This window comes from Rhinolophus ferrumequinum, chromosome 24 (genome assembly GCF_004115265.2).
Source record: "Rhinolophus ferrumequinum isolate MPI-CBG mRhiFer1 chromosome 24, mRhiFer1_v1.p, whole genome shotgun sequence".
In the NCBI taxonomy this organism is placed as follows: domain Eukaryota; kingdom Metazoa; phylum Chordata; class Mammalia; order Chiroptera; family Rhinolophidae; genus Rhinolophus; species Rhinolophus ferrumequinum.
Genome location: NC_046307.1, coordinates 16,123,947 through 16,194,653, shown reverse-complemented (window position 1 = coordinate 16,194,653; position 70,707 = coordinate 16,123,947). Strand labels below are relative to the sequence as shown.

Here is a 70,707-nt window from a genome sequence, read left to right as displayed (position 1 = left end):
CACATGTATGGATGTAAAGTATCAAGAGCTCTCTTGAGAAACGGGGCTATAAATATCTAAATAATTCAGTCAACTATCAGTGATCTAAATGTCAAATAGCCTTGATATTCCTGAGCAAATAATCCACTATCTTGAATGTACTGCCTCTGGCAGAGCTATTAGAATGTAACGTAATAATCCTTTTTATTCTACATGTATTATCTTTTTAAGTTTCATTTTGTTTTTAAACCTCAATTTTAAACTCATTTTATAAAAGCACTCTCATCTAAAAGATAAGACTGTTGGGGCAGCAGGGGGAGGAAGGGGATTGAAAATTACACGATCAAAAAGAAAAAACTGACAAGCTGTTCTTTAGTCAATAACTCTGACAGCTTTTGTCTTAATAAACATCAGCCTATCAATCTTCATCATGACTTCTAGAAAAGTAGCTACTATTGATCCGTTATCTAACCCAGAACACTTTATATTAGCTTCAAGTCATATTTATGTCTCAATCAAGAGTTGAGGTTGTTACTAGAAAAGGATATATAACCCATAGGAAATAACGGTTCATAATATAAGGTCTCAAGCCTTCATGAGATTTCTACAGGAATCATACACGTTTCTATTTGTGTGTAATTACATCTATGTGTGACCAGTCAGCAGTTATATGTTATTAATATACAGATCTTTAAGAATAAAAGCACTTATTTTTACTTAGGACATTTGTTTATTCTAACTACCTTACTTCTATTTTAGTCCTCCAATTAGAATTAAATCTTTCATTTAAGGACTGGATAAGAAACTAAGGAAAAAAAAGAGTAATACCAACATCTAAGGAAAATGAGGAGGACCTTCCAGTCTCCATCACAACACAGATTAAATGGGAAAATATCAAGATAAGAAACAATATACTTGATTAAAAATTATTCCCACTGCAATTCATTATGATTCATCATTTTCATTACTGCTATTCCTTTCTCAAACACCAAACATTTTCAATTCATTAACATTAGGATTCATGAAGGCAAGGGAAAAAAATTTACAAAATCAAAGCCATTTGTTCTTCATGCACTGAATTCAAGATCAAGGTAGTCTTCCATTAAAGATGATTTTTTTAAGTTTCTAAAAATGGATAGGAGAAATTAAGTTTCGGGTCTAACCTGAGTTGGTGACAGCCATTTGCCACTAAGTGTGAATGAAGGTGGGGAGGAGGATGGATAATCTGGTGGCAGTTCAAAGTTCAGCACAAGTGGAGGCAGAAAGCAAATGGTGTATTCAAAGCCACTATTCTGGAGACACTCATTTGAATTGCCTGAACCAAAAACAAAGATTAGAAAGGATCAGTTGGTCAACACTTGAGTGAGTGTCCATTACTGTTGAGCAGTGCTCAAGCAAGACTTAATGCTTTAGCTGAGGGGATAAAAACCCTCCCCCAAAGCACTTCCTATTCCCTAATTTTAACTTCATAACCGCCACCTTAAAAAAAAAATCTTGTAAGCCCTTGAAAAAAATCTAAGCACCATGAAATTTATAATGAAGATACACAACTTATTCTTGTATACACTTTTGAGTACAATTCCTAACACGAATGAGCAAGTAATACACAATGTTTGGTTGTTGTTTTACAGTAGATGATTAAAGACACAATCTAGAGAAAAGGACATTTATTTCTATCAAAGACCTACTTAGACCAGCATGTACCAACTACCCATGCATCATAGTTGGGAGCATTTGTGCCAACACAATGATTTCAGGCTTCAGGGGCAAGATATAGCACACAACACTCTCACAATCAAAGTTTCATTTTAAATGATCACACTTAACTTTCTTTTCTCAGTGCCTTTATAGTAGAAACATTCAAGAAAGTGTGCATCAGAGTCTTCTGCAAATGTCTGTATCAAAAGCAGCATTTTTGGTTTTTTTTCTGAAGCAAAGGGTAACTAACAACAGAGTAACAACACATACCACTTGTTTATGGTAGCTTAAAAGATTCTGGAAATCAAACAGTATTAACAAACACCATGATACTTTAAAGGTTCCTAAGAGTTCTCACATACATGATTTCATTTTCTCTTTTATTATCCCTATTTAACAGTCAATGACTCACAGCTGATAAACTGCTAGTTAGAATATTAGGATACATGGAATATGCAGGACAATATCCCAATTCAGTGGTCAAAAGGTGAAATCAACCTGAAAAACCTGAAAACTGTTTACCTCCCAGTCCAATTTTCATTTAAAACAGAAACATGTATTAAATCTGTAATAATACCATCTATCATTAATGCCTAGAAACATAAGGTGATAATTTAGGTTTCACTAAGAAATTGAGAATTATCATTATTTAGGAAAAAAATCTGTTTAAGAGAATATTATTAACTAACCGCTCACAAATATCTTGAAATTTTGTGGCAAGTCCAGATAGATCCTGGTTTCTCCACCTTGGACAGACTCTGCTTTTCTAAATTCATCTCCATCATAAATACTCGCCAGGGCCAGCAATTCATCTTCCTGAGCTTCTCGGTCTTCTGACGACATTTAATTTTCTGAGGATCTGAAGACAATCATTCAAATCAGTTAAGAATAGAAAAAAGGCACAGAGTTTGGAAAAGTTGAGCGGCACCAAGAAAAACAAAGTTCCTCACAAACAAGTACAAAGGATTAATCAATACTCTCACTTTACCGTTAAACTAAAAAAGTGACAGGCATGTCTAATATTCTAGTACCTTTGCAATAGTAACAGCCTTTTCTTCAAAAAAAATGGTTATGGTGCTTCTAATTGTTGTAGGTATGACTGATTTAGGGGAAAAAGCATAATTAAAAAAATTTGTTTTGACAGGACAAATTACAAATTACTTGACTTGTCCACTAAATCTAGTAGTGCCCACAAAAGGAGTCAAAGTATATTTAATACACTTTTCAAAAATAAATGAATTTTTTAAATCCACAGGAATCTCTAGAGCAGGTTTTCTTAACCTCAGCATTACTGACATTTTTGAACAAATAATTCTTTGTTGTGGGAGGCTGTCCTGTGCATTATAGGATGTGTAACGTCATCCCTGGCTTCAACTCATTAGATGCCAATAGTATCCCTTTCCCTCAAGAGTTGCAACAATCAAAAATATCCCCAGACATGGCCAAATGTCCCTGGGGGGAGGCAAGGCCAAAAATGCTCCCAATTGAGAACACCCTGTTCTAGAGAATGTTACAGGAACAGATACTATATAAGAGAATTAGATAACTGAGGAAGCAGCAAAATAACATTAACATTTTGAAATGATACCAGATTTTGTCAAATCAATTTTAAGATTTATCATTATTTTAGGTAATACAAATATGCTACAATTAAAGTGTGAATCAATGCTTTTTAATCACAGCAAGTGAAAGTTGCATCACAATTTCAGATAATTTTAATGTGGAAAAAATACATAATGAGAATCTATGAAAATTATTCATTGGACAGTATTTACAATTGCAAATATGCTCCCTCTCGACTGGAATATTTTTTTAAATTGAAGTGTACAAAAATGAAAAGTTAGGACACGGTTTTTCATGTTATAAAAGGTGACACTACAAAATTTAGACAAATTCATAAAATTACTCCACTTTCAAAAAAAACTTTTTTTTCCAGGAGATGATAATGGTTCTGCTTAAGCTGCATCCCTATCTAAGATACAGTGACATGTTCTATTTGAGGTCAGTTAGTACCTGTTAATAACCAGAAGAACAGAATATAAACACTGCAGTCTATTTCAGTTCAGAATCTGGAATTCATGCAAATCCCATTTATTCTCCCGACGATGGAGATGAGACTGCTGAAGCTGGATAAGAGGCCAAGATGTGGAATTCATACTAGATATACTATAGAAATCCTGCCATCTGCAGAAAAAAATACAAGATGGTGTTAGGACCCTCTCCAAATTTAAATTCTGAATTTCTATTATCACCTCTTAAGTCAAACACATTCTAACACTCCTACTCTACAGCTGCATACCGTGTTTCCCCGAAAATAAGACCTCACCGGAAAATAAGCCCTCGCATGATTTTTCAGGATGACATCCCTTGAATATAAGCCCTAATGCGTCTTTGGGAGCAAATCTTAATATAAGACCCGGTCTTATTTTCGGAGAAACATGGTATTACTCTCCTAGGACAGCCTAACTGAGCCACGTGATTAAAGGGGTATTTGCAATGAGAGGTCTTCTTATCTGACTGTCTTCAGCCCTGGGAGGAGCTGAGGAGGAACATCAAGGTCATGGGAGGACAGCACACCACACCCCATGACAAACACCTTCCTGAGTTTTTGTTTCTCCTTTCCTCTTCTGTTGCTTCTATTCCTTCATTTCCTATCCCCTTCCAGTTTTTCCTCTCTCCTGCTAATGAATTAATCCTGCCAGGGACACTCCATACTAGGTTAATTTAAGTATGACAGCAGGATATTACAACACAAAATGAAACACCAAAAGCACTCGCATGCATGCACACACGTACAAACTTTTACGTTCTGTTCTACATGCTTTAGAGCCAGGCTTCTGAACTGGGTATGAGGGAGAAGAGGAAGGTGGACCATAGATAGGTTATGGAGAATCCTATGAACACCCTGAAATTATATGCAAAATTATAACACGAAACGATAATTTTAAAACCAGAGTCTCAGATGTGTGACTCCCAAATAAGCTAAACATAAAATTCAGAATCGATTTACATTTACTGAGCACCTACTATGTATTATATTAGTTTCTTTCACATGATCTTATTTAATCTTAAACAATCTTACCAGATGTAGTACCTGGTGATAATTAAGCTTTTTGTTTCTTCCTGTTTAAACACTTATAAATGGCATGAGCAATAAATTTATGGAGTTTCTGGGTTTAGGTTAGTGTTCTCAACCTTGTCCGCACATTAAAATCACCTGAGCAATTAAACCAGGCATCAGTAGCTATCCAAGCTCTCTAGGTGACTCTACTGTGCAGCCAGGATTAAGAAGCTCTACTCCAGTGTTTACCATCAACACTTCCTCATGCCCTACCCACCAGACCCCAGCTTTGGAAGCTGCCATGGAGGTCCCAGTCCCTTAATTCAGGTCGCTGACCTACATTTCCCTCTGATTCTAGTCACTCAGCCTTCAAGACGTATTCCATGTAGAAATTTCCAATTAGAAGTCATGCTTCTCTTTAAAAATCCAGCAAACTTTTTTTATCGTAACTTTCCTATAACACCGTCACATCCCACCTTGTCTTACAGTCGTTTATGAACTGCACTTTCTCTCCTACCAGATTGCATTAGTTCCTTAGGGGCGAGAATCACGTCTTTTGCATTTGTTTATTGTTTTCAGCATCTACAGTGCCTTGCATTAGACATTGGAAAAAAGGAGCAGTGAATTGGGGTGAGATGGAGCGTGCTGAAATGGGGTTCCAGAATCATGAGGTTCAGTAACTGCTCTGCCGCATCCCACTAGAAGCAGAAGGGTGGGTTGGTCGTAATAACAGCAAGAACAGTAGCTCTTACCATGTGTAAACCCTTTAAATGCATTAACTCCTGTTAGGTTCCCACAACCCACGAAGCAAGTCCTATTACTATTTCAATTACACAGATGAGAAAAATGACATTTTAAGCCCCTAAGGCCCAAGGTCACACAGCTAATATATAAATCTGGATTCAAACCACCCTGCTTCTTCACCTGTAACACAGGAACGAGAATAAACTCCGGTGCCATCAGACAAGATATAACTGAAGTTTAATATCAATTTTGGCAAACCGGAAACCGCTACGCTGGTGAGGGAAGCCCCTCCCCCGCCGGGTTTCCCTGAGGCCTGGGAACAGCCTACCCATTTTCCCAGGCCACACCATGCGGACTCCAGCCCTGGGCTCAGCCCTGGCTCCGGGATCAGCACGCCGCCGCCGGTGTCTCCACTGCTCACCACCCGGAGTGTTGAGTCGTAGTTTGTGCGACTCACCTAAAACCGGGGAGGGGCGGGCAGGCCCAAGTCCCGCTACCTGCCCCAGCGCTTGGACACAGAGGGCGCTGTGCCGGCGTGAGAGGTCCCGAAAGAGCACGGCCTGGATCCTACCCTTCCTCCTCTGAGCGCCCCGGGGGTCCTAGCCGGGCCGGGCCGAGGGTGCCCCGTCCTGGTTTGTGGGGCTAAGGCCCACTGAGCAGTCCCGGCCCGGCCGCCCTTCTCTGCCTCCCGCGCCCGGAGCACGGTCACCAGCGTACCTTCCGGCCGCCCCACCGTGCCGGGTCCGAAAGTTCCGCCCTCCGCCTTAGCCCCGAGTCCCCTCACCGCCGCTCGCCCGCCCGGCCTGGAGAAACCTGGCTCAACCTCGCACCGCCTCTTCCGTCTTCGGAGCTGTCAGCTGAGCTAGGCGGATCCGGCTGCAGCGGCCCCGGCGTGAGGAGAGCTCTGCGCAGCCGCGGTGTCCGCCTCGGCCCCTCGGCGGCCCACCGCAGGCCAAAGGCGGCGCTGCAGGCGGGACCACCGTCACCTCCACCAGCGCTCCGTAAACTTAAGTGCTGTGCCTCCGGAGAAGCTGATACAAATGCACATCTGTGCCCAGGGATCTCCTTTCAACAGTTCTGGGATAGGGCCGGGGAATTAGAATTTTTACCAGTCCCTAGAGGTGATCGCGAGGCAATGGTCTACCTGGGGCAGACACTCCCGCAACCATCCCAGCCCTGCTCCCCCAGATAGATTTCAGCCTCCTCTCCCTTCCTCGATCTCAAATACCTTCTCAGAAATGCTGCCCATTTTTCTCCTCCACCATGAAAGCATTCACTCATTGCTCTTACTATTTAACAGTAATAACGACCACAGGTACTGAGCAGTTAAGATACTTCAAGCACTGGTAAGTTCTTTATGTACATTGTCCCTTTATCTTCACTATAACATTATGATTCAGGCACTATTTGTTATTCCCACTTTATAAATGAGGAATTGAAATTTAGATTCAATAACTTACCAAAGGGTGCATGATTATTAAAAGGCTGAGCAGGAAGAAAAATTCCATGTTCCCTACCTCATGCCATATACAAAAATTAACTCAAAGTGGAACAAAGACCTAAATATAAGAGCTAAAACTATAAAACTCTTAGAAGAAAATGTGGGAGTTAATATTTGTGAACTTGGATTAGGCAATAGTTTCTTAGTCCACCAAAAGCACAAGTAACAACAACAAAAAAACCCAGATAAACTAGATTCATCAAAATTAAAAACTTTTATGCTTTCATAAAACATTATCAAGAAAGTGAAAAGTCAACCCATAGAAGAAAATATTTGCAAATCATATATGATAAAGGTCTAATATCCAAATATATATATATATAAATACAACTCAACAATTAAAAGACAAATAACTCAATTTAAAAATGGGCAAAGGATCTGAATAGACATTTCTCCAAATAAGACATACAAGTGGTCAGTAAGCACAATGAAAAGATGCTCCACATCATTAGTCATCAGGGCATGTAAATCAGAAGCACAGTGAGAAAACACGTCATGCTCGCTAGGGTGTCCATAATAGGAAGACAGGTAATAACAAGTGTTGGTGAGGATGTGGAACAATTGGAACCCTCATACACTGCTGGTGGGAATGTGAAAATGGTACAGCTGCTTTGGAAAACAGTCCGACAGTTCCTCAAAAAGTTTTACAATAAGAATTACAATAAGACCCAGCAATTCTACTCCTAGGTACATACCCAAGAGAATTGAAAACATGTTTGCACCAAAACTTGCATACAAATGTCCAGTTGCATTTGTATATATTTATTTGTAATAGTGTACACAGATGTACATCATAGCAGCAGTAGTCACAATAGCAGAAAGGTAGAAACAACTCGAACGTCCATCCATGGATAAATGGATAAATAAAATGTGGTATATCCATACAGTGGAATATTATTCAGCTATAAAAAGGAAAGGAGTACTGATACATGCTACGACATGGATGAACCTTGAAAACATTGTGCTAAGTGAAAGAAATCAGATACAAAAAGCCACATATTGTATGATTCATTTATATAAAAATGTCCACAATAGGCAAATTCATCCGAACAGAAAGTACATTAGTGGTTGCCAGGGCCTGAGGCAGGAGGGCATGGGAAGTGACTGTTAATGGGGTGGGGTTTTTTTGGAGGATGAAATTATTGTGAAATTAGATAGTGATGATAGTTGCACAACTTTGTGAATATACTAGAAACCAGTGGGTTGTACACTCTTAAAGGGTGAATTTTATGTGAATTATATCTCAATCAAAGTGGTACAAAGCACTGTTCTCAGCACTTAAGTGGGATGCTGAAATGTTGGTTTCTGCTCCTGGGAACCATCAAACTAATGTGGCCCTAACGATTTAATAAGCTCCTGTGTCTTCATCATATACTTCTCCTCCCAGAAAATCAGCTTGCAGAGCTAGGCCTCGAACCTAAGCCTGCAGGACTCTAAAGGTCTTAACTACCGCTGCCTTCCCGGCAAGATTTGGCTTTGTGGCCAGCCACCTGTGCAGCCACAACGGATCCTGTGCTCAGAAGGGCCCTCAGTCTTCGAAGGGCCCTGCTCTTGGTCTAATGCTCTGCTATAGCCATCTCGAAATTCTCAATAATTTTCTAATAAGAGGCTCTGAATTTTGATTTTTGCATTGGGCTCCACATATGATGTTGCTGGTCCTGTACTCAGGGGAGGAGAAAAACCAAGTGAGTAAATTGGGGCACTGGAGGGGTTTACCTGGCTGCCACAGAGGGGAAATTTGAAATGCAAATAATCACTCCTAGTTTGCTGTACCGTAAATCTTGACTATCGCAGAATGGAAAACTAACTACCTCTGTAATAAATACCAAAAGCAGAAACGCACTCTTTAAAAATGCAAAGGAAGGAAGGAAGAACTTCTGAAGTCATTCACTAAAGTGATTATTCATGTTTAGCCAAAGGAAATAAAACCAAGAGCAAAACGCATGCAATCCTACCTCAGAATGCTCAGAGGTGAGACCATGAATCCTGCCAGAGACCTCAAGGATGCAAAAAGTGAGGGGGCCCAAGAACCAGCTCGGAAAATTCTCACAAAGTTGGAGCAGGAGGTGAATTGTGACATCATGTTGTGACCTCATGTCAGAGGTCTCAGGATGGAGGGAATAGCAGAGAGCATTTCAAAGCAGTGTTAATAATCTGGATGAATGTTTAAAGCGGACTAAACATTTAGAGTCCAGTTTTGAGATCAGGATTGGATAGAGTTTTCTAATAAATTTTGTTTTTAGACTCCATAAAAATAACAGTTTTATGTTGATGGTTTCATAAGTTTGGTTAGTCTTTTAAACTAACCATGAGCATGTGCCCAGCCCTCCATTGTGTTAAGTAATTTACATGCATGATCTCGTTTAAACACCCAGGACCCCAGGATTGCAGTAATTTTTGTCTCCCTATTTTACAGATGAGGAAATTGAAGCACTAAGTGGTGAAATGATTTGATCAATGTCATACAGTGGTGACATACAGGATTAGGACCAATTCCTTATCAGTCTGATCCTCTCCTAGAGCCATAAAAGAACCAAGTTGTCACGTAAGAAATACAGATAGAACAAAATAGTTCTAGCCTTAAGAACTAAAAGGGAAAGTGCTACGGAAGTTAGGATTAGCGTCCATGACATAGTGGTAGATGAGAATGAGAATATATAGAGACAGACCCAACTCTGGGCCCTTACCCCAGGTATACTAGGTGATGGAGCCTAGGGCTAGGAGAGGATGACGTGTGCGACCTAGACCAGAGGTCAAGACCCAGGCCATTGCATAGAGAAGCAGGAGTTAGTCACACAATATGTCTGGTACTGTTGGGGCCAGCAGGCCTTCCATGAATGTCTGTACTTGTTCCCATCCATTGCTGGCATCCAATCGGTATCCAGAGAATTTGCTGAGCTCATCCCACCTGCCCAGTGGGGACAGCCTCCTTTTCAATGGCCATCACTCACAAGCACGCCTGAAACAAGCCTTGACACAGAGGGGCAGCAGCGTGAGAGAGAAAGCCCTGCTCCAATTCTGAGAGAGGACTAGCCGGTGGTAAGCCTCACCCCAGCACAGAAGCATCACTGACTTCCTGCTGGTCTCCTGCTGCTGAGTATCTATCTGCTCACCCTGTTGATCTTAAACATGTTACAATTATCACATGGAAATCTGAAAAATTCGTTTTTCTTTAAAATGGGGGCTTCATCTTTTTTAAAAACAACAACAACTGGGAGCTACTACACTAAAAGCATAATTATAAATGACTAACAACTGGAGTGCTACTCATGTCCCAGGCCGTGCTCTGCATACTGTGTATGGACTAAGCTAAACCTTACCGTAGCCCTGTGACATAATTACCATCATCCTCATGTTAAAGCTGAGGAAACTGATCACTGAGAAAGTGACTTGCCACTGGTACACAGATGGTAAATTATGGAGCCAAGCTTTGAACCCAAGCAATTGGAGTCTTGACCCCACATCATTAACCCCAAGGCTATGCTTAAATCCAGTTAATACTTTGCTCAAGAAAAATGGTCAGTTGGGTCTATACGGAAAAATAACCAGATCACCTTTGTGACCAGCTTCCCTGGTCAGTGCAGCTCAAACAGTACCTCAGGTCATCCCAAGTGATATAAAAACAGACTCCTAAAAAGGCTTGCAGTAGCTGACAGTAGAAAATGTTTTCTGTGCTTCTGATGGGAGTAAAATTTGATTTATAATAATAGGTACAGAATGATCATGTTTATACTTGCAACCTGGCATTTTATTATTATTCCCCTGAATAACAGTGAAAAGAGTTTTGTAACCCCAAGGTAACACGGCTCTGTAAGAAGGAAAGAGGGGTGAGATTTAGCAGCAGCTGCCATCATAAATCAGTGTATGGCTGCTTCTCGCGGAGCTCCAGGCTCAACTCCTGGCTGTCATAAACTTATAAAGGGAAGCCCCATGAGAATTTATGTAACGCTGGGAAGACTCATTTGCCTTCCTGCAAGAACCTTCCTGAAGCAAGGTGAGAATTAAGCCGATCAGATTTTATGTGCAGAAAGAAAACCAAACCAGTGGTTTGGAGGAAAGGAAAATGTGGGTCAACTTCAGCCACTTCCCTTGCCAAAAAAGTTGACCTTGTAAATAGAGAAGAATATGCTGAATTCCACCAAATAAATGAGTGACTGGGTGACTAAATAAATTAATAAATGAAATCCAGACTTCCTCCAGAGTGGTTCTTATAGTGTGAGAACAGTTTGAACCTGGATAACCCAGAAATGCTGAATACATAACAAGGCCAATCAACACAGTCGGCTTCTGAATATTCATGCACAGATGATGCTCCCAGTCAATATGTTTGATTTTTGTGTTTACTGCTAGATGTTAAAATTCACTGTGCAAACCACAATTCTAAAAAAAAAAAGAAAGAAAGAAAGAAAGAAAAACAAACTTGTGTTGGGAGTATAATACATTACTTCCGGATACGACTGCCAGATAAAAATACTTATACCAAAAAAAATTATGTTTATCTGATTCAAATTTAACTGGGTGCCCTGTATTTTTCTTTGCTAAATCTGGCAACCTATTTCTGGGCTAATAATTCTATGTAGAAGAGAATGCTGAGGACAGTATCCGGGGGCCATGCCTACACCTGGGAGTCAGGAGCAAGTAAAACCAAAGGAGGACTCAGAGAAGCAGACAGAAGAGTCTGCAGAAATATGGAGGGAGAACCAGGTGTGCACAGAGCTTCTGCTGAGCAGTAACACAGGCCCAGGGGACTGGTGGGGACCAGGAGGACGCTGAGTAAGAAAGGCCTGATGGCTGTAGAGTGTGGCCCTTACAAGATTGCTGGTGCTTCTAAGAAGTTATAAGTCAGTGGTTCTCAGTGAGATTGGGGTGGAGATGGGGTATATGTTGGAATGACCTACAGCATGTCAGAAATGAAACCTACATGCTGGCAGTAGCCTACTTCCCCTCTGGGGGTTGAAGAGAGAAACATAGCATATGTGTAACCCTTATCAATTCAGAATTTATATGGTGGCCGGCCCGGTGACTCAGGTGGTTAGAGCTCCATGCTCCTAACTCCGAAGGCTGCCTGTTCGATTCCCACATGGACCAGTGGGCTCTCAACCACAAGGTTGCTGGTTTGACTCCCGCAAGGGATGGTGGGCTGTGTCCCCTGCAACTAGAAATGGCAACTGGACCTCGAGCTGAGCTGCACCCTCCACAACTAAGATTGAAAGGACAACAACTTGACTTGGAAAAAAGGCCTGGAAGTACACACTGTTCCCCAATAAAGTCCTGTTCCCCCTCCCCAATAAAATCTTTTTTTAAAAGAAGAAAAGAATTTATATGGTTCACTTTGAGGGCTATGTTGTGGTCATTAAAGCACAAAATAAATTATAAATCTTTTCTTGCATTTTTCTGGAAAACCATGAAGAAAATCCCGAGTTTACAACAATTCATTTGAAAGTCCTTCTCTTCAATCTACTTCCTTGCTGTTCTCTTGCAGGCGCATGGCGCTCCACGCTTTCCTCAACCATCAGCAATTCCCCTCCCCCATCTACTTTTCCTTTTGTGGCAGATCAATTAGACGTCTCTTTCCAGCAAAAGGGTCCAATCAACTTCTCCAGCCCTGTTCCAAATGGTCTGAAAGGTGAAGCTTTTTCAAAGAGGGGGAAAATGGAGCTGGCAATTATAAAATTCTCTTTGGCAGGCTGGGAAAGGGAAAAGTATGCATTTTCTTGCCCTGTCTCTGGTATTTTGAAAAACTTTCTAAGTGATTCTGATACCTGGCCCCCTTTGTGTCTTATCCCAGACACAAAGCCTTTTTATTTCTTGAAAAGTCCTATTTCTTGGCAAATTTCTTTCTGCAGAGTGCATTTTTCTTTCTGTACTGCGCCCAGAAAGAAATGCCATTGTGTGTGAGTGGACATCTGTCATCTGTCCCTTCAGAGACCACCAAGTGCTGGGTGACCAGCAGGTGACCCTGAACGTCGATCTACCTGAGTGTTCCAGTGAAGATTCCTGGCAAGCCTGGCTTTAACTTCAACAAGAACTTATTTAAAAAAAAAAAAAAAAAAAAAAGGAGGTAGCCCTTAGGAGGTTTAGTCACCTTCCCAACTGAAATGACCCTGAAATGATCCCCAGCCGTGGTCATAGTGACTATGGCAGCTGCTGGGCAGACTCACAGGGAACCCTGGGAACGGCAGCCAGCCCAGCAGGACATTCATAGTATAGGCTATGATCTTAGCCTTCCTGCTGGCCTATGAGACCGCCAAGGGTCAGAGTCCCACCCTGCTGATCTGACCCCCTCAAGGTTACTCAGGACTTGAGGCATTTTGAAATGATCCTCTGAACCACACCCTTCCCACTTCACTTCCCCCAACTCCTCCATATCGCAAAGCACCCACAGGTGAACAACTCCAAGATGGTGGTGAGCAAGACCTCCAAGTGCCAACCCCAGTTCTGCCCTTTTAAAAAAATATTTCAGACTTAGGGTGTCTGTCCTCAGTGGTTTGAAACCTATTTCAGACTACCTCTGCTCCTTCAAACCTATTTTCAAAACTTAGGGTGATGACCTGAAACTAATAAAAAAATTATTTAAAAAAAAGTAGGGTGATGAAGGCTTTCTATACAATCTCAAGTGACAGCTCCATTCACCCTGTGACATGGGGCTGCAAATGATCAACTGACCCCTGCAGCCAGAAAAGACAAGGGTAAATTTCTAAAGGGGACCCCATTCCCAAGAGGTAATCACCTTTAAAAAGTCTGGGGCCTTGTTTGCTGGCTTTGGATTCTTAAAGGGTTGTCTTAGCTTCACACCCGTAATGTGAATAAAACAAACAAACAACAGCAATAAAACCACCTGGGAAATCCAAATTCAAACTTTCTCATGGCCTGTAAGTCCATTTTTTGCTTCCATGGTCCCAGTCAAAACCACACACACACACAAACACACACGCACACACACCATATACATACGTATATAACAATGTCATTTCAAGAATATAAATGTTAACACCTGTAAATTCATGAATTCCGTCCTGTGGCCATTGGGTCACATTAGGTTTCCCATTGAGAGAAATGATTGTCATCATGTGTGGCACAGGTCTGGAGCTGTGGCTGTTTGTGATCTCTGGTCACCCACCTCCCTGCCTCTGTATCTTTTCCTCTGCCTTTGGCCACCAGATGGCATTCTGGAAACATTCTCAGCACCTTAGCACCAGAATTTTCTGCACCAAGGCTCCCCTGCCTTCCTCCCAACTGGCCTTCCTCCCTCCCCTTTCTCTGTTCCCTTCCAATCTATTTTCCAGAGTGCATCCGGAGGGGCTTTCTGGAGGGCAAATCTGTGTGATCTGGGGAAAGTTCCCTAATCCTCTATGTTCAGCTTCTTCACCCTGATACCATGGCTGTGAGGGTGGCACAAGACAATGTAGGCCGTCGAAGCACAGGAAGCCTTGGGAAATGAGCGTTTCTGGACAGGAGAGGCAGAGAAAAAAGTGAATGAACAAATGCAAGACCATCTTCACCAGTTGCATGTGAGGCATAAAACGTGGCAAATACAACAAGGTACAAGAACAGTCCCCTGTATTGAGAGGTTTCCCTGTCCCAGGCCCTGGGCCAAGCCCTTACGGGTACCATCTCATTGAATCCTTACCACAGACTCATGAGATGGATCACAGCCACACTCCAGGAAAGTGAGAAAACCGAGGCCCAGAGAGGTTAAGTGCCTCGTGCAATGTCTCCACGCTAAGTGAGTGTTCTGTCTCCAGAACCACGCTGTAGGAAACGGCTCCATGCTGTGGCTTAACAGACTTCAGTAAGATTGCTGGGAAACCTCCAGGAGTGGAATCTGGGGGTAAAGGAGAGGGAGTGGGAAAGAAAAGACAGGGGAAGGGAGGCGCACAACTGGGGCTTGCCTAGCAAGGTCCCTTAGCGGCCCCAGTCCTAATGACCACAGGCTTCAGGGCCAAGAGGCTCTGACTGCGGTTGTCTGTGTCCCAATAGGGCACCTCCAGCCTTAAGGCCTCAGCGGCAAACTCCCGTCGAGGGGAAGCTGGCCCTTGATTCCCACCACTTCAAATGCTTTATAAATCTCTGTACTCAATCTCGCGGTAGGGTGTAAGCCTGGGGGAAGGCTGGGAGAAGCAAACCGAGGAGGGAATGGAAAAAACAAGCCACCTCAAAGGCCATCCAAGCAAATCGCCCACTCACCTCCTTCCCGGGCCTTGCCTCCGCAAGGAGGAGAATGGGAGGGAGGGCGTACCTTAAAACATCCAGGTGGAGTGTTGGGGGTGCAGCAAGGGAGTTTTTATTCAGGGGACTCGGACATAAACAGCAGTGGGGAAAGAAGAATTGGAGGAAGGGAGGAAAAGAGAGAGGAAGATGTGGGAGAGAGAGAAACGTATAAAACCTCGGAGAGACAGAAGCAGGAGGCTGGGGGATTCCCCAGACAGGGGCTCTGGCTGGACCAGATGCAGAGAACAATGGGCCTCATGAAGCTGGGGAGCCAGAAGGGAAGGCGGAGGGAGACCACATAGTCAGGCCAGGGAGGTCCTTGTGCTTCAGGAGCCAAGGCCACGGGTCTGTGTGGGCAGGGACGGCCTGAGGGCCAGTGCGAGAGCCAGAGGCAGCCACAGGTGGGAGGAGCGAGGCAGAGCATAACGATGACGTCATTGCCTGTGACTCCAGGCCGGGCGCAGGCCCTTCATGCATCGTTTGATTTCATCCTCACAATTTCCTGCTGAGAGGGCTACTATTCTTATTCCCATACACACTCTAAAAGGGAGGTGGGGGAGAGGCTCAGTGACTTGTTCCACATGGCGCAGCTGGTAAGCTGCAGAGTCAGGATTTGAACCCAGGCAGTTTGGCTCTGAAGGCCAGTCTCTAAATGATAGCTGCTTCCCATGAGATAAACATGGGTGCTAAGGACAGAGTCAAGATTATAAGTAGAGGAGTATAGGGAAAAGATCAGGAGAGGAACAATGAGGAAATGCTGGAAACAAAAAGAGCTGAGGGAGGGAAGAGAGACAGGGAGCCTGATTGGCTCAGGAAGGGCCTCAGGCCCTGTGCAGCAGGCAGGAGCTCGGGCTCTCTGTTCACTTGGCCACACAGGGCTCCATTTCCCTCAGTGGCCACCTTGCGTGGATAGCACCTTCCCATCCGGCCTTTTCCCAGAGCCCCTGCCACATCCTCCTCAGCAGTAGGCCACTCAGCTCCACGGGAAGCATTCTCTCTCTAATTGGCATTGAAACTCACAGCCCTCCCTTTTCCTGTAGGTGGAGTTTCCATAGGAAAAAGCTGCTTCTCTGTTTCCCCCGTCTAGCAACTGTTTGGAAGTCAGATCCCCACATCCTGCTCTACTGGGTCAAGTCCCTCTTGGACCGGCTCTTGTCCATCATTGGCTGGAGTGAACCAACGGGTTGCCCTGTGCGGGGTGTCCCCTGGCAGTCTTACCTCATCATTGTTGGGACTCCTCAGATCTCTTTAGATGAAGATGGCCTTGCCTGGGAATCCTGCTGGTTCCATCATCATCTAATTATGGGACAAGGCTGTGCCAACAGGTCTGGGGGCAGGAGAACAGGGCTAATCAAGCCCCCCAGGAAACCCTGGAGGACTTCCCCGCCTTCAAAGAACTCGAGTGGTTTCGGAATCTAGCCCATTCTGGCGGTAAGCACGATGCAACTTCTGCAACTTCTGCTGTGGCTATTGGGGCCAGGAGCCTACTTGTTCCTTTCAGGGGATAATCAGGAGGTAGCCACTCTCACTGTGAAATACCAAGTGTCAGAGGAAGTGCCGTCTGGCACTGTGATAGGGAAGCTGTCCCAGGAACTGGGCTGGGAGGAGAGGCGTGGGCAAGCAGGGGCTGCCTTCCAGGTCTTACAGCTGCCTCAGGCGCTCCTCATCCAGGTAGACCCTGAGGACGGCCTGCTTAGCACAGGGAGGCGGTTAGACCGAGAGCAGCTTTGCCGGTATCGGGATCCCTGCCTGCTTTCCTTTGACGTGCTTGCCACAGGGGGTTTGGCTCTGATCCACGTGGAGATCCAGGTGCTGGACATCAATGACCACCAGCCCCAGTTTCCCAAAGGCGAGCAGGAGCTGGAAATCTCTGAGAGTGCCTCTCTGCGCACCCGGATCCCTCTGGACAGAGCTCTCGACCCAGACACTGGCCCCAACACGCTGCACTCCTACTCCCTGTCTCCCAGTGAGCACTTCACCCTGGATGTCATCGTGGGGCCCGATGAGACCAAACATGCGGAACTCGTGGTGGTGAAGGAGCTGGACCGGGAAATCCACTCGTGTTTTAATCTGGTGTTAACGGCCTATGACAATGGGAACCCCCCCAAGTCAGGCACCAGCTTGGTCAAAGTCACCGTCCTGGACTCCAACGACAACAGCCCTGTGTTTGCGGAGAGCTCGCTAGCACTAGCAATCCAAGAAGACGCCGCCCCTGGTACTCTCCTCCTCAACTTGACCGCCACGGACCCTGACCAAGGCCCCAACGGGGAGGTGGAGTTCTTCCTCAGTAAGCACGCGCCTCCAGAGGTGCTGGCCACCTTCAGCGTCGATGCCAAGACGGGTCAGGTGATTCTGCGCCGACCCCTGGACTACGAGAAGAATCCTTCCTACGAGGTGGATGTCCAAGCAAGGGACCTGGGTCCCAATCCCATCCCAGCCCACTGCAAAGTCCTCATCAAGGTCCTGGACGTCAATGACAACGCCCCAAGCATCCACATTACATGGGCCTCCCAGCCGTCACTGGTGTCAGAAGCTCTTCCCAAGGACAGTTTCATTGCTCTCATCGTGGCGAATGACTTGGACTCAGGAAACAATGGTCTGGTCCACTGTTGGCTGAGCCAAGATCTGGGCCACTTCCGGCTGAAAAGGACCAACGGCAACACGTACATGCTGCTAACCAATGCCACACTGGACAGAGAGCAGTGGCCCAAATATACTCTCACTCTATTGGCCCAAGACCAAGGACCCCAACCCTTATCCGCCAAGAAACAGCTCAGCATTCAAATCAGTGATGCCAACGACAATGCACCAGTGTTTGAGAAGAGCAGGTACCAGGTCTCCACTCAGGAAAACAACCTACCCTCTCTTCACCTCATTACCCTCAAGGCTCATGATGCGGACGTGGGCACGAATGGACAAGTCTCATACCGCATCCAGGACTCCGCAGTTTCTCACTTGGTAGCTATTGACTCAGACACAGGAGAGGTCACAGCTCAGAGGTCACTGGACTATGAACAGGTGACTGGCTTTGAGTTCCACGTGATCGCGGAGGACAGGGGGCAGCCCCGGCTCACATCCAGCATCTCTGTGTGGGTCAGCCTCCTGGATGCCAACGATAATGCCCCCGAGGTTATTCATCCCACACTCAGCGATGGAAAAGCCAGCCTCTCAGTGCTTGTTAACGCTTCCACAGGCCATCTTCTGGTGCCCATTGAGACTCCCCATGGCTTGGGTCCTGCAGGCGCTGACATACCACTACGGGCCACCCACATCTCCCAGCCATTCCTTTTGGCAACCATTGTAGCAAGAGATGCAGACTCAGGGGCAAATGGAGAAGTCCTCTACAGCATTCGGAGTGGGAACGAAGCCCACCTTTTTGTCCTCAGCCCCCACCTGGGGCAGTTGTTCATCAACACCACCAATGCCAGCAGCCTCATTGGGAGTAAGTGGGAGCTGGAGATAGTGGTGGAAGACCGTGGCAGCCCCTCCTTGCAGACCCAAGCCCTGTTGAGGGTCTTGTTCGTCACCAGTGTGGACCACCTGAGGGACTCGACCCGTGAGTCTGGGGCCCTGAGCACCTCGGTGCTAACGGTGATTTGTCTGGTCGTCCTGCTGGCCATCTTTGGGTTGATCTTGGCTCTGATCATGTCCATCTGCAGGACGGAGAAGAAGGATAACAGGGCCTACAACTGTCGGGAGGCCGAGTTCACTTACTGCCAGCAGCCCAAGAGACCCCAGAAACACATTCAGAAGGCAGACATCCACCTCGTGCCTGTGCTCAAGGGCCAGGCAGAGGAGCCTGCTGAAGTCAGGCAGCCCCCCAAGGACGTGGGCAAGGAAGCGATGACGGAAGCAGGCTGGGACCCCTGTCTGCAGGCGCCCTTTCACCTCACACCCACCCTGTACCGGACCCTGCGTAACCAAGGCAACCAAGGAACGCTGGCCGAGAGCCCAGAGGTGCTGCAGGTCACTGTCAACCTCCTTTTCAATCATCCCAGGCAGAGGAACGCCTCCCGGGAGAACCTGACCCTTCCTGAGCCCCAACCTGCCCTGGGCCAGCCCCACTCAAGGCCCCTGAAGGTTGCAGGCAGCCCCACGGGGAAGCTGCCTGGAGATCAGGGCAGGGAAGAGGCCCTGCTGAGCCCCCCGGGCTCCTCAGCAACCCTGAGGCGGCAGCGGAATCTCAATGGTAAAGTGGCCCCTGAGAAAGAGTCAGGCCCCCGTCAGATCCTGCGGAGTCTGGTCCGGCTGTCCGTGGCTGCCTTCGCAGAGAGGAACCCCATAGAGGAGCTCACTGTGGATTCTCCTCCTGTTCAGGTACCTCAGCGCGGGCAGCTTTCGCTCTGGTCGCCCCTGGACCACCACCAACGGCATCAGATACCACCTTCCCCCTCACAATCCTCACACTCATCCCTTAGGCTCACCAGGCACTTTATGATACATCAAGTATAGTGGTTCAGGGCAGAGTTCTGGGGTCAATAGAATTTAGCTGTGTGATCCTAGACAAATTACTTACTGTCTCTGAGCCTTCACTTTCCCATCTGTAAAATAGGAATGACAGTAAGAACATCTGCCTCGCAGAGTTGTCCTGAGGATTTGATCAGTTAATTCTTATAAAGTACTTACTCAGGGAGCCTGGCACAAGTAGACACACAGCAAAGATAGTGATTACGAGTATAAGCTTTGGAGCAAGAATGCTTGGGTTCAAATCGTGGCTCCACCTCTTCCTAGCTTGGCTTCTCTGTGGAAGATGTCCATGTTAACAGCACCCATCTCCTAAGTTTGCTCAAAGATAAAATGAGTGCACTTAAAACCTCCAGAAGAGTGTTTGGCACATAAACAGCATCCAGCAAATGATTACGATGACTTCTGCAAAGCTCTTCTCCCTCTCCACCTGGGCAACCTCCCTGTGAAGCAGGCTGGCATGGGCATCATTGCCCCCAGGCTGAGGAGCTGCATTTGATTTGTTTGAGGCCCCAGAGCCTGCCGGCTTTGTCTACAGGATGGGGCAGTGGAAAAAACCTTGGAATCTGGGAGTTAGGCAGATCTGGGCTCAAATTTCAGCATAGCCACATAGGAGCTGGGCCACCTTGGGCAAGTCCTTTAACATTTGAGCCTCATTTTCCTCATCTATAAAATGGGAATTATGATGCCAAACTTACCATGTCTATCTCCCAGGGGTTTGAGGATTAAATGGGACTATGAATGGCAAAGTGTCTAGAGACCTAGGATTTACTGGACACAAATGGGAAACCTTGTCAGAGATCATGCCTGATTTCACATCCATATCTGCTCCTCTGCACCCCAGATAATTTCCCCTGTGCCAGGCTGCCCATCCAAGGCACACTTTTGCTTGGCTAGGCCATCAGCTGAGGTTTCCTGTGGAGCAAGGACACAGCTTCCTTCCCCCACTCCCTCCCCAGGAAGCCACCTGGAGAAGGCCCAGCTGCCTTCTTAGGAGTCTTGGCTGGGCTCTGTGCAGCCCCAGAGGTTGTCCAGAGCCATTCATTCATTCATTCATTCATTCATTCATTCATTCATTCATCAAATGCTTATTGAATAGCTCTTTGTGCCAAACACCGTGCTGGTTGTTGGTAAACAGAGACAACAGAGAGAAGACACTGTGGGTGATTCCACTGGGGTGATGGAAAGAAGGGCGCCCATTTGGGATCAACTTGGAGGTAAGAGGCAGCTCACCTAAAGCTTGTGTCTTTCCAGCAGCACAGTGCCATGGTGGAGTCAGATTCAAGTTCAAAGCCCAGCCCTACCACCAATTGCTGTGTAGCCTTTGTGAGCCTTATTTTCCAAATCTGCAAAATGGGTGTAATGATATCTTTCCTTGGGTTACTGTAAGAATTAAATGAGATTATATACAACTTGATAGTTATTAAGTACTTAGCATAAGATCTATTAATAAGTGATTTATATACGTTTACTCATTTAATCCTTATCACCACAACCATCGTATGACCTGGGAGTCATTACTATTCCATTTTTTACTGCTGAAGAAACTGAAGCTCAGAATGCTTAAATTCCTTAAGGCTTCACAGATGGAAACTGATGCAGGGGCAGATTTAGGATTTGAACCAGAGTCCAACTGACTCTAGAATATGGGTTCTGTGAAGTGACCCTGAATGACAGTGCTCAGGTCAGGGAGTGGCACTCGGGGACTGTCCCTGAAATAGAGGCTGTCTCTAGGGAAAAGGGTGGCAGGTGCCTGAGGAGGTGGGATGTGCCTTGAGGCAAGCAATGACCCAACACTCCCAAGTCCCACTGAAACCCCAGTCTTGGCCACCTCCCCTTCCCACTCTCCTCTGAGGTTGGCACTTTCTGTCTTGAGCTGCCCAGGGCGGTGGAATGGGCCTTCTCAGGGAGGAGTGAGGGTAGCTTAGAAGGTAGAGGTAGTATTTCTAGGAGTAACAACCTAAACTCCTTGCATTTGTGGAGCATTTCTAACTTTCCAACCACCTAATTAATCCTGACAACCCTGTGAAGAAGGCCGAGCAGGTATTTCTAGCTCAGCCTTAGAGATGAGGAAACTATGGTCTGAGTAGCTCTAAAAACCTGCCTGACATTACATAAGCTAGAAATGACCTTGAACTAGAACTCAGCCTCCCAAGACTTGATCTGTTGCCTTCTCCTCACAAGGGCCTGCAGGGTCTGGCCCTGCTATCTCGCCAGGCTTCTGCCCCATTCTCCAGTCATCTCCTCTAACCTTTCAGCAGGCAGTGTCTTCTATCTGGACGCCTTTCATCCCTTGCCCAGACCCTCACCATCTCTCCCCTTGCCAAACTCCTGTGGAGCTTTGGGGTCTCAGCAAAGGTGCCTGACACGTAGTATGAATTCAAGACACATTTATAGAAATAAACAAACTTCCCCCATTCCACCCCACAACTTCCTTCTTGCTCCAAGTTGGGTGCCGGGTCCTCCTCTCTGCCCACAGACCCCCCCCACCCCCATCCTTTCCCAACCCCAGTGCAATCCCCTGTAAAAACCTCTGTGCCCTGTCTTCCCTGACAGACTGTGAGCTCCCTCAGGGCAGCCATTGGGCCTTATTCTCATTCTTATTCCCACAGTGAGCACAAACAAGCACTTAATTAAATACTTGTCAGATGAATGAAAGAATGGACAAATGAATGATTCAATGACACCCTTTTTCCTTCTCTACAACATACGTTGTCTTACATCTGGACCACAAAAATCAGCTGAGCACTTGAATACTGCTAAAGGGGGGAAATAACTCTTTAAGATAATCCTTATCAAAATAATAATGAATTTATGGTCAGGAAATGCCTTTTCCACCCCCATCCCCAAAGACACCATCAGGAACAGGTCACTAGGGGGAATGAGAGTGAGGGGATGGGCCCAGACGGCCCCCATTCTCTCCATCAGACACCGAGGTCTGGGGTGACATGGCAAAGCAGGGAACCTGCCTGCACAGGTCCCTGCCTGTCAATGTTCACCACCCACCATCCCCCTCTCTGATCACACAAACATCTGAAGCTGGAGGAAAGACTATAAAAAGAAAGCACCAGCATTGAGGGAAACATCCGGCAAGGAAGTGTGCTGCGTTGGAATTGTGTGGAGTCAACAGATTTTTCCTGTCTTGTAGCAAATCTCCCAGCTGCTGTCCTTGCTGCATCAGGGCCAATTCCAGCCCAAACCAAACCACCGGGGAAATAAGTACTTGGCTAAGCCGGGCTGCAGCAGGTAAGCACACGCAGCTCCCACAGGCTTCTCTAGCCCCCGCCCTCTCCCCAGCCTCCCCTCACCCCTGCAGTGTCTGTGACAGTAAGAAAGAGTGAGCACGTCCCAGACGCTGCTCCTCTGGGAGAGTGCATGCTCTCAGCATCCATCCCCCCACCTCAGGCCATTTGGTCCTGGAGCAACTGTATTTATAGTCTTTACAGGACAGAGTCACTAAGGAAATGACTTCATCCCTGAGGCTCTATCTGGCCCCTGATTGCAGACGTGCTGGGCTAGCCTTTAAATCTGTAACTTTCAGCTTTCTTTCTCTTGACCCTTAAACATAATATGAAGATGCCTGGCTAAGGACATGGGTGTGCGGGTATGTTCCTTTGAGTTTTCCTAGAATTAAAGAGACCTTAAGAGGCCATCTAATCTAACTCCTTGTTACATATAGAAAAACTGAGGCTCTAATCCAGCCCAACTATGTAAACTTGGAACAATCAGATAAATCCTTCAGGCCTCGGTTTCTCATCTATAAAATGGAAGTCACCACAATTCCTTGTAGTGACAGGGTAAGGATCTAATGTATTTTAAGCCCACAGCCCAGTGTCTGGCACATAGTAGGTACACAAGCAATGCTAAGTCCTTTCCTCTTAAAGTGACTTTGTTCAAGGTCATATAGCCAGTGAGTGGCAAAGCTAGCTCTCGGCACCAGACTCCTGTTTCAAAGCTCTTGCTGTGACAACTTGTAGCTTTCTTTTCTGCAAAGATAGCGAGAGGTAGTGTAGAGCAGCGGCAAGTACTTCAGTCACATCAGCCTAAATTTCAATTCTTGCTTTATCACTGAATCCAGGGGGACCTTGGGCAAGCTGCATAGTCTTCAAAAGTCTTGATTTTCTCATTTTACAAATGAGAATAACAAGAGAACCCCTTATAGATGTGAAAGGTGTGATGGTAAGGTGCATGTACATTGCAAAGCATAAGGCCTGACTCAGAGAAATTGCTCAGTAACACGAACTGTTGTCACTATTACTTGCAAACTAGCCACCTCCCTGCTGATCCCTTCATAGCAGCAGAAATGGCCAAAGAAAAAAAGCAGAAAGGGCCTCTAGGCCTTGAAGCCCTGCAAGGAGACTTTTCACATACTGGGATGAGGGGCCAGGCCTGTCCCCCCCCATGCCAGGCAGTCCCAGGAACTGGCCTCCCCGAGATGATAAGGGCCTATGGGATGGAGCCCAGGGTGGAGAGAGCAGGAGCCTGGGTAGTAGATTCTGAATAGCTTTTGGATGCCTCACCTCAGCTGCATCCTCTATTGACCTGCTCTCCTGGTCTGGGATTTGGCTTCAGATAGGGAGGAGGGAATATTTAGTTACTCAGTCCACAACATATTAAGTACCTACTATGTGCCAGGCCCTGTTCTGAGCATTGGTGAGAGAACAGGGAATGAGACAAAAATCCCTGCCCTCACTGGAGCACACACTCTGATGAATGGGCGAGTGGGTGAGTGGATGGGCCGGTGGATGGATGGATGCGTGGATGGATGGACTGGCTGTATGGATGGATGCATGGATCAGTGGGTGGTGGGTGACTGCCTTGGCTCAACCTAAGTTGGTAAACTCCTACTCTGTGCCAGGCAATGTGAAGGAATGGGCGGGACAATGGTGAGTAATCATATCAATGCATCATAGTCACTTCTGTTTGCTGAGTGCTTACGTGACGGCACTATGCTAAGCTCTTTATATACAACGCCTCATTTTACCCTAACTATGCCCCATGAAGTGGGTGTTATTTATTATCGCACTTTACAGATAAGGAAACAGACTCAGAGTAGGCAGGAGGGCTGGGATCAAGTAACCCAGGTCGGTCTGACTCTGAAGACTGAACTGTGTGTATCCAGTTCCCTACGTGTATGAATGAACACTGGCATGAATAGAAGAAAGTTCATGAGCAGGAATGATGAACGTATGTGTGACTTTCCTCACTTGCGGGCTGGGTTGGCTTTCTGTGCAGGAGTGCAATCCCAGACACAGATGGCCCAGGTGCCAGGGCTGGTGGCCAAGCAGAACCGGACCAGGAAGAAGGGCCTTTGGACCCTGAAGAGGACCTCTCTGTGAAGCAGCTGCTAGAAGAAGAGCTGTCAAACCTGCTGGACCCTCACACAGGTAGGGACTCCCCAGGGTTACCCTCCTTCTGACCCTACAGCCTCCTCACATGCCTAAGTTTCCGAGTTCTGCTCTAAGCTTCAGAGTTCTGCTTCAATTCCCTACAGGGAAACACAGCCATTCTGTTTCTGGGGCAACGTTTTACTTCTCTTAGAGCTTCAGAAGGTCTTCATTTGCTTAAAGACCAGATTATTCATTTTATAAATCATCATAAGAATAGTGAACAATTTACTGGGCTCTCTAGGTGCGTACCAGATACGGGGGGCATCTTCTGCACGTTATCTCATTTAAGCTTCCAAACAATCCTTGGAGGTAGACATTATGAGCTCCAATTTAGAGATTAGCAAACTGAGGCTCAGAGAGGTTCGCTGTAGCCTGCTCAGAATCAGCCAGTTCATGAACAATTGAAGGGGGGGCCTGTTCACCATCAAGAGGCCTGCCCTTACCTCCTAAATCACCCCTTTGAATTTCCTTAGTGTGTTTCAATATCCTTTTACCCTGAGAACCCGGTCAACTTTTTAATATGTTAACATTTCTAACTGAAACAAAAAGAATTTTTTCTAGACAAACAATTAGTTTTGACAATAGATACAAAATGTGAACTTAAATTCCAGATCTGCGAACTGCCCCCCCTGCTGTGGACGCCCATCAGCCCTCCTTTAGGTAACACCCATAGGTGCCACCATCCCTCAACTGCGGTTTTCTGTTTCCGTAGTTAACGATCTGTTTCTCATCTGGACATATCCTGTGTGCTCCATCTGGCTGCAAACATGCTGAAGGCATGGCAGGCACTCCCTTTCCTTTGGTTAGAAAAACATGGCTAACACTTATTGAGTGCTTTCTGCGTGCTAGTCCCTGTTCTAAGTGCTCATGAGAAACTCTAATGAGATAGGTACTGTTCATTATCCCCATTTCATAAAGGAAAAATCTGAGGGGTAGGGGTGTTTAATAATTTTCCCAAGGTTGTGCAGCCGATGGTTATTCACACAGGCCGTGTGGCTCTAAATTAAAATTAAATAAAATTAAATCTAATTGAAATTAAGTACATGTAAAATGAAAACTTCAGTTCCTCAGTCATCCCAGCCCCATTTAAACAGCCACATGTGGTTACTGGCTCTCACTTTGGACAGCACACATATGGAAAGTTTTATAGGGCAGCAGTGTCTAGAATGTAGAAGTGTGAGGTCCAATGTAGCAGCCGCTAGCCACACGTGAAAACGGCTCGTCCACACCGAGCTGTGATGTAAATATAAAGCAGTCCAGACTCTGACCACTTAATATGAAAAAAGAATGTATGGTGACTCATTAATAATTTTTAAGGTATTGATTACATGATAAGATGATATTAAATATAAAAACTATTTCACAAATTAATTTCACCGTTTCTTTTTAGTTTTCTAATGTGGCTACTAGAAAATTTAAATTGACTGCTGTGGCTCGCATTCTCTTTCTATTGGGTAGCTCTGGGCTGGACTCTGTGGGCTCAGTTCGCACGTGGTCCAGCTTCCCCACAATACAGAGGGCAAGGAGCACGGAGACACTAGAAGGAGTCGGGGCATGAAGAAGGCAACAGGGATTAAAAAAACATAAAAAAAAGAGTCTGAGATGCTCACAAAGCTGGAATGGGGTGGGGCTGATGGTGAGCGTGCTTGACACTGGGGTCCTGGCTGCGTCAGATAAAAGCCCCATCTGAGGATGTGATGATGACAATCTTGTGTTTGTTGCATGAGCTCATGGAATGCTCGCAGCAACCTGACAAGACTGCTAGTTCACCACTTTATGAGAGAACAAGGAGGCTCAGAGAGGTTAAGCAATGTTCCCAAGGTCACATTGTTCATAAGCAGCAAAGCAGGGAAATCAAACCCTGGTCAGCTCAGCGCCTGCCTGCCACGGAGTGCATTCACCATCAGTTTTCAGCCCTTCTCATACACCCCCGCGATTTTCTCATTCCAAGCTTCATTCCTTCTGAAGCTCTCTGACCCTTGTACAAGGAAAGGCATAATTCTGTAACACCAAGAGAATTCCAACCTTATTACCCCAGAGTCTCAGAGAACTAAGGTCTACATTTCCCAGATGTCCAGGGTTAATATTTATGTGCCTTCAATCATTCAATAAAGGTTCACCAAGTCTCAGGCGGGGGCTGGAGCCGTTGGGAAGGGGCCTGGCCCGCCTCAGAGCCTGCACAATCCCCTCACCGACAAGGCAAGAACGAGACTCATTTATATCAATATAAACAACAATTAGCTATATTTGGAAATAATTTTTCCAAATTACACAAGCAATATTTAGTTAATGCAGAAAAATGTAGATAAAAAGAAAATAAAATCACTTCTGCCCAGGGTAATTTCAATTAACACTTTGACATATTTCCTTCCGGTCTTTTATTCTACGCGCAGATTTTTAAGCAGCTCACCTTAAGCAAACATTAAATACATGTTAAAGTAGATGTGCCCCTTTTTTTTTTTTTTTTTTAAAGACAGTTTCTTAACCACGAGACTTATACTTCCTTTCCTCTGCTTGGTCTCTATCATGGGTCCTGGGACTAGTTTTTGAGACAGGATTTTCTGTTGACAAGATGGGGAGAGGAGCAGTGTGATGGTAACATTGGGGACCTAGGGGACAGTTTTTCACTGCCCCCATCACTTTTCTGGGGTAGCCTTTAGAGAGCCAACCCCTTCCCAGCCTGCCTCTAGGCCAGGGTTCCCTGCAGCTTGAAAGGTAAAGGTTGAGGAGTTGAGTGCACGTGGTTAGGTAGTAACAGAGCAGACGGGAGCAGGCCTGGGAATTCCAGGGGCCACGGCTGGGCACCTGGAAAATCCAGGGGAGGAAGAGCCAGCTCTTCAGAGAGTGTGTAGGGCAGTGCAGTCACGGGGGCTCCAAAGTCATCAGACCTGAGTTTAAATCTTGGTTTGGTTGCCCAATAGATATGTGACTTAACTTCTGGGAACTTCAGTTTCCTCATCCATAAAATGGGATAATTCTGTTGACTTCAAAGGTGTGTGTGGAGGTTAAATGAGATAATTATGTAAATTGCTTGGCACAGAAGTACTGAGTAAGTGGTAACTATCATGCATATGAACAGAAGGCAGCACCAAGCCAGAAACTCCAGCCTTGGCCAAGAAAGGGGATCTTTTCCCCCATCCTCGGCTAGTGGTGCATCTGACTGTAAGGAATGGGTGAAAGACACCTAGACCTGAAATATTCCACCGACCTAGACACTCTTTAAAAACAGGCCAATTTCCAATTCTAGGCCTTCCTCCTCCTCCCCACTCGGCTCAGGCACAACTTCAGTCACGCCTTCCTGCCCAGAGCGCTTCCCTGTCAGGGCCTCTTCCTTCCTGTCCCCCTCTGGCTACCCCATCTGTCCCTCTCCATATCCCTTCCCCCCTTTGTCCGGAGCCCTTGCCCTGCCCACACCCCACCCTCCCCTGCCCAGCCCTTCCGTGGGCCCAGCCCTCACTACGTCCCCTCCTCCCCCTGCAGGCCTGGCCCTGGACCGGCTGAGCACCCCCGACCCAGCCTGGATGGCCAGGCTCTCTTTGCCCCTAACCACCAACTACCGTGACAATGTGTTCTCCCCGGATGCGGCAGCCTTGGAGGAGCCAAGGACCTTCCAGACGTTCGGCAAGGTGTCGGGGCCGGAGCTGAGCCCAACTGGCACTCGGCTGGCCAGCACGTTCCTCTCAGAGATGAGCTCGCTGTTGGAGATGCTGCTGGAGCCGCGCAGCAGCGTGCCCGTGGAGGCTGCCTCGGAGGTCCTGCGGCGGCTGTCTGTCTGTGGAAGGACCCTCAGCCTAGACCTGGCCACCAGCGGGACCTCGGGCATAGAAGTCCAGGGGGGCCCAGGGGAAAAGAAGGGGTCTGAGGGCAGGTCTGGCAGCAGCAGCAGCAGCAGGAGCCTGTGGCTCCAGGAACCAGAGGCCCTAGGAGCTGTTAGGGAGCCCAGGCCCTGAGGATCCCGGGATATGAGCTGGTTTCTAAAATCTCTGAACTCACTGACCAGAGGTGGCCCGAGAACTTTAGGGTGACTGACACTGCCCCACAGAGGGGGCACGGACCCAAGGACAAATAGCTGGCTGTCCAAAGCAGCCCCTTCTTAGGGGCTGGCTCTGCTTGGGAATTTTTTGGAGGACATTGATAGTTTGTGGTTAAGTGTTTGCTGGCAAAACACATGTAGAGCACAGAGAGCTGTCCTCCAGCAGAACAGACATTATGGAGCGTCACATAGCCAGAAAGGATGGCCTCTCTGCATACTAGAGAGTGAGGGACTGGATCCTGGGGTGCCAGGCAAAGCTCTCTGACCTACCAATAAAGGAAAAACAGTGGCTTATTCTCTTTACACCTGTCACGAGGAAGGAGGGAAGAGAAACAGAGTGAGGGTTCTTCACATCCCTGGTTCTTCACATCATGCTGGGCCCAAACAGGAATGAGGCATGTTGGCGCCATGTGAGGTGTGTGGTGTGCTGTGAGGTGTGGTGTGAGGTGTGCAGTGTGAGTTGTGTGGTGAAGTGTGTGGTGTGCTGTGAAGTGTGTGGTGTGAGGTATGCAGTGTGAGGTGTGCAGTGTGAGGTGTGCGGTATGAGGTGTGCCGTGTGAAGTGTGCCGTGTGAGGTGTGTGGTGTGCAGTGTGAGGTGTGAGGTGTGCAGTGAGGTGTGAGGTGTGAGGTGTGTGGTATGAGGTATGCCGTGTGAAGTGTGCCATGTGAGGTGTGTGGTGTGCCGTGAGGTGTGCAGTGAGGTGTGTGGTGTGAGGTGTGCAGTGTGCGGTGTGTGGTGTGAGGTGTGCTGTGTGAGGTGTGTGGTGTGAGGTATGCCGTGTGAAGTGTGCCGTGTGAGGTGTGAGGTGTGCAGTGTGAGGTGTGTGGTGTGAGGTGTGCGGTGTGAGGTGTGTGGTGTGAGGTGTGCGGTGTGTGGTGTGAGGTGTGCTGTGTGAAGTGTGCCGTGTGAGGTGTGCAGTGTGAGGTGTGTGGTGTGAGGTGTGCGGTGTGTGTGGTGTGAGGTGTGCAGTGAGGTGTGAGGTGTGCAGTGTGAGGTGTGTGGTGTGAGGTGTGCTGTGTGAGGTGTGTGGTGTGAGGTGTGAGGTGTGTGGTGTGCCGTGAGGTGTGCGGTGTGAGGTGTGCGGTGTGAGGTGTGTGGTGTGCCGTGAGGTGTGCAGTGTGAGGTGTGTGGTGTGAGGTGTGCAGTGTGAGGTGTGTGGTGTGTGGTGTGAGGTGTGCTGTATGAGGTGTGTGGTGTGAGGTGTGTGGTATGTGGTGTGAGGTGTGTGGTGTGCCGTGAGGTGTGCAGTGTGAGGTGTGCGGTGTGCCGTGAGGTGTGTAGTGTGAGGTGTGTGATGTGAGGTGTGCAGTGAGGTGTGAGGTGTGTGGTGTGCTGTGAGGTGTGCAGTGTGAGGTGTGCTGTGTGAGGTGTGCAGCAGTGGACATGTGTACTCTTGACCCCACTCCTCTATCGCTATCTAATCAAATAGTCTGCTTCTCAGCTGGAAATTGGGACTAAGAAAAGTGTGACTATTTATAGAGCATATTTACATGAGTCAGGCATTAGGCTTACAATAGGATTTAATTAAATTTGTCAACAACCCTGGAAGGGACGTGTTATCCCCATTTCACAGACAAGGACATGAGGCTTGGAGAGGTTGAGAGTCTTGCCCAAGATCAAGCAGAAAGTAGAGGCAGAGACAGAATTTGGAGCCAGGCTTGTCGAACACCAGAACCCATGCCCTCAACCTTGACACTAGACTGCCAACCAAGGAAAGGAAAGGAACAGCCCCCATAGGTGAGCTTTTGCCAGTAGCGAGCTTGTCTGAACTCCCCTCCAGAAACTGCTAAATAGAGCATTTCCCAAGCTGCTTACACCTGCACGTCTGGGCACTTCCAAGCCCAGAGCAAAAGGGACTTGGAGCTGACCTGATGTAGGCCCGAGCCTCTGCAGGATCCTGTCTTTTTCCAGCAAGCAGCCCTTCAGGTATAGAAGTCATCTTTCTAGAAACAACTATTCATGGGTAAATCTTCCTGTCACAGCAGGTTTGGGCCTATGAATTCAGGCTCAAGAGGACAGTGTATGAACCAGGTCCGTGAAATTGACACTGACAGCAGCAAACCTTTCAGGGGAGGAGGGAGTAAAGAAACAGCAACTATGTTCCCCAAGGCTCAGCCTTATAATTTTCCTGGAAATTTCCAGGCTCATTCACCCAGCTTCTCAATATCATGGGGCTTTCCTGGACACTGAAGAAAACAATTCCTGTGTGCTCCTCCTTTTGTCCTCTTTTGGAGCTCAGGACTCATGGGCCCATCATAACCCTAAGTAGGGTTAATGAAGACCACACATACTTAGAATGCAGTGTGGCATCATTATTCCATTGTTTCATTTTACAGATGAGAAAAATGAGGCCTCAAAAGTTAAGTGCTTGGGGGCGGCCAGGTAGCTCAGCTGGTGAGAGTGCAGTGCTCTTAACAAGCTTGCCGGTTCGATCCCCACATGGGCCACACTATGAGCTGCGCCCTCCACAACTAGATTGAAACAACTACTTGATTCGGAGCTGATGGGTCCTGGAAAAACACACTTAAATAAATTTAAAAAGTTAAGTGCTTTAGGAGCAGGGTCTCCTGGCCAGAGTGATCTCCTTAAAAGATCTGTGATTTGCAAGCTGTTGGGCTCCCCACATCAATGAGAGAGGCCCAGGGGAAACCACGCAGGCAGGGCCTCCAGCCTGAGCAGACAGGTGCCTAGCACAAAGCAACATTTGCTGAATACTTAATGAATGGATGAATGAATGGTTAAAAGAAATGCTTCAGAGTTCCTTTTAATCTATATTGGAGCTCCAGGTAACACTTCGTCAGGAAAAAAATAAAAGGTTTCATTCTGCGAAAGCAAAGTCTGAAAACTACAGCACTAGGATAGTGCTGACCTCCCAATTAGTGGTGAATTTTCATGCAGAACTAAAGTTGGGAGGGTGGAGCAAAGAGATGGTGGGGGGAGGTGACCTAAGGAACCTGGAACCATGGCTGGCAACTGGATCATTAGAAACACTGGATCAAGGCCTCACCCTAGTCCCAAAGTCCTAAATCTGTAGCCCTTGGGACTCTGCAGAGAACCCCTGCATAAGGCAAAACTTTGTGTATAAAGCATTTTTCTAAGCAGAAGACACAAAGTTCTTATCAGATTCTCAAAGGAACATATGACCTATAAAAGGTTGTGCGGCACTGCTCTGTCATAGTCTAAACCTCCACAGGCATGGGTAATTTTAGTCATAGGAGACTGAACATTTTATAGCAAGGAAGTGGCAAGACAGAAAAGGCTGACTGGCCCAAAGCCACGTGGCAGGTTTATGGCAGGGCTAGGCTCTGGATCTGGGAATTAGTATGATGATCTTACTAATATATCAAGGGTTCTTAAGCCGGGGCCCTCATTTGGGCTTTAGGACCTAGAAATCTGCTGTATTGTACACAAAATTGGGAGGAGGTACATTTTCCTATGGGAAGAACCATGTTTCCCTGAAAATAAGACCTAGCTGGACCATCAGCTTTAATGCATCTTTTGGAGCAAAAATTAATCCTTTACTTATAGTAAAATAAGACCGGGTCTTGATATAAGACTGGGTATAATATAATAAAATAAATATTATATAATAATATAATATAATAATAATAAATATAATATAATGCCAGGTCTTATATTAAATTTTGTTCCACAAGACGCATTAGAACTGATTGCCCAGCTAGGTCTTATTTTCGGGGAAACAGGGAAGTCAGTGCTTTCATCAGATTCTCAAAGGTTAAGGACCACAGCAATTCTCTAGGTCAGTCCTCAGTTCCGCCTTTCCCACAAAACCTGGAGAACTCATGGGCAGAGCTGTTCAGAGCAACCACTTTGATCGGGGTGAGGGGTCAGTCTGGGGGTTGTGCTCGTGCCCGCTCCATGCAGCCTTCTCCTAGCACGCGAACACCAGCCCTTTCCCAGTAACAGGCTGAGAGTGAGACGGTGTATACAGTGACAGGACTGAGTGGGCTGAACGGGAAGGTTACAGAAACTTCTTGACATCAGCCAAGATGTCAAAGCTGAGACTTTGGACATGCTCAGGAGAGTTTCCACCAGAATGGGCTCTGTCCCCTGGGAGACTGAGGGAGCCGGCGAGCCAACGAGCACTCAGTTAAATGTCATCTTAATTTGGAAAGCGCAGAGGGACATTTTTTTATCAACAGTCAGCCCTTCTCCAGCACCAGGAGTGGGATGCAGTGCTCACTCAGAGCCTGGGGGCAGCTCAGAGATTGACAGGCAGCCTCCCTGTCTGTTACCCAACTTCAGCTTGGCAGCTCACTGACCCCACCTCTCCTCTGGCTGAAACAAGAGTGAGATGGCAACCACCACCCTTGGGACTTTCGAGAGAACCAAATCTAAGAAAGGAGAAGACAGGAGGGAAGAGGGGGTAGTTTTAGCACAACCTCAGCTTGGCACATAGTGTGTACCTAGAAAACAGGTCTGGGGTGGCCAGTTGGCTCAGTTGGTTAGAACACAGTGCTCATAACACCAAGGTCACCGGTTCGATTCCCATATGGGCCAGTGAGCTGCGCCCTCTACAACTAGATTGAAAACGACTTGACTTGGAGCTGATGGGTCCTGGAAAAACACTGTTGCCCAATATTCCCCAATACAAATTAAAAAAAAAAAAAAGAAAATAGGTCTGTTTATCAGCCCCTACTAAGTACTGGGTACAATGTAATGGGTGGGGGAGGAGGGAGGCATGATCAGAAACACTCATTCAGTAGAGATTTTGTATTTGTTGAGCCATTACCACGTGTCAGAAGCAGTACTAGGGATAGCAGCAGGGGTAGGGGTATACAGAATCATTCCTTTGACAAACATTTAAAGCACCTACTATGTGCTGAGTAGGCTTGGTGCTGGGTGTTGGGTGGAGAGGGGGCAATGCACAGAAATCACTCATTCACTGAATAAATATTTACTGAACATTACTAAGTGCCCTGCAATGTGTTAGCACTGAAGATAGAATGAACCAAACAACCTTATTCCCACTGTAGCATCAGGGCTCCCTGGAAACAGCATCTCCAGATAAGGAAACTGAGGTAGCAGAACCTCGCACAGAGGTCTCATTGTTGAGGGCACTAGGCCCTGAACCTCAGGTCACCCAGCATCCTAACCCAGGCTGGCCCTGCTGGCATGGGCCACCTCCCTGTCCTCCCCTCACATTTCCTTTCGGGGCACTGACTGTGAGTCATTAATAAAAGAATTTTAATGGAAAAAGCACAGCGGTTCAGGGTCTGCCAATGAAGCCCATGCCCTGGGGCTGTGTGGAGCCCATGGTGACTGAATAGCCAAGGATTTCTGGTCCCTTGACAACATCTCTCATGGTTCTTCCATCCTTTCCTCTCCACAAGGAGAGCTTAAAAATATCCCACCTCCACATTTGGCGTCCCAAATTGAATCAGTACTTAATTTGTAATGACTGAAGTAGAGGGAGAGCCGCATATAGCACCACCATAGGATGCCCAGTCTCCCTGGACTGTCTGAACTGCCCCTCGGCCACAGGCAAGGTCAGGAAGAAGCAGTAATCAGAAAGCCCAAAATGACAACAGGAGGGAAGAGGCTGGAGAGTGGAGCTCTGTGGGAGGACCAGAAGTGACATTTTGCACAGAGAGGGCCCCACAAAGGTTCATGCGCAATCGGCAGGGAGCCAGCTCTCTGCTCAATTCCATGAGGGAAGCATTGGGTTAACAAAGTTCTTTACCGCAAGACTTCTTGGAACCTTGAATATGCTGATGTGTATTGTGAATCTATAAAAAGGGGATGTCTAATGCCGTGCTTCCCAAACTTATTTGACCACAGAAACCTTTTTTTTCCCCCTGCAGGGAGATTAGTGCACTGCACAGCTTAAAACCCTGAGCTTTAACCAATGTGTGCATTGAGCCCCTAGCTGCATGGAGCTTGTGCTAAATGCTGAGGATACTGGAATACAAAGAAGACAAGGTCACTGGCTCCCCACGTGCCATTGGTGGGAGACAACCACATGTGGGGACCAGTGGGGGCAGGACCAGTGTGCAGGGCAGCCCTGGAAAGGGGGGGAGGGGCAGGGGAGGTGCTGGAGCTAGAAGAAGCTTAGGGCTCCAGTGGTGCGAGTAAGATACAGGAGAAGGACGGCAGGACCACCAGAGGTTGGGGAGTGAAAGGCGTGGGCAACAGAACGGGAAATGTGGACTATCTCCCCCCCAACTCCTCCCACCTGTGAGCTGGCCAAGCTGGGTGGTCTTTTCCATTTGAACAGTCACTAGGGGTTTTGGTCCTCTGTCCCACCCACCCCCACCCTCAACCACATCTCTGCTCTTGACTTGGGCTAACATCCAAAAGCCAGGGCACAGCTATTCACAAATTCAGTAATTGGAGTCATTAGCGTTGACTCAGAAATCATTTTTTCTAAGTCTCTCTCTTGGAGAAGCTTTTAAGACCCTTTAAATTGGTTAATGGAGAGTTTAGAGATGAGAATGGAGCCTTGGCTTTCAGCTCCCCCTGCCCGTCTCCCTGGCTCTCCCCAACACACTTAAGGGCAAAGCGATGAGATAATTCCATGTCTGTTTTATTAAGCTCCCATCCATTTCTGGCACACCCTTCACAAACGAAGATCTCAGAACCTACACTCTCCTGCCCCACGAGTCCAGGTGCTCAATCTGCCGTTACTCCCTCCCATTGGCAGAACAACAACACGTTCACATAAAATTACAGTGTGAATGGTGCAAAAGAGTCCTGGGCCAGGAGTCAGGAGGCCTGGATCCTCTCCTGGCCTGGTGATTCATAAAGCCATGCAACTATGGTCATCACTCTGCTTCCTCGGGCCATGTAAGCACCAAGGTCCTTTCTGCAATGAAATGCCCACATCAGCAGAGCAAGGGCAGACACCGTTGCCCTTGGTCTACAACTGAGGAAACAATGCCGTGAGTCAGGCTACTCACTGCTTCAAGGGGACATGGCCAGAACCTAGGTCTTCACACACTTTCCTCTTCTTTACTGTGTTGAGGCACGTACTTAAGGTTCTTTGGGAATAACTGGCCTCCTCTTTGTGATTCAAGTTGTGGCACCTCTCTGAGAACCCACAGGCTCCATCTTTAGGGCTGGCGAGAGAAGGTCTGAAAAAAAAAATCAAGCAGATTTATCAGGCTTTTAGGGAAGAAACTCCTTCCTTCCAAATCAGAGGTGGAATGGAGACGGTCACGAATCCACTGGAGGTGAACAAAAGCAAACCAATTCAGTGTTTCTCAAGTTTTAGCCATTCATGGAACCACCTCATCATTTCTGCCACCTCTCCAGATCTGTGCTCCCCTTTACGCAATGTCACAATGTTCTTTAACTTGATTCACTTATGTTTAATATCTACGAACCTACAATAAGCTAGTCACATTTTTACATTATAGACTAACTATACAATTACTAAAATAAAAAAAATAGGAATTTGAGTACCACCTAAAATCCTCTTGTGACCCACCAGAGGCACACACATCAGATGTTGGCAAAAAAAAAAAAAAAAGACATAGTCTAAGCCTGAGTAAACTGAGGCATGGGGAGGAAGAGGGTAGGTGATCTGCTCAAAGACAAAGGCTAAGGTGAGAACTAGGGTCCCTGGACCCCTTCAGCACAGTTTTTCACAGGTCACTGCATGAATCCTTTTTGTGCACAGACCACAGAAGCCTGTGATTGCACCCACTGCTCATCCGTGAAGCTACCAACTGGGGGAAAAGGTCAAAGTCATTTATTAGCCATGAACTTGAAATTGATTGAAAACCTGGCTCCCACTGGAATTTCCACTCTGGAAAGGGATCCAGAAACCATAATTTTATTGCCATCCAACCTCCTCCTGGCCCTCCCACCCCCAGCACCAGCGAGAGGTACCAGTGATTGTGTCTGATCTCACCTTAGCCAAAACCCAGTCTGACAAGACTCCTTTCCAAGGGGTTGGGGTGTGAAGGGCTAGCTCTGCTGGGGACTCTGGGGCTGGCTCCAAGATGCCCACTTCTACAGAGGAGGCCAAGGTTTCCTGTGCTCGAGGCGTGTGGGAGGCGGGAGGCTCCTGCCAACAGGGTGTTCAGGCTACACAGGGCAGGGCTGGAGAAGGACTTCAATCCTGTAACTGCCAGGCTGCTGGGCCCCGGGGCTGTGAGAAGAGGCGAGAACAACTCTTACTCATGCTGTCTTCTTGGATTCGTACTTTGAAACAAGGACTTCTTAAAGGACTTGGTCCCCCCGGCCCTGTTAACCCACTCCAGCCGAGTGACTCATGGGTGAGCAGGGCTGAAGTCCTAGAAGGGTAACTCAGGGTGCGGAGGCAGCCTCGGGATGTCTTCTCTCCTGAAAAACCATCACAGCAGCTTCCATTGATTCAATACCTACCGCGTGCCAGGCTGTGCCAAGCCCTTTATAATCATCTCATTTCATCCTTGCAACGACATGAGTGAGGTATTACTTGTACCCTCATTTTCAGAGGTGAAGAAACTGAGGATCAAAGATGGAGTCCAAGTTCAGGAACAGAGCAGGGGTTAAAACAGTTGTCTGACTCAAAAAAGCTGTACTCTTACCCACCACGGGAGCAGGAAATGACAAGGAGACCAAGAGCTAGTGCAACTCCCTTCTCTGTCACAGGGTACTGAGCTCAAGGGAGGGTCTCTGTTGGCTTTGACTTGCGTCTGTACCTGCTGCCTCCGCGGAAAAGAGGGTCCGCAGCCTCTCCCGGGCAGGCTCATTCCCCAGCGCCGCTGCCTGCTGGTAACACCTCACCGCCTCTCCCAGGTTCCTCTGCACGCCAAGGCCCTTCTCATAGCAAATTCCCAAGTGGTACCTGCTCTGAGAGTCCTAATGGAGAAAACACACAGATACACAGATACACACACATGCAGGACTGAAGAATGGAAACGCAATGACTTCATCCACACAGGGTCAAGGCCCAGCCCTGGTCCCCCCTTACCAAGGGATCTTAACCATGAAAAGACAGAGGCCCAGAGCCGGCCCCATACAAAGGAGACAGGGATCCCTCCACCCGGGGAGAGTCCAGCCAGAGGAGTATGAAAGCTCTCTCACTGAGGATGGTGCAGAAAGTATGCAGCAGTGACGGCCCCAGGAAGCCCTAAGCCCAGCTATGAGACACCTGGGAGTAGGCTCTTGTGTTATCTTGAAAGAGCCAAGAGCAAGGGTGAGGGCTAGGCTTCCCAAAGGCCCCGAGTGTCTTCCTGAATCTCTGCCGAGAGGGCAGCACAACGTACATTACAGGGAAAGTGTTTCTCCTCCTTTGAAAGGTTGAAAGGCTGAGCCCTCTGCCCATGGCTGGGGATCCTCTCTCTTTTCACTGAGAATTAGCTCCTTAGAGAGGCAGTATCAGGTCGGGTTAGGAGTCCAGGCTGAACAGCCACACCACCTGACTTCCAATTTTGGCTCCAGCTCTTACCAGCTGTGTAACCTTAGGCATATTAGCCCACATCTCCGTGCCTCAGTTTCCTCACCTAAAAAGTGGGCATAATAATGGCACCTACCTAATTACGCTGTCACAAGGATTCAGTGTGTTAGTATGTGAAAAGTACTTAGTGTTATTATTTTCATACCTTGAATTGCCCACATCATTAATCTCTCCCTCTCTAATGGAATGCTTCCATTATACTCAATATCGCAACTTGAAAAACAAAACACTACTGATTCCCAACCCTGGTCCCACTTCTCTTTTACCTTCTACAGTCAAATTTCTAAAACGAGTTTCTATAACATGCAGGCCAAAGTCTATGTAATAAATGTGGTGGACTCATGGCTACCGGCCGGCTTAGAACACAGCCAGGCGAAAACACCCACCCTACAACTGCTCAGCACAAACCCAGGAAGACACAATTCCTAGTGGAGCGGATGAGTGTGAGGCCTGGGTCCCGACGCAGGCGTACGTAATATCCTTTATACACCTTCTCCTCAGAGCGTGCTGAGGAACTAAAGCGAGCCAGGGTGCCCCTGGCCTGTCCAGCACGTGGACGTGAGATCCACGCAGCCCAGAGAAGGCTCTTTCAAGGAAAGACAGGCACAGCAGCCCGTACTGGTTGGTGACATTAATACCCTTTTGATGGCTACCCCACAGTGAAAAAAAGGAAGTATTCTGATGCACAAGAGTTCAGTGATTCTATCGGTGTGTGTTGGCCAGAAAACAAAAACGCCACAGCCTCTACACGGAGAAATTCTGGTCTGTGCGCACTGCTTGCTTTTGTCCAGTGCTCCCGGGCCTTCAAGAGGCAACTCGAAAAATAGACTGGTCACCTTCACTGGAGGAATACAGCCAACCAGATGCCTGCTCGGTGACACACACTGGCAGTCAGCTGGGGGGTTTCCTGCATTAAGGACACCTGCTTACCTCAGCATTCCCCAAACCCAATGGACCCTTTTTTGACTCATGTGACATATAAACATCCCCTGAAACTAAGGCTCTGCGGAATCAACTCTGGGCCATGCTGCCTGGACGCCAATGCCTCCAGGTCCCAGACAACCAGATACCCCCTCTCAACTGCTCGGTGTCTTCACCTCACACGTCTTCTGGCTTCCCTGGGCTACACCACTTGCGAGGATGCACCTTTTGAATGTACAGCTGACAAAACACTTTCACACCTATTATCTAAGTCAGTCTTGATCCTCACAACAACCCTGTGACGTAGCAGACAGGTAAGGCAGGTATTATTATCCCAGTTTTAGAGACGAGAGAAAAAGTTTGGATCAACAAGTGACCAGCCCAGTAGTATGCTGGTAAATGTTTAACAACTAGCTCTCCAGGGGGGAAAGCCCTGCTTTGTAGCATTTAGCAATTTCTGTGGTGCAAATACTCCTCCCATGGTTGACTGTACACAACTAACACTCTTGCAGGCCGGTATGAGCCAGCTCTAGCACACCATCTGATTTGCCCAAAGGTCACACGGTGAGTGAGAGTTAAGGCTGGAAGCCGGCCCCATGCTTCTGTCAAAAGGTCCCCCAACCACAGGAGCACTCGGTACCAGCTCCAAAGGCCTTTCCTTTATCAGAGTTGATCCCCCACATGCCTTGATACTGGAGACCTCATACCCCATTGTTGGCTGCAAGCCAAAGATATTTCACAGCTCTCTGTTCATCCAGGTATGGCTCCTTGGTGAAAAGCACCCCGAGGAAAGCTTGGGCCTGTGGTCGAGGAGGAAGGAGAAATGTATTTTGGTCACTGCCAGGCCCCACATGCCCCAGGTGCCCAGGAGGGACCCCACCCATGGCACTTACCTCTCTCAAGCCTGAATCTGCAGCCTGCTTTAGCATGGACACTGCCCTCTGCCGCTCAGAGTCCCACAAGGAGGCTGGGTCTTGCAGCAAGCACCTAGCATAGCGGTACTGAGCCAGGCTGTGGCCCTGGGTGGCAGCCAACTGGTAACAAAAGGCTGCCTGGGGCAAAGGGAAAAACATCAGTCGGCTGGTAACTCTGTAAGCTGACTTTTTCTCTCAGTGAAATTTTTAAAACTTATTTTAATTAAATAATACATAATCATTATGGATGAGTCAGAAAATGCAGATAAGCCAAAAACTATTAAAATACAGATAAACCAAAAATAGAAACATACAATTCTAAGAAAGCCTGCCTCCTAAGATCATTCTGTTAACATTGTAATGTAACATTGTACTGTAACATAACAGTGTAGCTTTGCAAACCTCTTCATATATATGTATTTACATATGTACACATACACGTTATATATACATTCACACACACATATGTAAATATGTGGGGAGGGGGAGAGATAAAGAGAGAGAACTGCACTATTTTGTAACCAGTTTTTCACTTAACAATACACCATGAATGTCTTTCCCTGCCAATAAATATGGATCTAGCACATGATTGTTAAGGCCTACACAGATGTTACTAATCAATTCTCTACTGAAGAAATGTCAAGTTTCTTTCCTTTTTTTTTGTTCAGCTATCATATACAATTCCAAGAAGTACATGCTTGTCTATACCATCTTTGTGTACTTATCCCACTTTTTTTTGGAATTAATTAATCCATTCACCAAGGTAACAGTCTAGGCCCTGAGGATACAGCTACAAAGACTACAGACACGGGCCCTGGCCTGCCTGAGTCTGGAGTCTACACTCCTAGAAGTTAGGAGCTTCTTTCTTACTTTTCTCCTCACGGCTGGGAGAGAAGTGGACTTTCCCCAAGCCCGTCAACTGCTCATTTCTGGAGGTCACTCTGGGCCGTGCAGCACAGGGCACAGGCCTGAGGGCAGGGGAGGAGGTGTGGTACCTTGCTGAGGTCCCTGGGAGTGCCTCTGCCATGCTCGTGACACAAGCCCACGTTGTACTGTGCTTTGCTGTAGCCACGCTCTGCTGCTTTCTGGAAGTAGGAAAAGGCCGCCGTGTAGTCTCCATTCTTCATGTTCTCTGTTCCTGTAAGAAAGCTCTCGACATCAGCACAGCTTCCCCTAGGCACTTCCCCACATCTTCGGCCAGATACCCACAAACTCCTTCCTTTCTTTTTTGTGCTGGACACTTTGCATATATTTCCATCCTCCAAATATTTCATTGGGTTGCCATACACATCGGTGGGTTCTGCCCTCCTCTACACCATCCTCCTCTTGGTAATAGCATCCTGACTTCCCTTTGGCAACAGCCCTTCTCCTGGTGCTGTCAATCAAAGTGCCTGCTCTCTTCCCAACCAATGAGACCATCCCTCAGGAATCTGATTTTTGATCTGGTTGTGGCGGGAGAGACAACAGCTTTTGCCGGTTTATTCTGAGGGCAGCACTCTGAGGACACTCTCAGTGGCTGCCCCCTAATTCCTGGAACTTCCTTGATTCTTGTCCTTTCTGAGGCTTGGCAGGTCAACAGATCTCAGGAGATTCCTTTTGTGCTTAAGCTGGCCAGAGCAGGTCTTGGCTGTTTGTAACCCACACAACCTGATACAGCTGATACTGTTAATTTTGCTTTATGAGGCAATGGTGAGAGAGAAAATTTTAAAAGAGTAGAGACCTGAACTCAGGTATGTCCAACTCCAAAGCCCATGTTCCTTTTATCCTCCAAACAGAAAAGAAAACAGGAAAGGGGCTGGACACAGCCAATTCTCAACTGTAAGCCTTTGCTCAAGCTGTTTCTCCTGCCTGGGATACCTTTTCCTGCCACCACCATCAGACCTTCGCATCCTTGTTTCTGCTCTAGAACCTTCAGACCACACTCAGGCTTTAAACCCTTTCTTGGCACTCACTTAATATACAAGCCTTTTTCTATGCTAAACTGTTTCAAGAGTACAAGCCCTGCTTCCACAATTAGACTGTAAAACTGGAGGCAGAAGCAGAAAAAAGATGTAGAAGAAATAACTCTGCATAGGGTGAAAGCTCTATACAAATGCAAAATATGATTATGGCTTATGCTCCTTTTGTATTCTGTCACAGTGCTTAGCACTTGCTGAATAAATGAATACATGAATGAAGGAATGGGCAAGAGAATTCTCAGAAGAGACTGTCTGCCCATCAAAATCACAAAAAGCTAATGAAGTAGAAGCCAGGTTCCATTTAGACAGCAATGAATTAAAGTTGCCTCCCTGCTGCCTGAAAACTCACTGTCCAGGGTTCACAGAGCCCTTTGTCCTTAAGAAGACTCGAGAGGGCAAAGGATCCCACCCTGTCCCCATTCCCCACACTGGCTCCATCAAAATACCCTGATCGATCTACTCTCCGTCTCCTCTGCCATTAACCCAGACCAAATCACCATCACGTTTTGCGTAGCCATCAGTAACAGTTCAATGCAGTCTCTTGTTTTCCCTCTGGCATCCCTACAATCTACATCAGTCTACACAACAGCCAGAGAGCTCTTCGAAAAAGCAAATCAGATCATGTGACCTCCCCTCCTTCCTGCGCCAGTGTTTTCTTATCTCACTTAGAACACCCACACTCTACTGTGGCTCAAAAAACCTCACTTGATCTGGTCCCTGCCTGCTTCTCTCTGATTTCATCTTCTACTCTCCCTGTGATCTCTAAGTTTCAGATACACTTACCTTTTTTTTGTTCCTTTAATAAGCAAAACTCAATTTTGCCTCAGGACCTTTGCACTTGCTGTTGTGTCTACTTGGAAAGCAGATGGAAACAAGACTGGCTTGTTTTTGTCAATCAGGTCTTTGCTCAAAGATCTTCCCATCAGTAAGGCTTTCCAAATCAAAAGTTGCTCCTTGCCCAAATCACTAACGTATTCCCCTGTTTAATTTTCTCCATAACATTTATCACCAGCTGAAATTCTTTTTTTATTTGTTTGCCAATTTATTGTTTTTCTCCCCCTCAACTCACGTTAGTTGAGGTAAGGACTTTGTCTTGTGAAGTAAAGACTTTGTCTTGTGAAGCACTATATCCCCAACACCTAAAACAAGGCGAAGCAAAAGGTGAATGCTCAACAAATTTTTCCCGAGTGAATCCCAGTCTCTCATCCACCTGCTCACTGGACTCCAGTAGATGCTGCTGGGAGTCTGGGTCTCCCCATTAAAAGGCCTGAAACTTAAGCCAAGTCACACTAGAGACCAGGACAAATGGTGGAAGGGCATCTGGAGTCCCCAGATGTGGGTAAGAAGTTCCTATTCATGCACTTGAGAGCCTCCTCCAAACCTCAGGAGACTGTTCTTGCCTGTGTGGGGCAGAGAATGCAAGGTATCCTCCAAGATTTATTTTCTCATTCATACATAGTAATACTGTGTTTCCTCGAAAATAACACCTAGCCAGACAATCGGCTCTAATGTGTCTTTTGGAGCAAAAATTAATATAAGACCCGGGTCTAATATAATATAATACAATATAATATAATATAATACCGAGTCTAATATAATATAACACAGTACAATATAATACCAAGTCTTATATTAATTTTTGCTCCAAAAGATGCATTAGAGCTGATTGTCCAGGTAGGTCTTATTTTCGGGCAAACACGGTAGAACTTTCAGGTAGGCACACAGTCATTTAGCTAAAGACTGCATTTCCCAACCTCCTCTGTGGCTAGAGGGTGGCCAGAAGCCTACATTTTGGACAATGATTTGTGCAATTTCTGGTCATGTCCTTAAAGAGGAGTGGTCCTTTGGCTTTCCCATCTTCCCCTTTCCAGTTGACTGTTCTTGCCTATGTGTTCTTGCCTAGTCTTATGGCTATGAGAGCAGGAGCTGGACTAGCCAAACATGACCTCAAGATGGGAGCCAGTTTTAAGAATGGCAGAAAGGTTGGAATGAGAATGTGTCCCTGACACCACTGTGCCACCATGCCAGATTTGGTCTACCTACCTGGGAGAAAATAAACTCTCTCTTGTTTAAAACACTACCCTGACTCTGTTTGACTTTCCCCATACCTTTTCCATTTTCCCATCTGCCTGCCTTGAAGCAGGTCCACTTACCCAGGAAGTTGAAAGCGATGGAAACACTGAGCTGGAAGAGCTGCTGAATGGAAGTCACAGCCTCTTCGAGGGAAAGCGTTTTTGATTTATCTTGTTCCTGGGGAAGAAACAGAAAGACTCATCATGGGACGGTTCACTGGGATTGCCACCTGCCCAGGGCAAAGGTATGAAGATCCCGGTGGCCAAATCGGGACAATACCTGCTTTACACCAGTGGGCTGAGGCTGGGCTCGTTTTGCCTTGGTGCTGAAGCTACTGCTGGCATGCAGGAAGCTGATATCACTGGGAACGGAATCTGCAAGGAAAATGGCCAATACCCAGCCAGGGTAAAGAAGAAAATGTTATTTCTCCTTTGGTCCGCGTCTCCCAGCCCACCCAGCACCACTGCCAGGAACCACAATAATTCTGAACTGCCCCAGAAAGTGTGGCGCCTCACTACAATGACAAGTCCTGGCATATGCAGCAACAAATGTCCACCTGCCCAACTCCTCACCACCCCCCACCTTCTGCTGTTCTAGGAGGTGGAGACCTACCTTCCTCAGAGGGATCCTGAAGACCAGCTGCTCTCAAGGAGCTGTGTGAGGAGAGGCTCTCGGGCTCAGTGGAGGGCTCTTCCTGGCCCAGCCTGGGTTCCCTGAGGCCAGTGTGCCTGGGAGCTGGGCTGTCAGGCGTGGGGAGAATGTGTCTCCGCACTGCTAAAAAGAGCCCGCAAGAGCAGTCTCGTCAGAAGAGGATCGGTACAGTCTGCTCGGGCTTGACTCAGTCCTCTCCCTGACGTTTTGGGGACCAAAGGAAGAATTTGGAAACTCCTATGACACCTTTTTCACATACCTCCTCCGCCATTTCCTTTGCTGGCTTCCCTCTGCAGGGGTCAAGAGGAGCCCACATTTATGCTGATCTTCTGCCCTAAGCATAAATCTCTCCTCTGCTTGAATTCTTCCAGTGGCAGGGAGGCATCTATCTTATTTACTCACTGTTGTAGCCCCAGCATCTAACACTGTTTAATGATAATCTGGATAATGTTTACAATCCTAACAATAAGGACAAGAACTTAAGCTAATACTTACTGAGCACTGACTATGTTTTAGGCGCTGTTCTATGCCCTTGACATGCAGTAACTCATTTAGTCCTCCCAAGAAACCTATGGGGTGGAGTTTATTATTGCCCCATTTTATAGATGAAGAAACTGAGGCACAGGGAAGTTAAAAGTGACTTGTCCAGGGACACAAGACTAGTATACAGCAGCTCTGGGGCTTGAACCCTGATGATCTGACTCCAGAGCCTTAACTACTAGGCTGCATTGCCTCTGTACCATGGAACATAATAACTACTCAATAAAGATCCATTTATTAATGAATGACTGAGCAAAGACTGACCTAAATGGCTGAGGGTTAGGCAGGAAGCCACACCCAGGATCTAAGCATCCTGGACTCCTGGGAGGATCCAGGGGAGGTGAAGGGAGGCCAGGGGAGGACATTGGAGGGGAGGTGGCCCACACCCTGGGTGGATGGAACATCCTCACATTCCCCTTCCTTTGACTTCAGATAGGAAAGGCAAGGAGTTGCTGATGGCTCTTTTCCTGAGGTGTGTCCAGAGATGCTTCCTGGCCCAGAGAAACTCCCAGCCCCGCCCTCCCGTCCCCGGGACTGAGAACTCACAGGAGCGAGGATGCCACAAGGGAGATAAGAGGAAACAGTCCAGGGGGCCGTGCCAAGAGCCACGCTCCACTCGCCGAGGTCCTGTTGGCAGGGATACCTGGAAGTGGATCTGCCTGGCCAGCTGCAGGGCCAGCACGGCCAGAGTGCCCTGGGAAAGACAGCACATCAGGGACATAGCTCTCCACCAGTCAGCTCCTTCAGTCTCAGCCTTCAGCTCAAATGTCACTTCGAGAAGGCTTTCCTGACTCAGGTGGGGCTGCTCCTACACTACATATTCTCACAGCACCCAAACTTCCCCTCTGGACCCTTGATCACACTGGTATTTGAATAATTATCTCTACAATTAATCCACTAAGGTCAGTCTCTCCTGTTAGTCTTAAAACACCACGAGCCCTATGGGGATGACACAGTGAGTCCTTTTAGAAACTGGGCCTGAATCCCAGGGGTCCTGATGCCATAGCTCAGCTCTGTCACTACTTCCATGTGAAAGGGCCTAAGCACAAAGCTGTCTCCAGTGCCACAGATACATGTCCCTGTTCTTGGCAATGCCAGCACCTTCTCTTCTTCTGGCCTTAGCTCACACATCACCCTGATAGAGAGGGTTTCCCTGACTTCCTTTCTTGTCAGGCCTCTCTCTTATACTCTGTAAACACTGACTTGTTTCCTTTCTGGCATTTAGCATAATAATGCAGTTATGGTATTTATTTCTCCATGTACTTGGACTTTGTCCTTCTCCCTCAATGAACATATAAACTCCATGAGGGCAGAGACTATGTCTATCTTGTTTGCCATCGTAACCAGTGCCTGTTGCAACAAATAAGTATTTGGGTGTCGCTTCCCGTGCATAACACAGGAAGGGACAGGGAACACCAAGTGGTCACTGGGCGAGGAGCTAGCTGAGGTCTGCAGACCTGTTGGAGAAGAGACACCTTCAAAAAGCCCATGCCTGTGATATGTGTGTGGTGGGGTGGCTTGGTTGAGGGGAAAGGGAGGAGTTGTGCCAGATTAGAGAAAGAGAGTAAGGCTGGTGGCGCTCAGTTCTGCTGAGGACACCCATTTACAGATGAGACAACTGAGGCTCAGAGAGGTCAAGTCACTTGCCCAAAGTACACAGCATGGACGTGACAGGGATGAGATGTGACAGACACAGGAGTGATGTGTGTGCCAACTTCATTCAGAATACCTTATAAGCAGAACTTGCAAGGCAAAGATTCTGCCCTATTAGACCTAGTGCTTGCTACTGAGCATCTGACTTTATAGATCAAATTCAACGAACATTTATTAAGCAACTATTATGGGCCAGGATCTGTACTAGGTGCTTTTACAAGCCATACTAGGTGCAGCAACCAAGTTATAGAACATGGTAGCTAAAAGCATGAGCTCCAGAGTAAAATCTGGTTCCTCTATTTTAATAGCTGTGTAACCTTAAACATGTTACCTAAAGTTTCAGAGCCTGAGTTTCCTAACCTATAAAATGGAGATTATATTTCTCTTGCAAGATTTCTATAAGGATTAAACAAAATAATGCATATGTAATACTTTACACTAATAAAATATTAACTAGTTCATATTATTTATTGTAAGCTCCAATGAAGGCAAAAATTATATCTACCTTGTTCTCTGTTAGGTCCCTAGTGTCTGGCAAAAATGCCTGGCTCCGAGAAGGTGTTAAATAAATGTTTACTGAATAAAAGGAGAAATACATGGAGGGCAGGGGGATGGGGAATGGCACTATCTCCCCAAATATGCTCCAATGCCATGGGTTACTAAAATGATGCCATAGCTTTGGTTCTAGGCTCTACTCCCATACAGGATCAATCTCACCCACACTGCAGGCCAAGGACAGGACTGGGAAGCCTTACCCACGATACGGCATCCCACAAGGTGTTCGGGGAGACACGGCCAGACATCCACTGAAAGGCATCCTTCCATCCATGGTACCTTGGGCCCCTGCTTGTGCCTGGGCCTGGGCCATGGCGGCCTGACCTAGATGATGTAATAGAGGTCATTAAGTTCTGTCCCAAGTAGGGGGAGAGGGAGGCCAGGGGACGAGATGGCTGACGGAATGGCAGTGTCTCACCTGTCAAAGTTTGGCACAGGGACCAGCAGAGTGGAGGAGGCAGCCTGAATCCCATCTGAACTGGTGGATTTGGGGGTCACCCCCCGGAGGCCAGGTCCTAGCAGACAAGGAAGAGCTGTGCAGAACAACAAAAATCAGGCACCTCTACATGTAGAGGACTGAGGCAATGGCAGCCCTACCAATCTTCCCTCTGACCGTTAGCAGAGCCCCACCCCAGGAATCACAGGCATCTGCCTCTGCAGAGGTTCTTAAACAAGGACACACGTGGAAATCTTTTGTCTAGGACAGATTCTAGAGTGCCACCCCAGAACCAATTAACCAGGTGATTTTGATGTTCTCCAAGAGCTGACAACCACTGTTCCAAAATGACCATTTATACACAAACTTTCGCTTACTGTTTGGAGCGCTTTGTCTCCAAATACCGCCTCTTCATTGGCTCCGCCTACTCTATTGGCCTCCACTCCTGTCATTAACTCCACCCACCATCTCCCGTTATTTGGCTCCTCCCCCTTTCAATAGCCCCACCCATCCATCTCCTTGGCTCTGAGCTAGATCTACTCTTCTCACTAGCCCCACCTACACTTCGAATTCCAAGGGCCCAAGACTTCTGGTTTGTAGCCCCGTTGCTTTAGGCCCCGCCTTTCCTCAGCTCTAACCCTGCCCACTACCGCTTTGGTTGGGTCTTCCAGCCCGTCCTTTACTCCACTTCGGAGTCTCAGCTGCCTCAAGATGCGCAACTCTGACGCCCCTTACCTCGGCCCAGGAGTCCCCGGAGGCGCCACATGTCGCCGCCGACACCATAGAGGCTCGCAGCCAAAAGAGGACGGCCAAACCACCGGACGGCGGCTAGAGCGGCCGCTGTGGCGCCCTCCGGGAGGTCCAGCCCCAGGGAAGCTCTCGGCCAGCCAATGAGAAAGGAGCCCAGCCGGAAGGGCTGCGCTCAGTGAAAGGAAGTGGGAGTGTAGGCGTGTTTTGGGGTAGCGGGAGGTGAACTGCGGCAAGGGCTTGGGGATGTGGGCCCTGCGCCCATTGAACAGGTGTGGTTTGCTGCCCGCACAAAAATGGGGGGGAGCGCGCAGAGGCGGGGGTGGGGGTCGCAGATGGCGAAGCTGAACCGCCTGAGAAGCGGGGCCAGAGCGGTCTCGGTGGCGCAAGAGGACCTTGTAGGCACCGAGGAGACTCGTAAGGGTAGCAGTCTTCCCCAGGCCCCGAGGCTGGAGGAGGTGTGAGTAATGAGGCCCGTTGGGCGGAGGAGAGGACCTTTAGGGTCCGACGAAGAAAGCCCATACTCTGAGCTTCCTTCTCCGGGGCCTAACTGGGTAAGCGGTGAAGAACTATGCTTGCAGGGTTCTGATTCCGGACTCCCAATTCTGGCTCGGCTTTGTCTCACCGTGTAGACCCTTCCGCCTGTTTGGGCCTCCGTCTGCGTCATGATAGGGTCAGATAGAGTGATCGCGACTGGTCCATACTGATTTGACAGAAACAACTTGAGTTTCTGCTGTCAAAATACCTAAGAGGAGACACCCGCCCAACCCAACATACACACACCTATTAATAAGAGCCCTCATCTGCAAAGCCCACTAATGTCAAAGAATGGTTCCTTTTTCACCACATTTGAATCCATAAAATAAAGGAGCTCAAATTCAAATGTAAGGTGCTTAGACTTCCTCCTTTCCCCGGAGTACATGACTTACGGATAGGTGGAAGTATCCGCCTGGGGTAAGAGTACTGGGGGTACCTACTTTTAGACACAGGCAATTAGTACAAGCAGACAATTGTAATCAATTTTTGAGCCATATGTCACGCACCATACTAGAGTCTGAGAAGACAGATGAGTAAAGAGCATTTGTGGCCTCCAGGAGTACATGATCCAGTGTTTTAAGCATGGCCCCTGGAGTTTCACAAATGGTTTGAAACCCAGCTTTCTTACCTTCTAGCTATGTATTCTTGGGCAGTTTACTTGCCTCTTTAAGCCTCAGGTTCTTCATCTATAAATAGGAAAAATAATACTTGATGGAATTGTGAGGCTTAAATAAAATAATGCATTTAAAATACCATAGTTCCTGGCACGTAGTAAGAGCCTAGTAAGTGTAAGTTGCCATTAATTGCGATGGTAAAGGAGGTGAGCAGGCAAAAAAAAAAATAGATATGTTCCAATAGAAGAATGAGCACTAGGTTATGGGATACCAAGGAAGGATTCAGAAAAGTAGTTGCATTTGAGCCAGACCTTTAAATACGAGTAAGAGTTTGCCAGGTGGAGAAGGGAGAAAGACATTGCAAGCAGAAGAAACTGAATAAATACATGCCCAGAATTGAGAATATTGGGGAACTATTCAGAAATACCTTTGCTTTGGGATTTGGGGAAGCCACCTTTCATGTTCCTTGTGTTGCTGCTGCAAAATAAAATACCAAGCGGGGTGGCCGGTTAGCTTAATTGGTTAGAGTGTGGTGTTGATAACACCAAGGTTTCCAGTTCGATCCCCACACGGGCCACTGTGAGCTGTGCCTTCCTTAAAAAAAAATAATAAAATACCAAGCATGCTGGTTCCACACTGTTCCTCCTGAGCCTTCTGCACCCTTCTGCCATTCAGCCTGTCTGTAGTTCATTTCATTCCTCAAGGCTCGGCCACATCTTGTGCTTCAGTGACAACTCCCCAGCTGTTGGAGCCTTCACTGCTCTCTCCGCTTTTCCCAATTTCTGTAGCACTTAATTTCTTACCACACAATTTACTAGTAATTATATGTTGTCCCATTATTTAATTATCTCATTTGTGTTAAGTCTAGTCTCTCCAGTTCTCTCCCTCGGGGCAGGGATGGCATGTTCCCATTTTGCATCCCACATTGGGCTTGACATAAACTGTCCATCCACAGAAGATGTTCAAACAATGCCTGTTGACGACTGGACACCTTGTTCTGCTATGATTATAGACAAGAGCGCCAGACCCCAATCATGGGGTTTATTGATTCAAGTGCAAATGTATTCATTCCGCACAAACACAGGCCCCTCCGTGTTTGAAGCTAGTTGAAAATTTTTGAAGAGGATAAGGTGTCTGTTGCCATCTGTAAAATAGCCTGGTAACATCTCTCCTCCCTAGAAGCCTAAGAATACTAACAGACCACATGTGTGAGGGTAGAGGGTGAGGGCAGCTGGAGTCCTCGCTGACACAGCAGATCAGCAATGAGTGGCCCAGGGCACCACCAGCAGGGGTGGTAACTTAGTTCCCTTGCTTTTGGTTTTGGCTGAACTTCCAGGCCCAAACCATCGACCATTCTTTCTCTTCTCCCAAGATTTCTCTGTGTTGTTGGCTTGTGGCCCAAAGTCAATTTGACTCAATTCCTCTACAAAGGTAAGTGAACTTACTGCCCACATGTCCACTTAATCACCTTTTGCAGATGCCACTATGTACTCACTACAGTGAAGATTCTAGATATTTGTTGTTCCTTGGTTTTGTGGACATTCTTGATCTGCATTAATCCAGTATAAGAGAGCTTATTCTGTGCTGGAGAATGTCCTAAGTATATAACAATTTTTTTTTTAAATGGGTGTGGTCCTTCATCCCACAGAGAAAATAGTCTAGCAGGGCAAACAAACTAGACAAAATACAGAATGGGGTTTTAGTTACTTATTGCAGCATAACAAACTCTCCAAAATTTAGTGGCTTTCAGCAGTCATCTCACAGTACTGTGAGCTGACTGGGCTCAGCTGGGCAATTCTGGTTTCACTTGGGGTCTCATGAGACTTCCGTTGGACGGCAGCTGAGGCTGGAGTTATATGAAGGCTCAACTAGGACCGTGGAAAGGCTGAGCCTCTTTGCTTCTCCATGTCGTCTGGGGGTCTCTCTGCTCCACAGGGCCTCTCCAGCTGAGTAGCTGAATTTCCTACACGGTGGCTTAGAGCTTCTGAAAGTATTAGGTTGGGGCAAAAGTAATTGCGGTTTAACAGGATAGCAAAAACCGCAATTACTTTTGCACCAACCTAATACAAAAGTGGAAGTTGCCAAGCTTCTTAAAGGCTTAGGCTGGGAACCCGCAGTTTCACTTCTACATTCTGTTGGTTAAAGCAATTCACAGGATCAACCCAGAATCAGTGCCGGAGGGGAAGGCACAAGGGCTTGAATAGTGGCTGATAGTTCTTGGGAGACGAGCAAATGCTTTAGTGGGGAAAGTACATGGTGCTATGGAAACACCCGGGAGAGGCTCATAACCTAGTTATGGAAGTCCTACGGTAGGAAGGCTTTCAGGAAGACTTCCTGGAGGCACAAACATCTAAACTGAAGAACCTGAATGATGAAGACTGGGTACTAGACAGATGTAGAAGGGGAAAGGAAAACAATTCAGACGGGAAACAGCCAGTGCAAACTCACAGGGAGGCAAAGAGCACAATTTAAGATTAGTGTGGTTCTGAGGGGCGTGGGGGAAAGTGTATAGGATAGTGATAGCCCTTTAGTCTGGAGATAAGTCGTGCCAGGTCATAACATCTTGTAAGCCCTCCAACATGTCTGGACTCTGTCCTGAGGGCATCAAGAATGTACTTTGGACATCAAGAAAGGAAGCAGGCATGATCAAGCCAGAGGGATCCTACAAAGGCTACTGGCTGCTGAGTGGCCAATGGATTGGAGGGGTCAAGCCCTCATTTTCATCCTGTCCCTTCTAGCCAGTGACCTCACCGTCGTCACTGAGAAGGCTGAGTCATCACCTCAGCGCCGATATCAGTACTTTTTATTAGTCGGAATTTTTATCATAAATGCAAGTTCCTTTGTAGAAATTTTGGGGGTTTGGGTTTTTTATTTTTAAATGAACATGCCATAGAAAGCCTGCTACCCGGTAGGATCTAGACATGTGGTCAAATAGTTTATATCTGTGTGAAGTGTGTTAAGGAGAGGAGGGAGCATGCAGCCTCAGTGGATTTTACCGTTCCGTTAAGTAATGGTTGGTTAAGAGAGAACCTACTCTAGTCAAACAGTACTAAAAGGCTTATAACAAAAACAGCAGACCCCTGCTGCACACAGCTCTCTCTCCTCTCTAGTCCTACTCCCTAGGGGCAACCATTTTCAACTCTGGAGTTTCAGAAAGCAACACAGAGGAACTGGGGTTCTGGAATTGGATTGCCTGGCATCCAACACAGTTCTTCCACTTACCAGCTGTGGGGACAGAGCCAGGAGTGCTGTTTCCAGGCTCTCGGCCTCACGTGGAAAGGTGCTCACTCGGGTAGTAAATGGCCATCAGCTGTGATTGGATGGCCATCAGCTGTGGCTAGTTGGCCATCAGCTGTAACCAGTGAGCCATTGGCCACTAATATAACTGCCATGGCTTTGCTAGCAGCAAATGGGGGCTAGCAAGAAGATGGTGGCTGGCAAGCACGGATTGCAGTTAGGACAGCGGGTTGCGGACAGTGTGGCTTCTGCTTCCTGTGTCTCCAACCCAGCCGCCAGCGAGAATATAGTAGCATGACTCCCATATCTATGGCTCCGTGGGTGTTCCTTTTTGGCCTCACCATATCCTGTGTTCTTATGTGGAGAGCCGGACCAGAGACTCTGCATGCCGCCCTGCATGACAAATGGCACAGCGAGCAGGGTCTCCCGCACGCCACCAGCTGAGTTACCTTGATCAAGTGAATTATAGCTCTACCTCAGTTTCCTCATCTGGAAGATGGGAATACTTGTACCCATCTCATGAGATAACACACGTAAATTGCTGGGTAGCTGGTCAGTAAATGGTGATGATGAAGAAGGCACTAACTGAGAGCAGCTGTGAGTACAGCTGTGGACATTTAGTTGCACACTGTACAAATAAATGAAAGGCATGAATTTGAGTTAGAGGAAATGACAAGAACAGAGACTCATTTGGAGAAGTCTGTCTCTTCCTTTTGTTCTAAGACCAAACTCTGTTTGTTCTCAGTCCCATTCCTTTCCTGTCTCTTCTAGAACCTTGTCTATAATTATCCTGACCCTCATGCCAAAGCATACATCTCTCTACTAGTTTTTTTTCTTTCTACCTACAAAATATATACAGGCCTTTCCTATCTTGGAGTGGAGTGGGGGTGGGGGATCCTTTATTTGATCCTCCTGCCCTTTTCAGCTACCATTCTGTTTCATTCTTTCTACTGCCAGATTTCTCAAGCAACATACGTACTGACTCCCATGCATGACTCTGTCGCTTTCAGTTTTGTCTCCCAGCTTCCATCTATCCTCTTCTGACACAGCTGTCACAAGGGTCATCAAAGACCACCTCATTAACCACTAGTGGGCCTTTGCTCAATCTGTCTTCTAGAACACTTGACTCACTTGACCATCCAGCCCTTAAATTTCACATACCAAACCACCTCATCATCCCACTTCCTTATTTCTGTCAATTGTATCATTTCCCCAAGCCATTCGGAAAAGAAACCTTGAACTGAAGTTTGGCTCAACTCCCTTTTCTGCCCTCCTCCACATTAGTTTTTGATTCCCATTGCAAATATGAGAAACTCATTGAAGCTAGCTCTTTAGAAAAGTTTTGTCAGAATGTAGAGGAGTGTGTGGGTGGGTGGGGAGACATCTAATGGACCCTGTCATGCAGGGCGTCCGGCGGGGTCTCTGGTCCTGCTCCCCACATAAGAACGCAGGATATGGTGAGGCCAAAAAGGAACACCCACGGAGCCATAGGTAGGGGAGTCATACCACTATACTCTCACTGGCAGCTGGGTTGGAGACACAGGAACCAGGAGCAACACGATTCTCAACCCTCACTGTGCCACTTGCAGGCTCAGCCACCATCTTCTTGCTAGCTCCCCCATTTTTTGCTAGCCTAGCCACGGCAGTTATATTAGTGCCCAATGGCTCACTGGTTACAGCTGACGGCCAACTAGCCACAGCTGATGGCCATTTGACTGTGGTCGACGGCCATTTACTACCTGAGCCAGCACCTTTCTATGTGAGGCCGAGAGCCTGGAAACTGCTTTTTGGGGCTCTGTCCCCACAGACCCCAAAGGCAGGATGCAGATGAAAACCAGGAAAGACCAGAACTGTAGACTCAGGAGCCAATAAAATGAGTCCTCTCTCTCTAGCTTTTTCGTGATCTGCACAAACACCACAAGTTCTCGTGATCTGCACAAACAAAGGTGTCAGACACTCCCACACCCAGCGAGTCACCAGATCCTATAAAAATCGCTATCTTTTAGGCAGGCCCTTGGATCCATCTCCTCTCCAGCTTCCCTTGTACTGCATCTCCTACATTTGTTTACCTTTTGATTGTTCTGTTTCTGTCTTGCTTCCTCCTCCTGACCCTGAGTACAAGCGTTGCCCGCGTTTCAGTTCTCTGTCCATTACTCTTTTCTTGAACTACCTTCTATGTTGTTGACGCCTAAATGAGAGTAGAGTGGTTAAAACCTTAGATCCCAGAGTCTTAATGGCCTGGGTTTGAATCTCTCGCCACTTTCTAGTTGTGTGAACTTGGCAAAGTTACTTGAATTTTTTGAGCCTCAGTTCCTCATCTGTGAGATGGGGATAATAGTTCTTTCCTGACAGGGTTGATGTGATGATTGACTGAGCAAACACACGTAAAGTGCTTAGGTGGGAAGGACTCAATAAATGGCAACAATTATTATTAGCCTTACCCTTGTTCTCTTTCCTGAATTCTAGCCTTATATCATGTGCTATTCAGACCTCAGATCCACCTGCCAGAATTCTCCAGGTACTGCTGGAAGATGCAGCTTTCTGGGAACTGGAGAGTGAGATGACCTGAAAAAGAGGGGTGGTCTCATTGAATCCTCAAAGGAACCCCCCACCTAACTTCAGCCAGGCCTCAGCAGAGAAGACCCAGAATAGTTCCCCTGTAAATCTCCATTGCCTTGCTGGCTGAGTCTCTGGAATCTGGGAGAGCAGGTTGGGCTGCCATTAAGAGAACAAATGAAGGAAGATTCCAACCTTTTAAAAAAAGCCCCGCGGGTGGTGAGAGGAGATGTAGCAGGATCAGTGGAGCTTTGAGGTGGGTGTGAAAGGTGAGAGCAGCACCCTCAGGGCGCTGAGCCGGCTTAGGCTGGGGCCTCCCTCCAGCACTGGGGATTTGGCAGCACAGAAGCCAGAGGCACTCCTGTTTTTAGCTGAGCTATTACAGGTCCTCTTTGCTGCCCTGTGAACATTCCTCATTAAGCTCAATGTGGGGAGCAGCTTTCACCTGCCCCTAAGCCCTCTCTGCGCTCCCTCCTCCCTCTCTGCTTCTAGGTGGCAGCGTTCCTACCGGCAGGGATGTGGTGAGGGGCAGTGCCCCACTCTCACCCAGTGCAGAACAGGGTTCGTGGGCAGAGAAGGGAACCTTACAGCTGTTTGCTAGGAGGCAGAGTGGCCAAGTAGTTAAGAGGTCTGGCTCTGAAGAATAATGCGTCCCTGTTCTAATGTCACTTCTGTCACTACTATCTTTGTGACCCTTGGCAAATTGTTTAACCTCTTTATGCCTCAGCTGTACAATAGGGATAACAGACCTACCTAGTAGTTGTGAGTTTTAGTAAGATAGTGCAGTTAAAGCAGGAAGTTTCGTCTCCCTATACCACCTAGAGCCAAGGGCCTTGTTCTTACAGGAACAGCCATCTCCATTCCCCACACGTACCCTGACTGCTGTCTCTACTCCATCTGTATTGTCCCCTGTTTATATGTCTGTCTCTGCCATTGGACCATGAGCACCATTAAGTCAGGGAGAGAATTGCATGGCTCTGCCTCCTTGGTGCCCATCACAGGACCTGGCACATACATGAGCTTAATAAACACATGTTTAGTTTGGCAGGAACTAGTGAAACAATATAGAAGACTCAAGATTTCCTCTGGGGGAGGCTGGATGGCTCAGTTGGTTAGAGTGCATGCCGGGACTTGGAGCTGAGCTGGGCCCTCCACAACTAGATTGAGGGACAATGACTTGGAGCTCATGGGCCCTGGAGAACACACTGTTCCCCAACAGTCCCCAATTAATATGTATATATTCCCTCTGGCCTCAGGGTCCCACCACCCACTCTGGGTCATTCACCACAGATAGAAGGCTTAAGCCAGTCAGTGTCCTGGGGCCTAGGGATGCCACAGTGAATGTGATAGGATGGGTTCCTGGCCTCAGTGAGTAAACTGTCCAGGAGATGATGGATGTTAGACACGTAACAAAACTGAAGATACATGTTAACTAGGAGCATTGCTGGCAACGAGAAGCCCAGTCTGCTATGAGAACATAGCGCAGAAACTATATTTGAGGGAAGGAAGAATCAGGGAGAGTTTCCTGGAGGATGTGACAAGCAAACTGTGGCTCAAAGAAAGAGCAAACTAGGTTGAAGTGGAAAGTGGAAAAGAGCCTTCTAGGCCGAGGAAACAGCACATGCAAAAGTCCTGAGACAGAGGGGAACTAGGCTGCTAGGTGGAAGACAAGGTAAATGCCACCGGAGCCCAGTGATGGAGGGGTCAGTGGCCTCTCCAAGGCCACAGAGTTCGGAGTATGGGTTATGCAGAGGCTTGTAGGCTTTGATGAGAATTTGAGCCTTTATTCCAATGACAATAGCTAACATTTATTCAATTTTATGTATGTGTGCACTGTGCTAAGTGCTTTACATGTGTTTCCTCGTTTACTTTTCACAAGTCCCCTAGGAGGCGGGTGCTATTCCCATTGTACAAATAAAGAAATTCTGGCTCAGGGAACTTGCTCAAGGTCACACAGTTGGCCTTGGCAGAGTGGGATTTGAACCCAGACATCAGGATCCAAGGCCGGCACTCTTGACTCCAGAATGGCCCAGCCTGAGAGCTAAGTTCGGTCTTTGATCTGAGCTGCCTGTTCTCAGGCCTAGGTTCCTCTTTCGCCTCATGTGCCGGATCCTCCTCCCGGAATTGGGGGAACCCATGCAGAGGTTCGCTCCAGCCAGATGAGCTCTCTGGCAACGGGCCGGACTTCAGGCGGTGCGGCCATGGAATCGCCTCCGCCAGGCCCCCGTCCACGTGACGAGTTGGGGCGCGGGCGCCGCGGAGCGAGGCCGCAGTGCGGTGGGCACTGGGGTGTGAACGCTCGCGCTGCCGCTGCAGCTGTGAAATCTGGAGGCAACGGACCCCAGAGAGCCGCAGGGGCGAGGAGGGAGGGCGCCCCTCGGCGTCCGGCAGGGGGCTCTCTCTCCCCGCGATCCAGGGGCCGAGCGCCGCAGCCCCGCCTCCTGGATCACGTTCCCTCCAGCCTTGAGGGGGAAAACAGCGTGCGTTTCTGATTAAAAAATGACTATTTTTTAAATGGGCTTCGTTCTTTATTTCTTTCTGCCCTCTCCCAGGGCCAGAAAGAAGCGGAAAGCGACACTGAGAATCCATTCCAAACGAGCAGCCAAGAGGAGACGCGGCAGCTCCCAGATGTTGATGTTTTGTTTTTTGACATAAATCTTTGCACTCATATGGGAGTTTTCATTGATTCATGTTCCCATCTGCTGAATTTCCTTTTATTTATTTAATATGGCTTTTTGGGGAAATCTTGCTCCGAAGCTCTGGAGGAGCATAAACTGTGCAACCGCTGCACAGACTCCTCCCTCCTCCCAACCCTGGCTACTGGGGGAAGGGAGAGTCAGTGGCACCCTGCAGAGCAGGCTGCTCCACGGCCTCCTCTAGGGGGGCAGGCGCCTAGCCACCCCCCACCCCCCCACCCCACCCCCGCTTGGGGCCTGCCTGGAGGCTGTAAAACCTTGAAAGAAACAGCAGGACTCCAGTCACATTGAGTCTCTGCTCCTTCTCCTTCCTGCCCACTCACACCACCGCATTCCCGTCACTCTAAAAACACACTTACTCTCGGTGTAACAATTTGGAAAACAGGAAACAACAGTGGATGTCAGCATTAAACACGTTAGATCTCCTGCTCCCCGGACTCATCCCCCATGTCCCCACCCAACTGATGCTTCTTAGTAATTACCTAAGAGCTTCCTTCCACTCCAGAGTCAGACTGTCTGGGTTTGAATCCTGACTCGACTTTGCATAGGGAATTCTTGAGCAGGTTCATTTTTCTGAGCCTCCGATTCCTCATCTGTAAAACGAGGATAATTACTATTTCTTTCTCAGATACAGATATATTTCACACATGAGGAAACTGAGGCTGAGAGTAGTTAAGAGATTTGCCCAACTTGGACAGAGCCAGGACGCACTCCTAGGTCTTTCTGATCCTCATCTTACCTCAGCCCTCCCCTCCCCGCCTTGCCCAGCTGCTCCTCCAGGTTTCCCAGGATATGCCACCTGCGTGGCAGAAAGTGGGTGCCTTCTTTTCCATGAAGCAGAAGAAAAGACTAGAAGTTAGTGGTTCAGAATATCTGACACCTTAGAACAATACCCATTTAACCTTGGAACACAGACCCAGATTTGGAAGAGAACTAGAGGTCATCTCATCCGGTCTCCTACCTCACCCATGCAGGCTTCCCTGACAGGGGCAGAGAACTCGGCCCTCCCCGCACTTACAGGGCAGTCCCTTCTATTTGAGGATGCCTCTAGCTATTAACTCATAGACCATTCAATGAGACCATTTGAATGTGAGAAACCATGATTTCCACAGACCACATCCCTTAAGACCTATCCTTGCTAAGGCCCAAGACTGTATGTTCAGTCCTGAGTAGAATGGAGGGATTCCCCCAAGTGTGAGGTTATTCCCTTGCACCTTCCTTTTTTTTTTTTAAATTAAAGTTTATTGGGGGTGACAATTGTTAGTAAAGTTACATAGATTTCAGGTGCACAATTCTGTATTACATCACCTATAAATCCCACTGTGTGTTCAACACCCAGAGTCAGTTCTCCTTCCATCACCATATATTTGATCCCCTTTACCCTCATCTACCACCCCCCCCCACACACACACACCTTCCTTTGTGAAGCATATATTGAATGCAAATTCCTTCCCTATGTATATCCCATCCAGCCCAAGCTTCTCTGCATGTGCTATGTGGGACTCTCCGTTAAGGGCAGGATAGGGCTGCATATCTTGGATTCTGATTTGATTCTAAGCTTACCGTGTAGTGCACATGCCCTTAATCCTTCATCCATGTGTGCTGTTTCCTGCCACTCCCATGTGAAGTAAGCAGATACGATGTCTCTGTGTGTGCTCAGTGCCTTACAGGAAGTAAGCCCTCAAAATATGTTTATTAAAGAGAATCAGATGGTATGGGGGGCACTTTTGTTCACTTTGCCCAGCAATCACCTAGAATGAAACTATTGCCTTCTTCTTGAACTAAAGTCTATTCACTGGCTACATGATTCATCCTTGAGATTGCCATGAGATAGAAAATAAGGGGGAAATTATTAGTCAAAGTAAGCAGGGGAGGAAAAAAGAAACCTGAAATAATGGGAGGGGGGAGGCAATACATTGCAATTAAATGCCTAATTATCCACCAAAATCCATCCTTCGCTTTTTCTATAGTAATAGAATTGAGCTGGATTGTGGCTGTCCACTCAGGGTTGATAGTTTCCAGCCGCCATTGCAGCTAGGTGATTAGGTAAAGAAGTGATGTGGACCACCTCCAGGCCAGGTTTATAGAATGTTACACGTACATAAACCCTGACACATGCTTTCCCTCTTTCACCAGCTGGATCTCAAACATGGCAGCAACCTGGCCTCAACCACGCACCCCATGGCAAGGCCCCAGAGTTACCTTGATTTCTTAATGACTATGCGGAACAGAACTGCCTGCGGATCTAAAACACTCTCCCTTCAGACCATGATATGAGAGAGAAATAAACATTCACATTTTTAAGCTGCTGAGTTATGACTGGCTTTCTAATTATAGCAGTTGAGTATGCTTAAAACAGAGGGTAGGGAGTGAGCTGGTGAATGGCCTGGGCTTCAAAGTCAGATTGACTAGCTCGTCACTTGGAGCCGCTGACCCTGGGCTACTGATGAACATTCCTGAACCTCCACTTCCTCATCGGTAATATGAGAGGGATAAATACAACACTTATCACAGCCACTTTGAAAAACAATCTTTAGGCTTGTCCATTAAAGCTGAAGATACATAGTCTGTAATCCAGCAACTCCATTACTAATTATACCCTAGAGAATTCTGGACCCACATACACCAGAACTCAAGTACAAGAATGTCTGTGATGTCCAAAAAGGGGAGACAACTCCAACAGCCATTCACAATGAATGGAAATATAAATTGTGGCATTTCATCCAAATTAACTTCAGATACATAGGAAAACATAAATGAATTCCACAAAGATTCATGCTAAAAAAACCCCAAAACCTCAAAAGACTATATATTGTGTCATTCCATTCATATATAGTTTTAAAATAGACAAAACTAAACTGTGTGATTTAGGAATGCATACACAGGTAATAAAACTATAAAGAAAAACAAGGCAATGTTTATCACAGGTATATGTAATAATCCTATGTAATATATTATAGGGGATAAGTATGTGTTAAACGGTTCATATGCATGTTTTAGACATTTTTGTGTATCCTTTATATTTTACAACTAAGTTTATAAAACATCACTTACCTGTAGGGTTATGTGAGAGTTGAATGGGCTAATGCATATAAAGCGCCAAGCTCCATTCTCTGGTACACAGAACGTGCTCAATGGAAGTGGATTTTTTTCATGTTAAAGGGAAGATTTGGGGCCTTGGAGAAGGCCAAATGATAAAATTAAGAAAAGGCCCTAGTTTTTCCTTTGAAGCACATTGGCTTCCTATTTTATGGTATCCTGTGTGTAAGTGTACGTGTGTGTTGGGGTGTGTGTGATTGATTTAGGGTTAATTGACAGTCATAAGCTTAGTGCAGAGTTGGGAAACTTCACTCTCCCCTTCGGGGAAGACACAGAGCACAGAAGGGTGGGGGACGCTAAGGGGCCTGGATGAGAGGGGTAAGAGCAGTGAGAAGAGAATTACGTCAGTGCAGGCTCCATCTGAGACGCCCAGGCACGAGGCTCCAGCTGGTCCCCAGGATGTCTTACCCACACTCTCACCCTTTTGGCTGAATCATGCTTCCTGCGGTGTGGACGAGGCCTTAGAAGTCAGCACAGGCGACAAGAGGATGGCCTGGGCCCACCCCAGTGACAGTGAGGGAAGCCATTCTGCTGACTCTCTGCTCTACAGCACTGTGGAAACAGCCAAGAGGAAGAGCAGTCACCCAGCCAAATGGTGCTGGGATCAGCTAGGCCGCCAGGAAAACCTCGCCAGAGTCTTCCAGCAGAAGATAGCAACAGAGGTGTGCATCACTGGATGCCACATCTGAGGGTCTCAGAACCAAGACTGCTGTGCCCAGGCGTGGCCATGAGCTCCCTAAATGTGCCTCCCCAAAGGGAACCCAGTTTGGAATCCAGAGGAAGCCTCCTTTCCCAACCAGAGTGTGCTGATTTCCACATCGGGGGCTGATATACTTCAACATGTGATAGAAGCCGTGGACAGAAGGGAGGTTAAACCCTGGACCCACCACCTAGACTGTGGATTCTTGGACTAGAGATGTTTTAGGATTTTCACCCTTTACTCTGACCCCCTCTGGTTAATCCAGTTCAGTAATCCCACTCACCCTCTCTCTGCTGAGGCCATGGAATGTCCAGGTGCTTTTCTAAGTGCTGGGGTTATTGTGATGAGTGAGAAAGACATGAGCCCCTGCCTTCAGGGAGTTTACAGTCTAGGGGGAAAGAAGTGCAGGATAAATAATTATAATTAGGAGTTATGTTACAAAAGAAGAGGCTGAAGGATCTATGGGAGAGGATCAACAGGAGATTTAACACAGTTGAGTGATATTTCCAAAATATGGTCCCTGGACTACCTGCATCAGAGGCTTCTGAGGTACTTGTAGAAAATTCAGATTCCTGGGCCTTGTGCCAGATGTACTAAGTCAAGGGCTCTGAGTTGGGGCCACGAATCTGCTTTCTTAAAACTTGAAATAAAATTAACATAACATACAATTAGCCATTTAAAAGTGTACACTTCAGTAGCATTTAGTACATTCACAATGTGGTGCAATCATCACATCTATCTAGTTGCAAAACATTTTCATCACCCCAAAAAGCCACCGCATATCCATCAAGCCTTCCCTCCCCATTCCCTCTCCCCCATCTCTTGGCAACCACTAACCTGCTTTCTGTCTCTGTGTATTCTCCTATCCTGGACATTTCATATGAATGAAATCATACACTATATGACCTTTTGTGTCTGCCTCCTTTCCCTTAGCATAATGTTTCTCAGGTTCATTCATAGATGTTGTAGCATATGTCAGTACTTGATTTCTTCTTATTGATGAATCATATTCCATTACATATATATACTACATTTTGTTTATCCATTCATCCATCAAAAGAAATTTGGGTTGTTTTCAACTTTTGACTATTGTTTAGTATTGCTGTTATGAACATTCACAGTACAAGTAATTTGAGTACCTGTTCTCAGTTCTCTTAGGTATATATCTAGGAGTGGAATTGCTGAGTCATATGATAATCCTATGTTTAACTTTTTAAGGAAATACCAAACTGTTTTCCACAGTGGCTGCACCATTTTATATGCTGACGAGGAATGTACAAGAGCTCCAACATCACCACCTTTTTGCCAACTGTCATGCGGGGTCTCAGCTCCTGCTCCCCGCACAAGAACGCAGGATATGGTGAGGCCAAAAAGGAACACCCACGGAGCCATGGATAGGAGAGTCACACCACGATAGTCAGGCTGGCGGCTGGGTTGGAGACACAGGAAGCAGAATCCACATGATCCGCAATCTGCCGTCCACTTCTCCGCCAACCGACTCCACTTGCTAACTGCAATCTGCGCTTGCTAGCTTAGCCACAGCCATTATATCAGTGGCCAATGGCTAACTGGTAACAGCTGATGGCCAACTAGTCACAGCTAATGGCCATCTACTACCTGAGCCAGCACCTTTCCACGTGAGGCTGAGAGCCTGGAAACTGCTCTCTGGGATTCTGTCCCCACACCAACACTTGTTATTTTTCTTTTAAAAAATTTTATTATAGCCATTGTAGTGCTCATTGTGGTTCTTATTTGCATTTCCCTAATGACTAATGATGTTTGACATTTTTTCATGTACTTATTGGTATCTCTTGATTGGAGAAATGTCTATCCAAGTCCTTTGTCCATTTTTAAATTGGGTTATTTGTTTTTGTCATTAAGTTATAATAGTTCTTTATATATTCTGGATACTAGAACCTTATTGTATATATGATTTGCAAGGAGAGAGAGAGAGAGAGAGTTTTTCAGTTTTTTGATGGTATCTTTTGATGTACAAAAAATTTTAATTTTGGGCCGTCCCGGTGGCTCAGGTGGTTGGAGCTCCATGTTCCTAATGCCAAAGGCTGCTGGTTTGATTCCCATATGGGCCAGTGGGCTCTCAAACATAAGGTTGCGGGTTCGACTCTCACATGGAATGGTGGGCTGTGCCCCCTGCAACTAACAATGGCAACTGGACCTGGAGCTGAGCTGCGCCCTCCACAACTAAGATTGAAAGGACAACAACTTGACTTAGAAAAAATCCTGGAAGTACACACTGTTCCCCAATAAAGTCCTGTTCCCCTTCCCCCAATAAAAAAAAAATTTTTTTTAAATTTAATTTTGATGAAGCCAATTTATCTATTTTTTTTCTGTTGTTTCTTGTGCTTTTGATGTCATATTTAAGAAACCATTGCCAAATCCAAGGTCATGAAAATTCACCCTTATGTTTTCTTCTAAGAGATTTATAGTTCTATCTCTTACATTTAGGTCTTTGATCTACATTGAGTTAAGCTTTATATATAGTGTGAGGTAGGGATCCAATTTCTCTCTCTCTCTCTCTCTCTCTCTCTAGCTCTCTCTCTCTCTCTCTCTCTCTCTCTCTCGATTGGGGATATTCAGTTGTTTCAGCACTATTTGTTGAAGATACTATTCTTTTCCCATTGAGTAGTCTTGGCACCCTTGTCAAAAATCAATTGACCATAGATGTATGAGTTTGTTTCTGGGCTCCCAATTCTATTTCATTGATCTATATGTCTGTCCTTATGCCATATCACACTATTTTGATTACTATATATTTGTAGTTAAGTATTGAAATCAAGAAATGTGAGTCCTCCAACTTTGTTACTCTTTTTCAAGATTGTTTTGGCTATTCAGATTCCCTTGTAATTCCATATGAATTTTAGCATCAGCTTTTTCATCTCTGCATTGAGTCCAAAGCTATGAAAGTAGGGCCCAGATATCTACATTAAAAAAGTTTTTTTAAGTTGTAGTAAAATATACATAACATAACAGTTATCATCTTAACCATTTTTTTTTTAAAGATTCTTTTTTTAATTGGGGAAGGGGAACAGGACTTTATTGGAGAAAAGTGTGTACTTCTAGGACTTTTTCCAAGTCAAGTTGTCCTTTCAGTCTTAGTTGTGGAGGGCGCAGCCCAGCTCCAGGTCCAGTTGCCGTTGTTAGTTGTAGGGGGCACAGCCCACCATCCCCCGCGGGAGTCAAACCCACAACCTTGTGGTTGAGAGCCCACTGGCCCATGTGGGACTCGAACCGGCAGCCTTTGGCGTTAGGAGCATGGAGCTCCAACCGCCTGAGCCACCGGGCCGGCCCTCATCTTAACCATTTTTAAGGGTACAGTTCAATAGTGTTAAGTATATTCACATTGTTGGGCAACCATATCCAGAATTTTTCGTCTTGCAAAACTGAAACTATACCCATTAAACGACAATTCCCTATTTTCCCCTTCTCCCAACCCCTGGTAACCATCATTCTACTTTCAGTCTGTATGAATTTGACGACTCTAGATACTTATAATGTCAAATTAAGACAAGATCTATAAGTAGCCTGGACCACTGGAAAGACAAACAAATGAGTCCTAGAGCAAATTAAGCCTGAAACATCCCTGGAGGCAAAAATGGCAAAAACTGAAGCTATCTTACTTTGGATGCATCATGAGAGGTCAGGGTTCTTTGGAAAAGACAATAGGAAAAATAGAAGGCAGCAGAAAAGAGGAAGACCAAATATGAGATGGGTTACATTACCATGGTATTTTGTCAAAAATGGAAATCTGCTTTGTAACAAGCATACACACACACACACACACACACACACACAAACACACAGTGATTTTTACAAGCATTAAAGTTGGAGAGCCACTGATCTAGGGGTCAGGAAAGTACTTCTAGGAAAATACATTTCAGCTGTTATTTGAAAGATGAGTATAAGTGAATAAAGGGAATGGGGTGTGAATCAGGCAGAAGACAAATTGTGCCAAAGCCTGGGGGTAATAAAGAACTTGGAGCACTTGAGGACAATCAAAATAGCCATAATAGTAATTTATTGACACTTACCATATGCCAAATACTGACAAGCACTTTAGAATATTATTTTATTTAATTTTTCATAACAATCCTATAAAGTAGGAAACGTTATCATCTCCGTTTTATAAATGAGGTGACTGAGACTGGAAAGAGAGAACTTGCCCAAGGCCACTCAAAGTGGCAAAACAGAATTTGAACTCAGATCTTTCTTTTCCAGTTCCTTTTCTCCCATCAGGCCCCAGTCAAGTTTAATCATCTGCTTGCAGCAAGAAGCAAAACATTAAACATGTGCCTTTCCCTCCCCCTGGTCTAGTCTTCCCACTGTCTTTCCCAGGGTACTCATCCTTCAGGGTTCAGAGAGACCTTCCTATTTCAAAGGTGTTCCTTACTGTTATTCTCTCTCGTTGAATTGATGGTTACATGAATACAAGAATAGAAGTATCATTGGTAACAATAAGCAGTTATGTACTTATTCATATGCTTGTCTAATGCCTTTCTCTCCGACTATACTGCCAACCCATGAAGGTAAGGATCCAGACTGTTTGGTTCGCCTAGTACCAGTAGGTGCTTACTAAGCATTTATTAAATAAATGAAGATAGGAATTCAATAAACATTTTTGGGGTGTTGAATGAGTGATTTTTATTTCTGAGACAGAAGAAAATCAAATGGGTTGTCAGATGTCATTTAAGACATTAACCAAAGTTTCCCTCTCTCCAGAAAAAACCTTAACCTCACTCTTCCAGCTGTCACATCTCATAGAAAGTGCCAGTGGTTTTGATTCCTTGGAAAGAGATACAGAAGAGAACTTGGTCTGCTTTAGAAACATCTCCTCCAATGTTGAGAAGTTCAAATCCTGAGATGGGGGTGGGAACTCTCCAGTCAAGAATATCATCAAAAAGAAAACAGAACACATCCTAGCAGCCTCAGAAAGTCAACTGCAAGTGGGGAAGGAGGGAAGTGACCTCCCCAGCCCTTTTCTCACTCTGGGATTTGGCTTTCCTGCTTAGAACTACAGAGTTACCATGTTTCCCCGAAAATAAGACCAGGTCTTACATTAATTTTTGCTCCAAAAGACGCATTAGGGCTTATGTTCAGGGGATGTCATCCTGAAAAATCATGCTAGGGCTTATTTTCCAGTTAGGTTTTATTTTTGGGGAAACACAGTGGCAGAGTGACCATGCTGCAGGTGAAGCATAATTGCTCCTTACCTCCCCTGGCTCGCCCAGTGTTAAATTAGCTTTATGTCAATACCACATCGGCAGCTGAGATGAATTATTGAAGCTCATTCACTGCAATGGGCCCAGGTTCCACTTGCTTTATGGAATGGAGGTGAATGTGAGCATATTATTTCTGTTTGCCTTGTTGCGGTTAGTACATTTTCAGTCTGTTGTTAATGTGAAGAGACTCAGCCCTGACCGGCAGATAATGCCAGCCTCTGCTTCTCATGAGATCAGTGGAGACAGGCACAGTGGGAGGGGAAGAGGACACAAACATGTCTTCTGGCCTCAAAATCACGGGGCTCTTAATTATCACAATTTATGCTGCACATAAGCACATGCAGTATATATGCATGCGTACATTCAAAGCATCAAGAAAGGTACACTCACCAGAGGCCCAGGAACAAAAATATGGAGGGTGCCAACATTTTAAATAACCATTTTCCAAAAGCTTGTGCAAATTGTAAAGCCTCTCCCCTCCTCTCTCCTTCCACACCAATGCATCCCTAGCAGGGCTGGCTAGTTTGCCCCCCACACTTGGCAGACATAAATGATCTGGGATGTCCAAGGTCAAGGGTGAGGAACCCAATGGCTGGGGGCTCCTATGTGCACGTGAGGGAACACTTTTCCTTCTGTGCTCTCCCCCAGCATCCTAATTTAAATCCTGGCGTAACCCTGGATTTAAAGATATGTTTCTGCTGCTTGGCCCAGATGTCAAAATTATTAGTGATAGCTGTGCATTTATTCTTACACACCTACACGGACATTCACAGTCACAAACATGCATTTACACTCCTACACACACACACACACACACACACACACACACACTACATACATAGAGACAGGACTACCGGCCAGATGGTTGGATTTGGATGTTGCTGAGAAGACTTCCTGACCCTGTCAGTTGGTCACATGCCTCTGAAAAATCCCACCATTAAATATTTATCCCGTTGGGAGTCCCCAGTTAAGAATCAAATACCTCTGGTAAAGGCAACACACTATAAAGTTATCATCTAACATTTTGGCAGAAACTCTCTCTGCCCAGGGTGCCTCCCCTTCCTGGCTGGCTGACTCTTAATCATTCTTCAGCTCGGATCTGGCCTTCCCTGCTGTTCCCTCTGCCCTCAGACTAAGAAAGAAGGTTAAGTTCCCGCATTATCCACTCGCATTACTCTGTTATTTTCCTTGGATGCACCTATGATAACTGCAATTGATTATTTGTGTGAGTCTATGTGTAGAATTTGTGGTTCCAGCAGACTGAGCACTCCAGTGAGTTAGGGGCTGCCTTTCACTCTGCTCTTCGCTGTACCCCCTGTGCCTAACATAGTGCCTGGTACATAGTAGATATTCACTAAAATTTAAATGAAGCTGGAGGATTTGGGAAAGGACAGCAAAGAAGGAGGGAAAGGGGCACAAAAAGTCAGATCAGATGGTGCCAGGCTCTTTTGATCTTGGGCCTCTAAATATCACGTCTCTCCCTTCCTCATCTGCCAGAGTGACAACATGTCCCCCTCCCTGGGGCATGTTAAGATGCCCCATGGAACCACAAAAGGATAGCACTATGGTTCAAGAGGATAGAGACTTCTCAGCGGGAGGGAACAGGTTTGAGGGGTATCCTGGCCTAGTCTGGCTCCCTGCTTTTCCAGAATGTGACTGAAAGATCATATTCCTGGAGCAAGCCTTGTATGAGGAACCCCCTCTTCTAGATGTTTTCTGGTGATTAACATGCAAGGTGTTTGTTGCTGAGAACATGTTATTGATACTATTAACGAAAATACTATGGGGTGCTATTTATTGAAAGCTTACTATATGGCAGGCGCTGGGTTAAACACTTTAAATATATTTTATACATAATTATTTCAATTAATTCTCCAACAATCTTGTAAGGTAAGTACATATTATTTCCATATTACAGATGGAAAAGAAGCTCAGAGAGATTAAGTCATTGGCCCAAGGTCACACAACTAGAAAGCAGCTGAGCCAGGACAGCACTCTTGAGGCCACGCGTTTACCCACCAGGATATATACTGCCTTCCATTTTAAGCCCATGAGGAGATGCCAGCCCACCCCTTATTCCTAGACTTTCCCACTCACTCAGCAGCTATAAACTGATGCCATTTATGGACTGTGGATTTAATTGGGATCTTGGAAGCTGTCATTATTTTATTGTCCTAGAAGCACCTGGACTTGGCTCTTGACTCCTGGAGTCAGAGAAAAGGAGAGATGCCAAAACATTTGGAATCGCCAGAGGAAGCAGATACATACAGCTGGAAGGTGCTAGTTCCTCAGTGTCCCCAGCAAAACACTCCTGGGCTCAGGCCCTCCTGCTTGAGAGATGGGCCCACATGAGTCTTTTTCCCTCTGTGTTTCTCTTCTCCCTGTGCTGATCCTGGGGGCTCATTTTGGAACAACGGTCTTGAGGCAGGTGACAGGTAAGCTACACAGGGCCACAGAAACCAAAACGAGTCAATGTGAGGGAGGAGCTGCCACTGAACATGGGCTCTGTTTTCTTGAGACTGCACTCAGGGCCCTGGATGATTGTGCAGAGTCCCTTCCAGGAAGTGAGAACTGGCTTGGACATTGCGTTATGGTTTCTTCTTGGCCACTCTGTCCCTAGTGCAGTGACTTCAGCTTTGCTCCTCCAGTGACTAGCAGAGCCTGAGCTCTATAGCTCCAAATTAGGTCTGGAATCACTTTAAGACTACGAAGGTCCCAGACCTCATGTGGATGAAATTTTCTCTATCACAGACACTTTCTGCCTCATTCTTTCAATTTGCATTGATCCTCGTGTTCCCCACTCTAGTCTGTGAACTCCTAAAGGGCAGGGTCTAAGTTAGTGTTGGATATGGTCAATTGGCATGCGTCCTCTATTCCTACTTTCTTCTGCTATGTTACAGAGACTAGAAGGCTAGAATACACTTCCCTGACTCACTTACAATTAAGTGCACTTGTGTGACTAGAAGGCAGAAAGGAAGAGCCCTTCTCGCTGCTATTTTGGGCTTTCTGCTAGCAAACAGGATCCTGGAGACATGGGTTCTCCTATAATAGCCATTCCAGCTTCCTGGTCTCTTCTTCCTAATTCTTAGAC

The 70,707-nt window shown here is 46.7% G+C and overlaps 3 protein-coding genes across 10 annotated transcripts in view; 1 reads left to right on the top strand and 2 right to left on the bottom strand.

Moving 5' to 3' along the window:
- The window catches only part of RNF14 (ring finger protein 14), a 17,301-nt gene extending 10,980 nt beyond the window's left edge, over nt 1-6,321 (bottom strand). Inside the window, exons 1-4 of one of the 5 annotated variants that reach the window (XM_033096546.1) lie at nt 6,200-6,321; nt 3,691-3,861; nt 2,367-2,536; nt 1,143-1,294 (exon numbers count right to left, since the gene is read on the bottom strand). In XM_033096546.1, coding sequence (XP_032952437.1) covers nt 1,143-1,294; nt 2,367-2,520 — 306 coding nt within the window. In that variant the 5' untranslated portion in view covers nt 2,521-2,536; nt 3,691-3,861; nt 6,200-6,321. The other 4 variants (XM_033096545.1, XM_033096549.1, XM_033096547.1 and 1 more) reach the window with 4 other exon arrangements.
- A 9,956-nt stretch (nt 6,322-16,277) lies between these two features.
- On the top strand, nt 16,278-29,368 carry PCDH12 (protocadherin 12). Its single transcript, XM_033095604.1, has 4 exons — nt 16,278-19,511; nt 22,807-22,904; nt 24,894-25,045; nt 28,529-29,368. The coding sequence occupies exons 1-4, from the start codon at nt 16,635-16,637 to the stop codon at nt 28,996-28,998; spliced, it is 3,597 nt and encodes a 1,198-aa protein (XP_032951495.1). The 5' UTR covers nt 16,278-16,634; the 3' UTR covers nt 28,999-29,368.
- A 6,244-nt stretch (nt 29,369-35,612) lies between these two features.
- On the bottom strand, nt 35,613-49,088 carry DELE1 (DAP3 binding cell death enhancer 1). Of its 4 annotated transcripts, XR_004421981.1 has the most exons (14): nt 48,929-49,088; nt 48,176-48,290; nt 47,958-48,081; nt 46,096-46,243; nt 44,971-45,132; nt 44,638-44,732; nt 44,439-44,535; nt 41,323-41,465; nt 40,307-40,465; nt 40,121-40,213; nt 37,735-37,894; nt 36,960-37,199; nt 36,004-36,177; nt 35,613-35,909 (listed from the first exon to the last, which is right to left on the bottom strand). XR_004421981.1 is itself a non-coding variant. In XM_033096623.1 (13 exons), the coding sequence occupies exons 1-12, from the start codon at nt 48,957-48,959 to the stop codon at nt 36,961-36,963; spliced, it is 1,566 nt and encodes a 521-aa protein (XP_032952514.1). In that variant the 5' UTR covers nt 48,960-49,088; the 3' UTR covers nt 35,613-36,177; nt 36,960. The 4 variants fall into 4 exon arrangements, 3 of the variants coding, with proteins under 3 accessions (XP_032952514.1, XP_032952515.1, XP_032952516.1); XM_033096623.1 differs by having other exon boundaries at nt 35,613-36,177; XM_033096624.1 differs by having other exon boundaries at nt 35,613-36,177; nt 44,971-45,129.
- Nucleotides 49,089-70,707: the final 21,619 nt, after the last annotated feature.

Bases quoted from the DNA above. Each gene is read 5' to 3' on its own strand.
- DELE1 (XM_033096623.1), bottom strand. From the start codon at position 48,959: ATGTGGCGCCTCCGGGGACTCCTGGGCCGAG. The intron at 40,466-41,322 runs GTACCACACCTC...CCTTTGCCCCAG, and splicing joins CTCCCAGGGACCTCAGCAAG to GCAGCCTTTTGTTACCAGTT. The intron at 40,214-40,306 runs GTAAGTGCCATG...CCTCGACCACAG, and splicing joins CAGATTCAGGCTTGAGAGAG to GCCCAAGCTTTCCTCGGGGT.
- PCDH12 (XM_033095604.1), top strand. From the start codon at position 16,635: ATGCAACTTCTGCAACTTCTGCTGTGGCTATTGGGGCCAGGAGCCTAC. The intron at 22,905-24,893 runs GTAAGCACACGC...CTTTCTGTGCAG, and splicing joins GCTAAGCCGGGCTGCAGCAG to GAGTGCAATCCCAGACACAG. The intron at 25,046-28,528 runs GTAGGGACTCCC...CTCCCCCTGCAG, and splicing joins CCTGCTGGACCCTCACACAG to GCCTGGCCCTGGACCGGCTG.